At 38.5% G+C, this 72,089-nt stretch overlaps 2 pseudogenes; one reads left to right on the forward strand and one right to left on the reverse strand.

Annotated features, from left to right (window-relative positions):
• The first annotated feature begins 18,394 nt into the window (after window positions 1-18,394).
• LOC119063016 (E3 ubiquitin-protein ligase RNF168-like) lies at window positions 18,395-20,309 on the forward strand (annotated as a pseudogene).
• Window positions 20,310-53,465: 33,156 nt separating this feature from the next.
• On the reverse strand, window positions 53,466-56,502 carry LOC119035887 (ubiquitin carboxyl-terminal hydrolase 10-like; annotated as a pseudogene).
• Between the last annotated feature and the right edge of the window lie 15,587 nt (window positions 56,503-72,089).

Raw genomic sequence — 72,089 nt, forward strand, 5'->3', positions numbered from 1 at the left:
ACCTTAGTTCACTGTTGGTGGGATTGTAGACTGGTACAACCATTATGGAAAACAGTATGGAATTTCCTCAGAAAAATAAAAATCAACCTGCCTTTTGACCCAGCAATTCCACTGCTAGGATTATACCCCAAGAATCCTAAAACATCAATATCAAAGAACCTATGCACCACAATGTTCATAGCAGCACAATTTACAATAGCCAAGAGTTGGAAGCAACCTAGGTGTCCATCAGTAAACAAATGGATCAAAAAATTGTGGTCCATATACACAATGGAATTCTATGCAGCAGAGAGGAAGAAGGAGCTACTACCCTTTGCAACAACATGGATGGAACTGGAAAGCATTATGCTGAGTGAAATAGGCCAGGCATTGAAGGACAAATACCATATGATCTCACCTTTAACAGGAAGCTAAACAATAAAACAAACAAGCAAGCAGAACAAAAACAAAGACACTGAAATAGAGAATGATCAGAGGGGAGAGGGAAGGGAATTTAAGGGGAAAAATGGGGAGGGATTATGAGGAACAAGTATGAAAGATACAGGGATGAGGACTGGGGGAAGGGAATGGGAGGGGGGGAGAGAGTCGGGGGGCTGGGATGGGAGAAGTAGACAAAAAATGTACTTGAAAAATAACTAAATAAAAATTTTTAAAAAATGGACATAGGACCTGAATAGATACTTCTCCAAAGAGGACACACAGATGGCCAAAAGACATATGAGAAGATGCTCAACATTACTAGTCATCATAGAAATGCAAATTAAAACCACAATGAGATACCATTTCACACCTCTCAGAATAACTGTTATCAATAAATCAACAAACAACAAGTGCTGGTGAGGATGTGGAGAAAGAGAAATTCTTTTGCACTGTTGGTGGCAATGCAGACTGGTGCAGGCACTGTGGTGAGCAGTATAGAGATACATCAAAAAATGAAAAATGGGTCTCCCTTTAGACCCAGTGATCCTACTTCTGGGAATATATGCAAAGGAACACAAAACATTGATTTGAAATAACATAAACACCCTTATGTTCATTGTAGGATTATTTATGATCACCAAGATGTAGAAGCAGCCCAAGTATCCATCAATAGATAAGTGGATAAAACAACTATGGGATATTTACACAAGGGAATTCTATCTGGCCATGAAAAAAGTAGAAAAATTTACCCTTTGCAACACTATGAATGAACCCAGAGAACATTATGCTAAGTGAAATAAGCAAGTCAGAGAAAGACTAATACTATAGGATTTCACTCATATGTGGAATTTAATGAACAAACTGAACTCCTAAGGAAAATGAGAACAGACTCATAGTAGTCATCAGGATGACAGCTAGTTGGGGTGGGAGGTTAGGGGGTTGAGAGATTGAGTAAAAAGAAAAAAAGGACTCATGGACATGGACAACAGTGTGGTGATTGCTGGTGGGATGTGGGTATGAGGCAACTAAAATGTAATGTAAAAAATATAACAGAGATTAAATAAAAAATACAATACAATACAAAAAAGAACTAAAAATGGAGATAAGCAATCAATCAGATCTAGAGTTCAAAACACTGGTTATAAGGATGATCAATGAACTTAGTGACAACCTCAGCAACAGAAAAAACTAGTGAGAAATGAAAAATACATTAACTGAAATGACAAATAATTTACAGGCAATCAACAGTACATTAGATGATGCTGAAAATCAAATCAGCAATTTGAAATATAAGGAAGAAAAAACACCCAATCGGAACAACAAAAAAGTAATCCTAAAAAAATGAGGGCAGGACTACCACCAAGATGGAGGCATAGGTGGATGTGCCGTGCCTTCTCACACAACCAAGTTTAGAGACAACTAAATATTAGCAATAGAAAACACAGCCAGAACACGGAAAACTGAACTTTTCGGAAGTCCGTTAACAACAAATTCTTCAGCCTGACCAGGAAGGGGTGAAACCAGCGGCTGGTGAGGTGTTGCACAGGAGGACTCGGTCAGATGGTCTCAGGCGTGGAATCCAGGCGCAGGGTTGGACCTAGTGAGCGACCAAGCGAGCCACCAGGCGAGCGACTGCGGAGGAGACAGCAGGGAAGCGGTGCCGCGTGTTGACTATGGTCGCCCATTTGTGCGTGAGCGGACAGGCAAGGGAGTGGGCAGTTGGACCGGGCCCGGCGGGTTCCCCGGGCAAGCAGCAGTAGAGGGCGCCGCCATTTCCCTGCTCTGACCACGCCCCCACATACAGCGTCACAACCCAGCAACCTGGGAGTCCAAGTCACTGCTTTTCACACTTAAAGGGCCAGAACAGACCAAAAATGTCGCAAGATCTCAAAGCCCCAGAGCCCATAGATCTAAGCAATGAAGAAATAGCAAAACTCTCAGACGCACAGTTTAAAACACTGGTCATCAGGATCCTCACAGAACTGGTTGATTATACCCACAAATTAGACAAATATATGAAGGCGAAACTAATTGAAATGAATGGAATTGCACAGGACACCAATAGCAATGAAAAGGAAACTGGGACTCAAGTCAATGGAGTGGACCAGAAGAAAGAAAATAATGGCCAAATAGAAAAGAGTCAGGAAGCAAGAATTCAAAGAAATGAGGAGAGTCTTAGGAACCTCCAGGACATCTTTAAATGCTCCAACATCCGAATTATAGGGGTACCAGAAGGGGGAAAGGAACAGCCACCAGTGGAAAACTTATTTGAACAAATAATAAAGGAGAATTTCCCCAATCTGGCAAAGGAAATAGACTTCCAGGAAATCCAGGAAGCTCAGAGAGTACCAAAGAAGTTGGACCCAAGAAGGAACACACCGAGGCACATCATAATTACTTTAGCCAAAATTAAAATGAAGGAGAGAATCCTAGAAGCAGCAAGAGCTAAGGGGACAATCACCTACAAAGGAGTCCCCATCAGACTGTCAGCAGATTTCTCAAAAGAGACCTTACAGGCAAGAAGGGGCTGGAAAGAGGTATTCCAAGTCATGAAATCTAAAGACCTACAACCAAGATTGCTCTATCCAGCAAAACTTTCATTTAGAATGGAAGGACAGATAAGGTGCTTCTCAGATAAGATCAAATTCAAGGAGTTCATCATCACCAAGCCCTTATTATATGAAATGTTAAAGGGACTTATCTAAGAAAAAGAAGTTAAAGAAACATGAACAGTGAAAGGACAGCAAACTCACAGTTATTAACAACCACACCTAAAACGAAAGCAAACTAAAAGGACAGCTAGATCAGGAGTGGAAACAAAGAAATGAAGATCTCAAGGAGGGTTAGCAACAGGGGAGTGGGAGGAGGAGAAGGGGGGAGAAGGTACAGAAAATAAGTAGCATAGACAGTAGATAGAAAATAGATGGGGGGACAAGAATAGCATGGGAAATATAGAATCTAAAGGACTTGAGACACATGGTCATAAACTAAAGGGAGGGTAATGGTGGGGTTGGGGGGTAGGGTGGAGGGGAATGAAGGGGGGAATAGAACAACTGTAACAGCATAATCAATAAAAAAATAAAATAAAAATTTGGTACAAAAAATAAAAAATGAGGGTAGTGTGATGAGCCTCTGGGATAACTTCAAGCATACCAACATTTGCATCATGAGGGTGCCTGAAAGAAAAGAAAGCCAGGAACCAAAAATCTATGTGAAAAAAATAGTGATAGAAAACCTCCTTAATGTGGTGAAGGAAATAGACAGTAAAGTCCAGGAAGCACAGAGAGTCCCAGACAAGGTGAACCCAAAGAGGCCCACATCTGGACACATCATAATTAAAATGCCAAAGGTTAAAGACAAAGAGAGAATCTTAAAAGCAACAAGAGAGAGACAATTAGTTATCTACAAGGGAGCATCCATAGGCTGTCAGCTGATTTCTCAAGAGAAATCTTGCAGAACAGAAGGAATAGTCAAGAAATATCCTAAGCGATGAAAAACAAGGAACTACAACCAAGATTATTCTACCCAGCAAGGCTAGCAAAGGACAGATAAAGAGCTTCCCAGACAAGAAAAAGCTAATGAAGTTCATTATCATCGAACCAGTATTACAGAGATGTTAAAGGTTCTATTTAAGAAGAAGAAGAAAATCAAATATATAAATAGTGAAATGACAATAAATTTGTATCTATCAGTGATTATTTTAAATACAAGTAAATACTCCAATCAAAAGAGATATGGAGGCTGAATGAATAACAAAACAAGATCCTCATGAATGCTGTCTACAACAGGCTCACTTCAGATGGAAAGACTCACACAGAGTGAAAGTAAAGGGATTGAAAATTATATTCAGTGCAAATGAACACATACAAAAATACTAGACAAAATAAACTTTAAAACAAAGGCTATATAACAAGAGAGAAAGAAGCACTTAGCAATTCCATTTCTGGATATTTATCCAAAAAAACCCAAAACACTAAATCTAAAAGATATTTACATTCATATATTCATTGCAGCATTATTTACAATAGCCAAGATATGGAGGCAAGCTAAGTGGCCATCAGTAGATAAATGAAGAAATGGTGCATATATACAAAGGAACATGATTCAGCCAAAAAAAACCCCAACAATAAAACCTTGTCATCTGCAACAGCATGGATGGTCCTAGGGGGTAGGTATTGTGCTGAACGAAGCAAGTCAGGTGGAGGAAGAAAAATGCCGTATGATTTCGCTTGTATATGAAATTAAAAATCAAAATAATAAAAAATTCAGAACAGTAACAGACTGATAGATACAGGGAACATTTTGACAGTTGTTAGATAGATGGAGGGTTAGGGGGCTGGGTATAAAGGTGAAGGAATTAAGAAGTACAAATTGGTAGTTACAGAATAGTCATTGGGATGTAAAGTACAGCATAGAAAATATAGTCAATAATATTGCAGTAACTGTTTGGTGTCAGATTGGTACTAGGTTTATTGGAATGATCACTTAGTAAGTTTTATAATGTCTAATCACTGGGTTGTACACCTGAAACTAATATAATATTGTATGCCAACTGTAACTTCAAAATAAAAAAATATTTAAAGTCACAAAAGAGAGAAAATAAAAAGAAACCTACATCTATCCCCCATCAATCCTAAACAATTAAACATTTTCAGTTTCTTTGATGTCCCCTCTAAGTCCCTACTAATAGTTCCCTTCCTCCCAACAGAGGAAACTAATATCTTAAATTATGTAATTATCATTCCAATGCTTTCTTTCTTAGTTATTCTACATTTATATGTGTCTCTTAAAACTTATACTTTAATTTTTTCATGTCTTTGACTTTATATAAACAGAATCATCTTGTATGTATTCTTCCATGACCTGTTGTTCTAGGTCCTTCATTTTCTCTTCTTTATTGAATTCCACTCTGTGACTACCACTATTAAGTTATTCTCCAATGTTTGGACTTTGTGACATTTGTTTGCTTGTCTGAATGATGGTTTTTAAGCTATTGCAACAGCTCCTGTGACTATGTTTCTTGATAAGCATTTCTAATAGTTTTTTCAGAGACTATAATAGAAATGCAATTGCTGGTTCATATATTTCAATGCCAAATAGTTTTTCATAGTACTTGTACCAACTTGCATTCCATTACAGTGTAAAGAAACTAAGTTCAAAAGGATCTTTATGGAAAATAAATACAACCTGTGGTAATTATGCTATCCCATAGCCACATTCATCAACCTAGTAGACTACAACACACACTCACTTAGCTAAGTCCACATCCTGTTTAGCTTCATGTCTCACAGCTGTAGACTAAAGAAACACTCCATCATTAATAAAATTACACAGTATGAAAGCCCATGAAAAGGTATAACTTATTTTATGTACTATAACCATGAAAAGGAAGAAGAGAAAATGTAGGTGACTGAGGAGAAAATTAACACAACACCCCCCCACACACCATTCCCATCCCATCCTGTTCCACTTATTGCATGGATTGGCATTTATTTCTGTGTTTTTTATATTATTATTAAAAATTGTATGTGAATAATAATTGTTAGTGAAAATCTTTCAAATAAACTAAACTACAAAAAAATAGATTGCACACCCATATATTCACCACCCAAATATAATAATGTTAATATTTTGTATATTTCCTTAGTTAAAGATAGGTAGATAGCAAAATGATTCCACCCAATCCCCACTTGGTGTGGGGAAATGAGCAATTCACAAACACCAGCTGCATGTGCTACAATTCTATTCAATTCTCACATGATCTACAGCCTAGTCCTACAAGACTTCTTTCAAACCCCACTCCCACTTCTCATGCCAATCTCAAGCGCATGTTGTCACCTGTGTTTCTGGCCCACTGGAGACTATATATATCATAGAACCTCCTTGGGTTCAATTAATTTGCCAAAGCAGCTCTCAGAACTCAGAGAAATGTTTTATTTACTAGATTATCAGTTTAATAGCCAAATGGAAGAGATGCATATGGTGATGTACGTAAAAAGGGACTTGGAACTTCCATGCTTTCTCCAAGGGCCCCACTCTTTCCAAATCTCTACATGTTCACCAACCTAAAAGCTCTCTGAACCCCTTCATTTTGGTTTTTATGGAGGCTGCATTACATAGGCATGATTTATTAAATCATTGGCCACTAGTGATTGAACTCATTCTAGAGCCCCTCCCCTCTCCCAAGATATCAGGGCAGTGGAACTGAAAGTTCCAACCCTCTAATAACATGGTTGGTTCCACTGGCTACCAGTCTCAATCCTTAAGTGCTTTCCAAATGTCATCTCATTAATATAACAAAAGACACCTTTATGGCTTTCATCACTTAGGAAATTCCAAGGGCTTTAGGAGCTCTGTGTCAGCAACAAGATGAGCAATCATACATTTCTCATTAGAAATTATATCACAGATAGACATAAAATAATATATTTCATTTGAAAGTAAAACCCTTTTGTAATCCTCTCCTATCCTATTCTATTCTCACTTCTCTGGAGAAGTAACCTGTCTCCTAAAGTTGTATATCTTTTCTTTTTTTTTAATAGTCGTTTTGATTTTTATTTAAATTTTTTGTCATTGATATACTAAAAAATAAAAGATTTAAATGATCACTGCATTAGTGTGTATTTTACTTACTAAAGAACTGTGGTTTAAATAACTCTTTAATTTTTTAATTTATGGTGGTAAATTGAGTTTAATTTGTAGTATGTGTAAGCACACATGTATGTACCCGTAGACCATATATAACTTTTTATTTATTAAAATATTTATGCAAACTGCATCATGTTGTATTTATCATTTGATGAAATATTTTTTAATTCAACAGTAAGTTTTTTATACTTATTCATGTAGTACCTCTATAATTGCTGCTTTCTATCTATGATTCCCTTATGAGTATAGACCACAATTTATTTATTCTTTCTTCTGTTTACATGGGAGCTTTTGTTTTTCTCATACTACTTTTCACTTTTGTAAGCAACACTGCAATGAAGATACCAGTCCAATTCCAGATGCAGGTTTTTAATGGAATATCCAGAAGTGAAATGGGATTTTCACAGGATCACAGAGTGTGAACATTTTCTACTTTTCTACAGATTGTCACATTGCTCTCAAACCTTACTGTGGTTAATGTACATTTTCTCTACAAGTGTTTAAGCATTTTTGTTTCCCTCTTCTTATGAGAGAATGAGGGATAGTGGTCTGAGAAGAGGCTACAGAATAGTCAGGAGCTAGATCACAAAGAGGTATACATAACAGACTAGGGAACTTGGATCCTATCCTGAGAGCCCATGGAACAGTTTCATCAGGAGAATGTCATGATCAATTTTCCCTTAGAAAAATCACAGGAGGCAGTATGGAGGATGGATTGCGGTGGGAAAGCAAGGTTTCGGGAAGGCCTTTGGAGGAGGTAAAAATTGAGTGTTACCTATGTTTTACTCATTTTATTACATCTTTTTATTTTGTCTTTCAGTGAAAAGAATTAATTGTCATTCCCACATTAATTGATTTTCACCAAGTGGCACTTCAAGGTCATGAAGCTCTCTAGCCTAAAGGAAAGAGAACGAGTTTTGCATTCATTGTCTGATAGTTTTATAAAAGACTTTATACCGTGCAGAAGAGACATACAGCCTCTGTCAATCGCACAAAGCCATAAACGCACCTTTATTGCTAATTACCATTTTCTTTTTTGTGCTACTGTTTGCCAAATGGCAATGAAAGCTGAAGCACAGATGCTCATTAACATCCTTCTTGATTTACTGATAATTCAGTACTGACAGTTTAATAAGTTTAGGACTCAATCCAAAATTATTTGTCACCACATTTTTAGGGCAGTGTCTTTTCTCACCTCTTGAACTGAACAACCTGTCCAGTTTTGTAATAATTGCCCCAAAATATCAGTGTTCTGAATTTATACTAGGTATTTTTAACAAAGAACTGAAAAAATGTCTACCCCATTCTTTAATTTACCTTCACAATAAACTCTGTGAATAAGAAAAAGGTTTTCCTCATAGACACAGACAACAGTATGGCAGCTACCAGAGGGAAGGAGGAGGATGGTAGGAAAGGGTAAAGGGGCCCAAATATATGATGGCAGAAGATAATTTGACTTTACATGCTCAGCACACAGTGCAATATACAGATCAAGTCTCAGAGAAATGTACACTTGAAACCTATATGATCCTGTTGACCAATGTTGTCTCAATAAATTTAATAAAAATAAAAAAAGAGTTTTTGCAAACCTTATTTCCCATAAGGAGAAATTGAGGGATATGCCCAAACTATGTTTCAACTTATTTGACCTGTCTATAGATTAATATGGAGACCAAAAACTGCTGATTTCCTTGTCATAGAGACAGGAGACTCTTTTTCCCAGTTTTATTGAAATATAATTGATATATAACATTGTATTAGTTTTAAATGTACAACCTAATGATTTAATATATGTATATATTGCAAGTGGGTTAGCACAATATCCACCCCCTCACATAGTTATAATTGTTTTTTCTTATGGTAAGAACTTTAAAGATTTATTCTCTTAGCAACTTTCAAATACATAATAAAGTATTATTAGCTATAGTGCTGTACATTATGCCCTGGAAATTGTTTATCTTATAACTAGAAGTTTGTACCTTTTGACCACTTTCACCCACTTCTCCAACTCCCAACCCCTACCTCTGGCAACCACTGACCTGTAAGAGACTTTTTGAAAATGGGTCTTTAATCTATTTATGGATACCTTGCTGGAGAAACATTGAATGTGATAGAATAAACTCTTTAAAAGAATTTTATTGTTGTTCAGTTACAATTGTCCCCACTTCCCCCCCCCCATTACTCTCCTCTGCCATACCCACCTCCCATTCTTGGTGGAGAAACATTGAATGAGATACAATAAATTCTTTTTGAACCCATCTTAAATGGCTGGTTTATTATGAGATGTGCCAAACACATCACTCCCTTTATTATGCACTATTTTTGTCACTTCATTTTTTACATTGGAGATAAGAGATATTTTATATTGTCCAGTTTGTAAATCTACTGACATTGAATAACCCCATATTTTAAAATATGGTTATTTTTTTGGATCTACTAACTCCCCATCTCACACATATTCACTTAACACATGACCATAGAATCATTGGACAGATTTCTTTGGTGTAAAATGTACCAAGACATATACAGTGGTTGGTTAACAGTTGTCCTAGTTGATGTTTTCATCTAAGATTTAAAAAACACACTAAATGTAAAGCCCAGGTGATACATGTACTTGTACATATCAGGGTAGCGTGGTGGTAATAGTAGTAGGAACCTACTTTTTACAGATTATTTTCTGTAACTGAAGTCTTTAATTGAGACTGGGATTTTTAATCCCTTTAATTTGATTTGGAATTTTCCTTTTAACAAAGTTACTAGCGGATGCTAAGACATTTTTACCCTTTTTTAAAAAGAATTTATTTATTTATCTTTAGAGAGGAAGGGGAAGGAGAGAGAGAGAGAAACATCAATGTATGGTTGCCTTTCGTGAGTCCCCTGCTGGGAATTGGCCTGCAGGGAACCGGATTGCAACCCAGGCATGTGCCCTGACTGGGAATCAAACCACGATTGTCTGGTTCACAGGCCAGCGCTCAATCCACTGAGCTACACCAGCCAGGGCTATTTTTACCCTTTTCTTTGTGTAAAACCATCAAAGAATGGCAAAGAAGAGACAGATGCTCCCTGTCTCTGAGCATCTTCAAACACACACACACACAAAAATGTATGCAAATGTTCATAGAAGCTTTACTTGCAGTATCCCCGAACTAAAACAAGCAAAATTCCCTATAATGGGTGAATAGTTACACAAATCGTTACATTTATACCATGAAACTCTACTCAACAACAAAAAAGAACAAGCTATTTATAACATATAACAACTTGGATAGATCTGAAATACACTATGCTGATTGTAAAAGAGGCAATCTCAAAATATCATATCCTTTATGATTTTATTTGTATAAGATTCTTGAAATGATAAAATTATAGAGATGGAGAACATAGTAGTTCCTAGGTTTCACCATAGCAGTGGGTGGGATGGTGGGATGTGTGAAACTGTAACGGTGTAACACAAGGGATCTTTGTAGTGATGGGGTAGTTAGTTCTATATCATGATTCTGGTGGTAATCACTGTAATAAAATTACATGGTAACAATGTCATTTCTGGTTTTGATATTATAGCATGATTACCTAAAATATAACCATTGTAAGACTGCATGAAGTGTATGTGGAACCTCTCTTCATTATCTTTGCAACTTCCTATGAATCTATAAGTATTTCAAAATAAAAAGTTAAGAAAACACACATTTTTAAAGATAAATGGATTAAAAATATAGAACAGTTTCTCTAAAGCATTATGCTAAAACTTTACCTTTAACCAGATGCACAGAGTATTTAAATGCCATAATAATTTCAAATGGAAAATTTTATGTTCCAAACATTATTGTCATGACTTAATCAATTGAATTTACTTTAAAAATATTTCTTTTACTATGGTTAAGCAGTATGAGTATTCTCTGACTTTTTCCAGTTAGAATCATTCACACAAAACGTGGTTTCCTTACTGTAATTTGAGATTGTAGAGAGCATGGATATTGATCAAGAGCTCATCCAAACTGACAATGAAATCCTACGTACAATGGGATGGAAGAGACTGGATCATAAATTTATACTGAATGAACAACATAATGTCACCAGGTGGCAGTAGAGTAATTTATAACCACCTGTCTAAGAACTGCATATTCGACCTACAATAATCACTAGAAAAAACTACTTCATCTCTATGGGTATCTCCCATATTTTCTAGTGTTATTGTAACATATATTAGTCCCATAAAAATCTATAAGCAATTTTGAGCAGAGAATACCAAAGTCATGTTAAGATATATAAGCTTGAGAGTTAGCTTAGCTCACTCATAAACTGAGAGACTCACGGCTTGGCCACATGCTAACCTTGCAGGGCGTCCAGTTCATGCTTATGAAAAACTCATACTTCAACAAAATTACAGATGGTTACATGCAGTTAATGTCTGGGTCTTCTGTGAATACTTAAAATTTTGAATTTTAAAGCATCAAACACTAAGGATTTACTATACCATGTTTAGGGGAAGGCATTTGATTAAAAGATTAGCTTTTCTCTTGTTTCAAGTATAAAAATATGGAATTCTGTATTAACTAGCTAAACTAACAATTTTAATCAGTAAAGCATATATGTTTTAGAGAAAATACTTGAAATGAATCAATGCTCATATACAATTAATTGCATAACTATTTCAGTAAGTATAGTTATTAAAATGCTTACAGAATCATAAATTGTATTAAAAATTATACCCATGAATCAATGAAGCCCATGGGTCAGATTATATGCCTGAAGATTTTTAAAAGACTAACAGAAATTCATGAAGTATAGTTCAAAGAATTGAGTCTTTTTCTTCCAATTAAAAGTAAAGAAACATCAGCGATCAGAGGGGAGAGGGGAGGGAATTTCAGGGGAAAAAAGGAAAGGATTTACAGGAACTAGTATAAAGGACACATGGACAACAACCAAGGGGGTGGAAATGGGAGGGAGGTGGGGGGCACAAGGGGGTGGGCTGGGATGGGAGTAAAAGACAGAAGACTGTACTTGAAAAATAATTAAATAAAAATAATCTAAAAAAAGTAAAGAAACATAATAACAGACTTTAACTCTCCAGCAAGCATTTGCTTTCTGTTTTTTAATAATTTTGGAAGATATGGAAGAAGTTATAAAGGCAGATTTCAGGTCAGCCTACAAGAAAACCTTAGATAAATGGACCCTTTATCTGCCCTAGGAAGTAGTGAAGTCCTTCCTTTTATGTGAGTTTTCAAGCAGAGACTTGAACCCAAGTTTCCTGTCAGTGATACTGTACTACTCAAATATTCAAGTTTTATTTTATATTTTTTATTATCTCTTCCACATTATTCATACTTCATGATAAAAATAGCTAACATTTTTTAGCTTTTCTAAGCTTTTCTTGTCTTCATTTACTGGCTATTTATTGAACAACCACACTGCCAGGGATAATTTTAGGTACTGAAGGATATAGAAATGAGAAGAACAAATAAAGGTTATCTCATGTAGCTTACATTCTACTGGGGAAAGAGAGATGATAAATAATGTAGCAAGTAGTTATAAGAGCTATGAGGGAAAATAAAGTAAATCAAGGGTCATAGGAATGGTGGAGAGGGATGGTGTTTTCAACTTAGAGGGTAAGGAAGGTCTCTCTGACCTTCCTTAGGTTGACATTTGAGCCTAGGTTACAATAAAGTGAGAAAGAGCCGTGTGGATTTTTGGAGGAGACGTGTTCAATAGAGGAAAAAAAGGATGCAAAGGCACTGAGGCTGGAGCTTGCTTGGCATGTAGAGGACACAGAAAGGTGGCTTTGATTCCTGACTACTCTGCTTCCTCATCTTATACATACACTCTCTCCCTTTCTTGAAACACCTCAACCATACTTCCTTTTGTTCAGTGTGCACGCAAATCCTCTGCCTGGGCTTTTTTCATATCTGTGTTCTTTGTCACAAGCACCATTTCTCTCCTTTTTGTCCAGCTACCATCACCTGCCACCTACTCACCCTTTAGGTTGGCTTTTAACCACAGTTTCCTCTGGGAGGTTGCTCTTGAATTTCCAGGACTATGATGGATGTATCTCCTCTTGGACTCTATAGTGAGAGAAGTCATATATCTCAATATCTAAACGAGAACATTTTTTAAGATAAGAAAAGTGATATCAGTAGTTTTGTTGAGCCAACATATATAAATCCTACTTGTAACAATTTGTATTTCCCCTATAGTCACTTTTCACGCAATATTTTGATTTTTACCCCTACAAGTAGGGGGCCCCATAAGGGCAAGAATCTTGTATATCTTGCTCATGTTTTTATCCTGGAGAGACTTATTCTAAGATCACAGGTGGCAAACACAAGGCCTACAGACTGAATCAGACCCTCCACCTTGTTTTATCCAGCCCAGCACCTTGTTTCTACCCAGCAGTAGCACCAATATCCTTGTCCCTAGTTAAGAAGTAGTTACATTTAAACAGTCCTAAAATTACATTCAGTCATGTGAAGGCAACTGCGAGGCTGATGTGGCCCCTGGTGAAAATGGGTTTCACACCCCTGAATCTAAGTGTTTGGTAAAACATGGCCACTCAGTGAATTTTTACTCAATAGGTGAATGGATATAATGAGATCCCCCAGAAAAGACTTGATTCTGAGAAAAAAATTTCTCTACTCCAGAAGTGTTTACCTGTGTAGTGACATATATTTTATGTTTTTCTTTGGATATATGGTAGTCAAATGTGGGAGGGTATGTGGTGAAGATTATGAAGTTAAGCTGGAAGATAGAAAAAGAGAACAACATGGCTTGGGACATTTTTTTCTCTTTGCAAATTTCTGCCAACATCTAATGTTACATACTTGCAGCTTCAGTCTGAGATAATTTTCTTTGAAAAGAAAGATATAATGGAAATTTAAGTTATCAAAATTACTTTTCCTTAAAAGAACAATTTCACATCTCATTCTAGAACTTACAACTTATGATTTTGAGCCATTCCCTGAAATAAGATGTAAACTTGGTCATTATTAACTTGATATCATTTTCTCAAATATGTCTGACATTTTCAGAGGCTCTGCTACTTGAGTTCCCTTCCTTTCTCTTGCAGTCTATATGTACTTCCTCTCCATGAATCAGATGTTTCCACATCACTTTATTCAGATTGTTCTCCCCTGTACTTCAGTTCAGTTGGATATTTTCCACCATCTGGTTTCAAGTTGTTAAATGGGTATCTGGAGGCTAATATTTCCACATTCTAGTAAGAAATGGTAATTATAAAATATGTTGTTTTTATTACCCTGTGGTGACTGAAGGAAACCATAGGCAAAGAGCACTACATTTTCTCTCATTTTAATGCAGCTGCATATCAATCATATTCTCAGCTACTTGTGGATTTCTTTTTCTCTGCTAGATTAATGTGGAGATTATATTTCTCAACAAACAAAATGTATAGCCTCTTACAAGTCACCAAAGCCAAAGTAAATTTGTCAACTCCAGTGCTAAGTCTTTCAGCTGGTCTATGGCTCTCAAGGGAAGTTATTCTTCCTTGGCATAGCAGGGAGAATGGCATGGTATGATCATTTGTCCTCACCAATAACATAGGAATGAAAATAAGCTATCTTTATCTCTATCTATCTGAATATCCACATAGCAATTGACATAATTTATATACTCTTGATGATAACCACTCCAACAATAATTACTACTCAAGGCAGTTAGGAAATAAAATGTATTACATTCTGTGGAAATGAAAAATACTTACGTCATGTTCAGTTCTAAGATATCATAAAATTAGGTATTTGATTAAATCTCAGTTTAAAAAATGGTATCAACATTTTTCACAAGAATCTAAAATAAATTTATACTATGATCATGAAATCAATTTCACAATAATTGAATAAGGAAAAAACTGTTTCTTCAATAGACATTCTGGTATCAGTTCAGAGCCCTCTTTCATTTAGCTGACTGATAGGAAAAAATGTTATAATACATTTTCTTTGTTTTAATTCTAAGGTTTAACCCATTTAAAAAATATAAATTCAGTTGGGAGGAGAAAACTATTGAGCTTTACCAGCCTGTCACTCATAAGTTTCAATGAGCTTATGAACTCACTTCTTCAAAAGTGAAATTTTAGAACAAAAAAAAACCCCTCAAAGGTTTTGAGAATGCTCTGTGTCCAAGGAAATTAAGTATGTTGTACCATTGTAGAGGTGGAAAAATGTGGAAAGAGTGGCTTAAAGAACTAAACTCCTACTTGGTAAATTTCACTGTTGTGCAGTGAAAGTGACCATTCATTCAACAATTATTCACTAGGACCTAGAAATATGAATTACACAAAAACAGATATGCTCTTACAGAGTTACAGTCTGACCTCTAAAAAGAAAATGAAGGCAATAATGACCATACAAATAAATAACTACAAATTAAGATTAATACCAGAAAGAAGGAAAGAGTATCAGAAAGTGATTTGACCTGAGTTCTGCTGGATGATTGGATAGAAATGGAATGAAATGTTCCAGAAAACAAGAGGTAGCGTGTGTAAAGGCCTTGAGCTGTGAGGGAATATGGCAAGAAAGCCTTAAAGGGTAGACAAAGGCAGACTACACAGAAGCCTGTTGAACACGTTAAATAGTTTTATCTTGACATAAGAGTAATGAGAAAACATTGAAAGATTTTAAATCAAGAGAGGAACCAAGGATAAAATTTGTGTTAACATTTTTTGGCGGCAGTTAGAAGCAGATAGGGAGTAAGAGTTGATATGATGAGACAAAATTACGGAGCTGTCATAGTTTAGTCAAGAGATACTGCTTAGCACTAAGGTGATAGCAGCAGAGTTTGAAAGGACTGGATGCATGTAAGTGATTTTGGAGATAAAATTCATAAAACTTAGTGCTATATTAACAATGAGGTAGGCATGAGGTGATGAGGGTGCATTTTGATTATAGGAGATCCTGAAGGAGAACAGTATTTGGTGGGGTAGATATGTGTGCCAATGTGTGTGTAATGTGTTCAGTGTTGGACTGAGGTAACTTTAAAACAACTGAGAAAAGGTATAGAACAAGTAGTCGAATGTATTGTTTTGGATTACAGATAGCTGTCTGATATATAAAGATGACATGTATGACACTTAACTGTTATTACTTTTCCGGCTCTCTATCCACTACACATATATACATTTTAAAACTTATTTGAGCTTATGTGCTAATTGAAACCAGGGAAAAGATTATTGAAACTCGGTCTGACATCAGTTGTCTGGAGATAGCATTCACTTGGACACGAAAAGGCTCCTCAAACCGAGGGAAATGAGAATGAGAAACCAGTGGACTCTATGAACATATTAATTATCTAACATGTAACATGTAATGACTGAGTAGAAGAGCATGAGCCTGCAAAGGATTAGAGATGAAATGGGAAGAAATTCAGAAAAGTAAGTAACAATTAAGTATAGTGTTGTACACGGTAAGGGAAAACTGTTTCAAGAAGGGATGTGTAGGTTAACAGTGAACACTGGTAGTAAGAGGTCAAATAAAATGTAAACTGTAAAGTCCATTTTATTTAGTGACACCAGTGACATTAACCCTATCTGAAGTGGGTGAGTGGGAGACAAATACATAGAGACAGTGAGTATAAGTAATATGAAGAAATTAGCTTTACATATGGGGTAGGAAAAAGTAGGTTTACAGTTGTAAAAATGAATAATACAATAATTAATAAATAAGAACACAAGAATAAACTGTTTTGTGTACTCACAACTGTTAACCTAATTTTTCCTACCCCTGTAAAGGAGTTCCTTTGTCCTCACTGGGGACAAGGGTGATAGGCTATTTGAAAATTTAAGTAAATGTTTGGATATTTGTGTTGAGAAAATTAGAAAATTTCTTCCTGAAAGTTTCTATCTTCTATTCTCAAATCTCTGACCCCCTCTCCCTCTTTATACACAAGCACAGAATAGAAGAGGACATTGGCGAGAGGCTTAAGGATAGTAGAGAAGTTCTAGAAAAGTGACTTAACTGGACAAACATGATAAGGATACTGAGTAGTGTTGCAGTCCTACTGTTTAAGTTTGTAAGTGTAAACTTAGACCAACAATAGTTAGCTAGATATTATTGAAACGATGTGCTATGAAATCTATACTGAATAAGAAGGCAAGTGATGAAAGACAGGATGTGAGTGAATGGAAAAAACTAAAGGGATCAATAGACAGGAAATCTCCATTACCCTGAGGTATGACCATAAGGAAAACAGTTGAACAAGCAAGCTGAAAGGATAGGAGGTTGAAGTTAGAGAAGAAAAGACTTTGGTGATTTTATATCTCAAGATTTAACCTTACTCCTTGCTGGTCCTGCCCTCAAATCAAACCATAATTCTACTAACTGGGCTTGATAAATTCTTCCCTTGACTCTCTTCCTGGTACCCTCTTTCTTCTTGCTTTGATCCACTTCCAAGAATTTTAGAAATTGGAATCTTGTCTCTGAAACAGAGTTGCTGTGGGTGGTTTCAACTCTCACCCTCAGCACCTTTCTCTTGCTTGAGTCCTTCTTAGTTTATCTGCCTGATTAATGGTTTATTCTGTTTTCCATATCATAGTAATCCCTGGTTTGACTAGGCTTGCTGCTATATAAATGCATTTATTTAAAAAAAAAAGATTAAAGGAAAAGGAAAAGGAAAGGAAATAGGTTGGGATGACATTTCCTAACTTTTTTTTAAATGATAATATTTGTAGAAGCTTTTTGGTATACTGAAGAGAGGAGAGGGGTGGGCCCACAGCATCAAGAAACCTCCCCAGATGCTGGAAAGCAGACATGGTGATTGTGCGATGCAGCCACAGCAACAGTAAAAAGGGAAGTCCAGCTTTAGCAAACCCGTGATTCAGGATGGAAGCAGTGTTCTTCCTGGACTGGTGTCCCTAAGGTGGTGCTCTTGGGCTGTCTCTGTCTTGGCTGCCTGTAGACAAGGGAGTACCCTCACCTGGTGAGAGGGAAGAGGGAAACCTGGGTTGGACCTACCCCCATGCCAGAGAGCTGAAGCAAACCTATCATCGCCACCATCAGTCCTACCAAAACCTTTATGTCAATGCCAAAGAGCAGCAGCCAAGGTTTCCCAATGGAAAGGTTCATTTATTTTCTTATACCCGACATTTGTCCTAAAAGTGGACACATACACCGCCTTCCATAGTAATACTGTTTACCTGACCTTCAGAGTCCCTTTTGCTTCAAGACATGTTTGATGATGCCAGTCTCTGAATTCTGATATGCCTACTGGGCATAATATTTAAACATAAAACTCTTGACTGTCTTTCTTCATAGTTAGGCTGGAAATACTATTCTTTCTCTTCTGAGTGTTGATGTTGGCTATGCCTTATTAGCATATTAGAATGGCTATACCTGAACAGACCATTCTTCCCTTGTCCAAATACCAGTGCAGAATCTATTTGAAAATCCTAATCAAGCCCATAACACTGCCATGTGATCATATGCTCATTGAAAGTAAGGAATGCTTCCAAAGCATCACAGACGACTCAAATTTATGCCATCCCTTCTGTTGCTTGTGGATCTCTTCATGGACCCGGTACTATACTCAAAGAAATTCTCTTGCCAGTGTGAAATTCTGGGAGAAAATTCAAAAACACTATCCAAAGGAATGTAAGGTTAGAGTCTCTTGCCAAGAATCAGAAGACAGCGATGATGACTTTCAGCCAGTTCATCTGTTAAGTGAACCTGGAGAATTGAGAAGAGAATATGAAGAGGAGAAAATAAAGATGGAGGCAGTGTAATTGGACAATGAACAAAAAGAAAGCAAAGCCAGGGAAGAATACATACAGAAATTACTGGCCAAGGAAGAAAAAGAGGGAAGAAAACAGGCAAAAATAGAACAAAAGAGATAGAAGAACAACTGAAAACCGATAAAGAACCAGCAAGAAAGCTAAGCTTTCATATTAATAATTTCAGTGAGGAAAGTGTCTTGGCTTCTCCCATGACAACCAGGTTGCAAAAGAAAAGTAACAACAAACAAACACACATTGGATATACTCAGGAGTATTTGTCACCTGAATCTCAGTTTGGGTCAGTATCACTGTTACAAATTGTGCAAGAAGGCAAGAAAAATTCCATGTCTAAAGAAACTGACAGTAATGATATAAAAAAAAAAAACCTAAGTGGCAAGGCACAAAATTTGAGAGAGATATGCTAACACTTTCTTCTCAAATATGCCTTGAGATTCAAAAACAAAGTGCAAAGTCTTCAATAGAGTCACCTATGACTCAGTTATGCCTATGACCAGGCATACTGGATCACACCTTGAAAGAAAAGTCAAAATGAGACCAAACTACTTTGATAGAGAGGTATGTGTCACAATTTATAAGGAACCCAAACTGAGAGTTCCATACTCTAGAAAAGCTGCAGTTAAGCCTTGAGTCCAAACAGAGAGTGGGTATACTACATTAGCCATGGCACAGATAACTGGAAAAAACACAGTTAAGACAGAAAATGAAGAGTCAGAATCTTATGTATTGATCATTAAAGAAGACATTTCCAAAAGAAAAAAAACAGGAATTTTTGTTTGAAAGAGCCAGGGACGTTTCCGGAAAAAAAAAAAAAGGAGCGGTGATAATGTTCCCCAAAGCTTCCTCAGACCAACAAGAAACATAAGTCACTGTCCCTGAAAGCTATTAGATTTGGTACATCTACCTTTTGAGAGATAAAACCAAGAAGAACAAGAAATGTTTATTAACATTAGAGCTTCAGAAAGAGATAGACAAAGAACGAATGAAGCCAACCCAGCAAAAACAATCCTTGGATGAATATCTGCCACCTGCTACATCCTCAGGTCCAGACAAAGTGCTAAGTGGACAAAGGAAGAATTCCAAAGACAGCAACTGCAAAAAACAAACTGATATAAAGCATTAAAAAACTAAGAAAGACCTGGCTGGTGTAGCTCGGTGGATTGAGCACAGGCCTGCAAACCAGAGTATCTCGGTTTGATTCCCAGTCAGGGCACATGCCTGGGTTGCAGGACAGTGCCCAGCAGGGGACACACCAGAGCAACCATACGTTGATATTTCTCTCCCTCTCTCCTTCCCTTCCCCTCTAAAGATAAATAAATAAAATTTAAACAAAACTAAGAAAGACTCAAAAAATTAAAATTAGCAGCCTTCTTTTATGATCCAGTTGTAATATTTACTTAATGTTAATGGAAGAAAGATGCCAAATTCTACTAGAGATTATCGCAATGTATTTAAAAGTGCATTCCTTACAGATATTTCAGAAATAAAGAAAGTAATGCATGGTTAAAGGGAATATTTTATAGTCTAGTACAGATGGATTGTGAAGCTCTCTCTTTTTTTCTCAAAACATGCATGTGTTATGTCCTTTCTTCACCTTTTTCTCCTATAGTAATCAAAGCAAGATTATACTATCCTAAGTGGTAAAGAAATCCAAGTTTAAAATTTAAGTTTTCTTGCTACTTTCCCATGTATTTGTAAAGCAATCAAAATTCATCTTGCATAATACTAAAAATAATCTAGATACCATCTTTTAATTATTTTAATCATTATAGCATTTTCTTTGATATCAAGTGGGTTAGGATCCACATGAAATCCAAAAAATCAGTTTTCTGGAAAATTAGGGTTAATTGACAGAAACAAAACTAGACTCATGAAACAAAAGGTGTTAAGAGTTGAGGTGAGGCTGAATGGGACGAATTGATCATTTGGAAGCATTGGAACTGAGCTGGCCATCAGAAACTGAGTCCAGGATGGAGTAGCAGGTACAGTTTGGCAGAGCATTCTTCCTCATTCTTAAATGACACAGAAAACATTTGGGTTTTACAACTTTTCACACCATAGTATCTGGTATCAAAATCAAAATTAGTTACAAAATTGCCTAAACCTTTGGAAATTCACATTTCTATTAGTCTGATATTCCAGGAAAAAAATAGAAATTTCTGTAGGAGAGTTATGTAACAATATCCTATGCTGTGGAATCTGAAACATAAATAACCATTTGCTTATTTTATTATATTATTATTTGTATTAATATTGACTTTTGTTCGTGTTTATGGGCAAGAATAGAAAGTATGATACTTCAGGTTTGCCCTATATTATGGCTCAAAGTTAAATCAGAAGGCAGTGATTTCATTTTGTAAAATTTTACTTAGAGACTATTAATCTTTGTCTCATTAATATGAATAACTATGAGCAAACAAACAGCAGTTTTAATAGTATTTCTGCTGATATTTGCTTGTCTATCCTTTTAAGGTAAAAAATACAACAAAATGTCTCAGGACTAATTTTAGTTTAAATTTGGCAATGTTTTAATACATTATTGAAATATTTTCCTCCAAATTTTGTAACTGAAATTCTGTTAATCTTTTCAATTTGATGGCATCTTTTTCAACATTGATTAGGTAATTGTGGGTAGAATTTTGATGTTAACTTAAAATTTAGTTTTCCCTTTCCCCAAAAAAAGTGATTGCTCTCTGAGTAATGATTGTGCTGAAATGAAGTGTAGTCAGAAACTAACCAATTTGTCTAAAATAGACTAAAATCTATCTAACCAAAATGACATTTTTTAAGTGTATTTATTGGAAATTTAATTATTTGACATATTTTGAAATTTATTTATTCAAGTACAGTTTTCTGTCTTTTACTCCCATCCGAGCCCACCCCCCAGTACTCCCCACCTCCCTCCCATTTCCACCCTCCTTAGTCGTTGTCCATGTGTCCTTTATACTAGTTCCTGTAAATCCTTCCCCTTTTCCCCTGAGATTCCCTCCCCTCTCCCCTCTGGTCACTGTCCCCTTGTGTTGAAAGACAAATACCATAGGATCTCACCTTTAACAGGAAGCTAAACAACAAAACAAACAAACAAGCAAAATAAAAACAAAGACACTGAAATAGAGAACAAGGGGACAGTGACCAAAATAACATTTTTGAAGGAGCAATTTCACTTTACATTTTATGGTAAATATTATCAGAATGCCTCAAATTACAAATTATGCAATTAAATCTTCCTGGAATAGACCATAACCAAAAAGGGGGGAAATAGTCTCCCCGACTAAAGTGGGTTTTAAGATAAATTTTATTTATTTATTTATTTATTTCACATTTGGTTTTTTTTTTTTTTTTTTTTTTTTCAAAAAATTTATTTATTTATTTTTAGAGAAAGAGGAAGGGAGAGAGAAAGGAAGGGAGAGATGTCAATGTGTGGTTACCTCTTACATGGCCCCCACTGGGGACCTGGCCAGATGACCTGACTGGGATCAAACTGGAGACCCTTTGGTTCACAGCTAGCACTCAATCCACTGAGTTACACCAGACAGAGCTCACATTTGTTTTGTTTTTAACTCCTTCTTGCTGTGTCTTGTGATTTTCATTTTTAGGCACAAATATTACATATCAGATTGTCTTGGTTTATGTTTACATTTTAAAAGAGTTCCTGATTTATTTTTAGTGTCATTAAGTGAATTATAAAATGTAGAATAACTAACTGGTCAGTTGTATGGCATTTTCTGTAGCTCATAGTTTGGTAATGGGCATTGGCAATAGTAAGTAAAAATACAAATGTAATTATTTAGGACTAATAACTAAAATAATAATGACTATCTTTTTAAAATTTCTCTTAACTTTAAGAATTTATCTAAATTTTATGTTTATTTTGAAACATTTTTCTTAGGTTGTATTATTTAAACTGGTTGGTTTTTTTGAAGTTAAAATGTTAGAAACTAGACTGTTAGGCATTTTAGCACTGATCATTTTGGAATGCTTGTGTCATATTTAATAGAATGACAAAAATAATTAGGCCTTTTTAAACCTCTATATATTTTTTATTGAATGTATTGAGATGACATTGGTTCAAAAAACCATATAGGTTTCACGTGTACAATTCAATAAGACAAGTTTAAAGATAAATTTTAATTTCTCTAGTACTCTTTCTAATAGTCCTGCCATGTATGCCTTTTTGTTAAACACTAATGTTTTGCAGCAGTAATCAGAATTCATTGCTACATTTTCCTCTCATTTTTGTGGAAAGTGTTTAATTTCTCAGGGAGTAGTAAAACTGTGCAGAGCTTGAGAAACTGAAAATTAAAATATTAAAAATAAAAATGGACTATTATGTATATTTTTAAAATAAAAATTACATTAAAGGTTCTGCACAACAAAAGTACCAAAGGAAAATTGAAAGACATAGCAAACTGGTGTAGAAATAGAACCAATTCATCACAATGAGCAAATTTCTTTTAAAGTGTCTGCTAGTGGGGCTACCTCTATCAAGGCACTGAGCCTGATATGCTTTCTGAATTTTGGAAAGTCAAAGACTTTGGGCCTGTTGTGTTTTTGCCCCTAATGGGTGGTTAGGAGATACTGGTTCACTCTTTTTCTTCAAGTTCGCATGCCCCCAGGCAGCCTGCTTTCCCCCTTTTACCCTTAAACGTTCTTTTATGCCTATCTATTTTATTATTTTCAGGCTTTTTACTTGTACTTAGTAGATAGGAGCTGGGAGAGATGGGTCTAGGCCATCTTGTTCCAAATCAGGAAGCTGTTTTGTTTTATTTTTAAACTAATTTCTGGGTTGATTTCAAAGAGAGAGAGGGTTGTTAAGGTTTCCTACTACACTTTATTTCAGAAATTGAAGTTTATACATCCTTAAGTCCTTAGCCTCTTATGTAAAATTCTCCACAGATTTATCCTTCTATTCATATTCTCTCCATAAATTTATTCCTCATTCTTCATAATGTAAGCCATCTCTTCAGCCAAATCACTCTTATTAATACATCTTGCTCCCTCCTGCCACCGTGCTTTTATTAATGCCATTGCCTCTATTTGGAATGTTCTCTATTTTTCTCAATTAATTTAAACCAATTTGGTTAAGAACAAAATTATAATCATCAACCACTATGAAATTCTACTTCACCGACTTTATTCTGTGACAAATTCTTATCATCCCTAGAGATCCCTTAATCAACATTTCTTAACCACTAAACTTGCAATATTTCTCCTTATGTATTTTGCCCTTCTTCATGAGCTATTTTTTTATATATCCAAACCACCTGGAAAAGGACTACACATTGAGGGGAAAAAAGCCTCTAGTAGGAATTGCAAAGCAATTATTTCAACTATTTTGATGAAAGACTCTCAGATACTTCTGCTTTGTGTTTATGAATATTTCACACATCTTTGTCTGGATTTTATTTAGGTCTACGAAGGCAGAGAAACTGAAGGTAGGGTAGTTTAGATAATAAGCTCAATTCTGCATTTTGATTTCCATTTGTATATCTAAATTATGCGACCAGATGTCATGAGAAAAATCTGGAAACTCTTCCACCCTGTGAATGGATGATACTGTGTGAAAAAAACAGATGATAAAAAGCAGCAAATATTTTTCTGTAATGTTTCTTGCTTTGAAAACCCCTGAAGTTTAAAATTTGCTCTTTATTGAAATTGCATTAAGGCATATCTGTAAATTACATGAGGTTTATTTACAAAACAATATAGGTAGTATTCAGTAATAGTAGGCTATTGACTCTGGAATCAAATTCTGTCTCTCCTGTCAAACTATTGAATGACTTCCAACATTCTGATATTCCCAAGTTTTTCCCACTGCTGATTAGTTTTAAACTATGCACAGGATATTTGCTTCCAAAGAAAATGGAATAAAAGAACAGATTTCTCCTCTCATCAAAAACAACAATACAAAAACAAGATACATGAAATAATAGTTTACAAGACACTGGATATCTGTCAATAAAAGAAAGTGATCCCCCCAAAAAATAAACAATGTGAGTCCCATGGTTCTCTCAGTGTATTGCATTGAGAGAGTTTCTAGTCTATAGGGAAAGGGACCCAAGGCAGAGCCTAGTGAATTACCTAAGGAAAGGTTAAACAGCTGAGGGTCTAAGTAGATTAAGGCAATTATAGTTTATAAAACAGTACTGGAGAGGAGAGTGCTGCAGTCAGGTGTTCAGCTGAGTATTGGTACATGCCTGTGAGGAAACTACCATGGCCTTGGAAATAACCACCACAGTATTAGAGGTAAGAATTCCAAGCATTCACATAAGCCAGGAGTAGTGACTATTTCTACCAGCTAAATATTATTAAAAATCTCAATATTTAAAACACTTTGGGTTGAAGAAACAGGACAGTATCACCTCAATAACTGGAAATAATTATCCCTAGACTATAAATGGCTTGGGTCCCACCTAACAAAACTTAAAAGCAAGATACAAAATGATCAAACTGTTTCTAAGTAGCATAACTAAATTCTAGAACAAAGGATTAGTAATACATAAATATCAGGCACCGAACAATACAGGTGTGCTTTGTGGAGGTCTTTTCTAAGGGATGAACAAGGGGAAGTCCTTGGGAGGTATGGAAGACTGTCTATCACAAGTACCACTGGGGAAACCATATCAGGAACTTACATTTACTTGTGACTCTTCCGGCTGTTTTCCAGCATACCTGCTTGCATGAGGGACACCCTGCAGACCTTTTGGCTACACAAAATGGATACTGAGGCAGCAATTCTGTGGAGTAGTTTAACTAAAAAGTCTCAACAGCATAAGAAATAATAAAACACTTAGGAATAAATTTAGCGAAGATGGTACAAAATCAATACACTGAAAACTACAAAACATTAAGAAATTTAAAAAGACAAAAACAAATGGAAAGATATTTTGTAGTCATGGCTTGGAATAATTGATATTGTTAACATACCTATACTATCCCAACCCATCTATAAATTTAATGAAATTCCTGTCAAAATTCCAATGGCATTACTCCCAGAAATAGAAAAAAAATCCTAAAATTTGTATGGACCCACAAAAGACCCTGAATAGCCAAAGTAATTCTGAGGAAGAAGAACAAAATTAAACACATCGCACTTCCTGATTTCAAACTATACTAAAAAGATATAGTAATCAAAATAATATGAGGCTGGTATAAAAATAGACTTGTAAAGCAATTGAAATGAATAGAGAGCCCAGAAATTAATGTGCACACATATAGTAAAATACTATTCCACAAGGGAGCCAAGAACACTCAATGGGGAAAGGATAGGCTCTTCAATAAACAGTTCTGGAAAAAGTAGATAATTACATGTAGAAGAATAAAATCAGACCACAATTTTACACCACCCACAAAAAATTAACTCAAAATAGATTGCAGGCTTGGACATAGACCTGAACCCACAAAACTCCTGGAAGAAAACATGGGTATAAAATCTTTCACATTGGTCTTGGCAATGATTTTTGGGAATGACACCAAAAGCATAGAAAACCTAAGCAAAAATCAATCAGACTGCATGACACTGAAAAGCTTCTGTACAACAAAAGAAATAATCTGCAAAATGACAAGTCAAATTGAAAAATGGGAGAAATTATTTGTAAATCATATATTTGATAAGAACTTAATTCCAAAATATATTTTAAAAACTCATACAACTCAATAGCAAATAAATCAGTTAAAATGAGCAAATGACGTGAATAGACATTTTTCCAAAGAAGACATAGAAATGGCCAGGAAGTACATAGAAACATGCTCAACATCATATGGAAATGCACATCAAAACCACAATGAGATATATCTCACACCTGTTAGAATGGCTACTATCAGAAGATAAGATATAATTCATAAGGCAAAAGAAACCCCAATTAATATAAATTCAGAATTTATGTTTAAAAGACACAATACTATGCTAAGTGAAATAAGCCAGTCCGTGAAAGACAAATACAGTATGATCTCACCTATAAGAGAAATCTAATGAACAAAATAGAACCAGAGGCATGGAAACATGGAGCAGACTGACAGTGATCACAAGGGAGGAGGAAGAGGGATAATGGTGGAAAGAAGGGGAAGGGACTAGTCAAAGAACATGTATGAATGACTCATGGACATGGACAACAGTATGGGAATGGACTGTGGGAGGGGGAGTGGGAGGGGTGGAGGAGGGAAAAGGGTGAATAATTGGGACAACTATAATAGAATAATTAAAATGATTAAAAAGACACAATAGAGGATGTTGGGAAGATGGCAACTGAGTAAGACGGAGCTGATGCTAGCTGCTGTACTCATGGGTGAAAATCCCGGCAAATCTATAGAGAAACAGCACAATAAACCATCAGTTACCCAGCATTTATGAAATTAAAAGACCAGAGATTGTGACCGATGCTGAAACACCAGACAGCAGCAGAGTCAGCTACTGGAGCTGGGACACACGCGGCCCCTGTGCTGCCCCCAGAGCATCAGGCCTGGGACCTGGAAGTCAGGTACAGGACTGGGACACTCCAAACCCCTGTGACAGCTCTGGGTGGCAGAGGAGCTAGCTAGGGGAGCAGGGACATTCTCAGCCCCTATGCCGCTGCCATAGCGACGGGACTGGACGCTGGGGAGTCAGGTACGGAAACCGGGACACTCCAAACCCCTGTGATGGCCCTGGGTAGCAGAGGAGCCAGCTACTGGAGCCGGGACATTCCCAGGCCCTGTCCGCTGCCGTACTAACGGGCCTGGGCGCTTGAGGAGGCGGTTACTAGAGCGGAGACATTCAGCAGTGGTAGGCGACCAAAGCAGGGACCAGCGCGAGGACCAGCCTGAGAGTAGGTGGAGATGAAGAACATCAAGAAACTTCAAGGAATCTGCACCACTGAACTTCACAAGGATCATACCACAGAAGTTCACACCATAAAACCAGGGTTTCAGAACAGATCAATTTTAGAAGCAGAGACTAACAAGAAGAGTCCCAAACAATGGGAAGACAAAGAAACAATCCCCAAATGAAAGAAAAAGCAGAAATATCAAAAAGAATGTTAGATGAAATAGAGGCTAATCAACTATCCGATATTGAATTCAAAGCACTGGTTATCAGGAAGTTCAAAGAGCTCAACGTGAACTACCAGAAACAACAGGGGAGTTACAATGATCTCACCCCAAACTCTATCAACATGAAAAAGAAAATATAAACTATCAGCAAGGGACAAGAGGAAATGAAGAATACAATTTCTGAATTGAAGAACACAGCAGAAAGTTTCAAAACTAGAATAGATGAGTGGGGGATCGGATTAGTGAGCTGGAGGACAAAGTGGAAAGCATCTCACAGAAAGAGAAGGAAAATAAATAGAAATTCAGAAACAATGAAGAGGGATTAAGAGAAATACAAGACAATATGACACGTAACAATATCTGAATAATAGGGATACCAGAAGGAGAAGAAGAAGACCAAGGGTTAGAAAAGATATTTGAAAGAATAATGAGAGAAAATTTCCCTAATTTGATGAGAAAAAAAGTCACACAAATCCAGGATTCACAGAGTCCCAATCAAGAGGAACCCAAGGATGCCCACTTCAAGACACATCATCATCAAAATGGCAAAATTCCAAGACAAAGAGAGAATATTAAAGGCAGCAAAGGAGAAAAAGGAAGAAACATATAAGGGAGCCCCAATAAGGTTAGCTACTGACTTCTCAATGGAAACACTCCAAGCAAGAAGAGAATGGCAAGAAATACTCCAGGTAATGAGAACCAGAGGCCTACAACCAAGGCTACTTTACCCAGCAAGGCTCTCAATCAAGATAGAAGGCCAAATAAAGAGCTTCCAAGACAAAAGAAGCCTAAAAGAATACGCCTCCACCAAACCAGCTCTACAAGAAATACTGAAAGGACTGCTTTAAGGGAAGGAAGGATACGAGGGAGACAGAGAGGAAAACAGGTACAAAAATAGCAATGAATAAGTACCTATCAATAATAATCTTAAATGTAAATGGATTAAATGCTCCAATCAAAAGACACAGAATAGCTCAATGGATAAGAAAGCATGACCCACACATATGCTGCCTACAAGAGACCCACCTCAGGACAAAAGACCATTACAGACTAAAAGTGAAAGGCTGGAAACAAATCTTCCAAGCAAACGGACAAGAAAATAAGCTGGGGTAGCAATTCTCATATCAGACAAAATAGACTTCAAAAAGAGGGCAATAAAGAGAGACCCAAGAGGTCATTTCATAATACTCAAGGGAAGAATCCACCAAGAAGACATTAACATCATAAATATATATGCACCCAACATAGGAGCACCAAAATATATAAGGAAAATCTTAGAGGAATTCAAGAAAGATATAGACAGCAACACAATTATAGTGAGGGATTTTAACACCCGACTATCAAAAATGGACAGATCTTCCAAACAAAATATCAACAAAGATATTGCGGCATTAAACAACACCCTAGATGAAATGGACTTAACTGATATATATAGAGCCCTTCATCCCAAAGGAGCTAAATACACATTCTTTTCAAATGCACATGGAACATTTTCAAAAATAGACCACATGGTAGGACACAAAACGAGCCTCAAAAAATTCAAGAAAATGGAAATCATACTAAACATTTTCTCTGACCACAAGGGACTGAAATTGGAAACCAACCCCATAGGAACAAACCCAAAAGACCCAAAATCATGGAGACTGAATGGTATGCTATTAAGCAACTAATGGGTGAAGAATGAAATTAGGAAAGAAATCAAAATGTTTCTGGAAACAAATGAAAATAAACTCACAACATCCCAGAACTTATGGGACACAGCGAAGGCAGTCCTGAGAGGGAAGTTTATAGCAATACAGGCCTACCTAAAGAATATAGAAACATTTCAAACAAACAACCTAACCCTACGCCTGCAAGAACTCAATGAACAACAACAAAAACAGCCCTGAGCAAGCAGAAGAAAGGAAATAACTAAGATCAGAGCTGAACTAAGTGAAATAGAGGCTAAAAGCACAATCCCAAGAATCAATGAATCCAGGAGTTGGCTCTTTGAAAAGGTAAACAAAGTAGACAAGCCTTTAAGTAGGCTCATCAAGAAAAGAAGAGAGAGGACTCAAACAAACACAATCAGAAATGAAAAAGAAGAGATTACAACTGATACCACAGAAATAGAAAGGATGGTAAGAAATTGCTATGAAGAACTGTATGCCAAGAAATTTGAGAACCTAGGGGAAATGGACACATTTCTAGAAAAATACAATCTTCCAAAACTTAATGAAAAAGAAGCAGAAAATCTGAACACACCAATAACAGCAAAAGAAATTGAAGCAGTAATCAAAAACTCCCATCACACAAAAGCCCTGGACCAGACACTTTCACGGGGGAATTCTACAAAGCATTTAAGGAGGAGCTAACCCTTATTCTTCACAGATTATTCCAAAAAAATTCAGAAGAATGGAAAACTCCCAAATTCTTTTTATGAAGCCAGCATCATCCTAATTCCAAAACCAGATAGAGACACAACAAAGAAAGAAAACTTCAGGCCAGTATGGCTGGTAAACATAGACACTAAAATCCTCAACAAAATATTGGCAAATAGCATCCAACAATATATCAAAAAGATCAGACTTCTGCAAAGATGGAGGCATAGGTGGATGTGCCGTGCCTTCTCACACAACCAAGTTTAGAGATGACTAAAGATTAGCAACAGAAAACATAGCCAGAACACGGAAAATTGAAATTTTGGAAGTCCGTTAACAACAAATTCTTCAGCCTGACCAGTAAGGGGTGAAACCAGTGGCTGGTGAAGCGGGATTGCACAGGAGGACTCGGTCAGGCGGACTCACACGCGCGGAATCCAGGTGCTCGGAATCCAGGCACAGGTTTGGACCTAGTGAGCCACCGAGTGAGCGACCAGGCGAGCAACCGACGAGGCGAGCGACCGCGGGAGAGACAGCGGGGCAGCTGTGCTGCATGTTGACTGTGGTCACTCATTTGTGCGTGGGTGGACAGGGGAGGGAGTGGGCGGATGGACCAGGCCCGGTGGGTCCCACTGCAAGCTGCAGTGGAGGGTGCCGCCATTTCCCTGCTCTGACCCCACCTCCACATGCAGCATCATAACCCAGCGACTCTGAGTGGCCTGGCCCAGGGGAACCACCTAAGGCACTGCTTCTCACCCAGCTGTGAGAAACATCAGAGGGGGTCGCCATTTCCCCCGCTCTGAACACGCCCCCACATAGAGTGTCACAACCCAGCGACCTGGGAGTCCAAGGCTCCGCTTTTCACACTTAAAGGGCACAAACAGACCAAAAATGACGCAGGAAGATCTCATAGCCCCAGAACCTATAGACCTAAGCGATGAAGAAATAGCAAAACTCTCAGATGCACAGTTTAAAACACTGGTGATCATGATCCTTACAGAACTGGTTGATTATACCCACAAATTAGACAAATATATGAAGGCGAAACTAATTGAAATGAATGGAATTGCAGAGGGCACCAATAGCAATGAAAACGAAACTGGGACTCAAATCAATGGAGTGAACCAGAAGAAAGCAAATAATGGCCAAACAGAAGAGTCAGGAAGCAAGAATTCAAAGAAATGAGGAGAGTCTTAGGAACCTCCAGGACATCTTTAAATGCTCCAACATCTGAATTATAGGGGTACCAGAAGGGGGAAAGGCACAGCCACCAGTGGAAAACTTATTTGAACAAATAATAAAGGAGAATTTCCCCAATCTGGCAAAGGAAATAGACTTCCAGGAAATCCAGGAAGCTCAGAGACTACCAAAGAAGTTGGACCCAAGAAGGAACTCACCAAGGCACATCATCATTACATTAGCCAAAATTAAAATGAAGGAGAGAATCCTAGAAGCAGCAAGAGCTAAGGGGACAGTCACCTACAAAGGAGTCCCCATCAGACTGTCAGCAGATTTCTCAAAAGAGACCTTACAGGCAAGAAGGGGCTGGAAAGAGGTATTCCAAGTCATGAAATCCAAAGACCTACAACCAAGATTGCTCTATCCAGCAAAACTTTCATTTAGAATGGAAGGACAGATAAAGTGTTTATCAGATAAGATTAAATTCAAGGAGTTCATCATCACCAAGCCCTTATTATATGAAATGTTAAAGGGACTTATCTAAGAAAAAGAAGTTAAAGAAACATGAACAGTGAAAGGACAGCAAACTCACAGTTATTAACAACCACACGTAAAACGAAAGCAAACTAACAGGACAGCTAGATCAGGAGTGGAAACATAGAAATGAAGATCCCAAGGAGGGTTAGCAACAGGGGAGTGGGAGGAGGAGAAGAGAGGAGAAGGTACAGAAAATAAGTAGCATAGACAGTAGATAGAAAATAGATGGGGGGGCAAGAATAGTATGGGAAATATAGAATCTAAAGGACTTGAGACACATGGTCATAAACTAAAGGGGGGGTAATGGTGGGGATGGGGGGTAGGGTGGAGGGGAATGAAATGGGGAATAGAACAACTGTAACAGCATAATCAATAAAAAATTTATATATATATATATATATATATATATATATATATATATATATATATATCAAAAAGATCATATACCAAGACCAAGTGGGATTCATCCCAGGGATACAAGGATGGTTCAACATTTGCAAATCAGTAAATGTAATACATCACATAAACAAAAGCAAAGACAAAAACCACATGATCATATCAATAGATGTGGCACAAGCTTTTGATAACGTACAACACCCATTTATGATAAAAACATTCAGCAAAGTGGGAATAGAGGGAGCATTCCTCAATATAATAAAGGCCATATATGAGAGTCCTACGGCCAATATCATACTCAATGGGCAAAAATTAAAAGCTTTTCCATTAAGATCAGGAACAAGACAAGGATGTCCACTTTCACCACTTCTATATACTTTTGGAAGTTTTCGCCACAGCAATTAGGCAAGAAAACAAAATAAAAGGCATCCAAATAGGAAAGAAGGAAACAAAACTGTCACTGTTTGCAGATGACATGATAGTGTAATAGAAAATCCTATAGACTCTACCGCAAAACTGCTCGAACTAATTAATGAATTTGCCAAAACAGCAGGAAACAAAGTAAATATCCCTAAATCAAAAGCATTTTTGTATACTAACAATGAATCAGCCGAAGCAGAAATCAAGGAAAAAATCCCATTCGATATAGCAAAAAGAAAAATAAAATATCTGGGAATAAACCTAACTAAGGAGGTGAAAGACCTGTATGCAGAAAACTACACAGCACTGAAGAAAGAAATCAAGAAAGACACAAACAAATGGAAACATATACCTTGTTCATGGATTGGAAAAATTAACACCTCAAAATGCCCATACTACCCAAAGCAATTTACAGATTCAATGCAATATCTATTGAAGTACCAAAGGCATATTTCACAGACATAGAACAAACACTTCAAAAATTTATATGGAACCATAAATGACCCCGAATACCAGCTGCACTTTTGAGAAAGAAGAACAAAGTAGGAAGGATCACAGTATCTGATATCAAACTGAATTACTAGACAGCTGTAATCAAAACAGCCTGGTACTGGCATAAAAACAAGAACATAGACCAATGGAACACAACGGAGAGACCAGAAATAAACCCAACTCTCTACAGTCAATTAATATTCGACAAACGGGGCAGTAACATAAAATGGAGTAAAGATAGCCTCTTCAACAAATGCTGTTGGGAGAACTGGACAGCTAAGTGCAAAAAAATGAAACTTGAGCAGAAACTTACACCATACACCAAAATAAATTCAAGGTGGATAAAAGACTTAAATATAAGCTGTGACACCATTAAAGTCCTAGAGGAGAACATCAGCAAGAAAATCTCAGATATTTCACTCAGCAACTTTTTTACTAATATGTCCCCTAGAGCATGGAATATAAAGAAAAGAATAAACAAATGGGATCTCATCAAAATAAAAAGCTTCTGCATGGTTAAAGACAACAGTATTAAATTAGCAAGACAACCAACTGTATGGGAAAACATATTTGCCAATGATACCTCAGACAAAGTTTGAATCTCCAAAATATACAAAGAACTTACAGGACTCCACTCTAAGAAGACATCCAACCCAATTAAAACATGGGAAAAGGACTTGAACAGACACTTCTCCAAGGAGGACATACAGAATATCCAGAGACACATGAAGAGATGCTCAATATCATTAGCTATCAGAGAGATACAAATTAAAACCACAATGAGATACCACTTTATACCTGTCAGGATGACTATCATAAACAAAGCAACAAACAACAAATGTTGGAGAGGTTGTGGGGAAAAGGGGTCCTTAGTTCACTGTTGGTGGGATTGCAGACTGGTACAACCATTTGGAAAACAGTATGGAATTTTCTCAGAAAAATAAAAATCGACCTGCCTTTTGACCCAGCAATTCCACTGCTGGGATTATATCCTAAGAATCCTAAAACATCAATTTCAAAGAACCTATGCACCACAATGTTCATAGCAGCACAATTTACAATAGCCAAGAGTTGGAAGCAACCTAGGTGTCCATCAGTAAATGAATGGATCAAAACATTGTGGTACATATACACAATGGAATTCTATGCTGCAGAAAGAAAGAAGGAGCTACTACCATTTGCAACAACATGGATGGAACTGGAAAGCATTATGCTGAGTGAAATAGGCCAGGTGCTGAAAGACAAATACCATATGATCTCACCTTTAACAGGAAGCTAAACAACAAAATAAACAAGCAAGCAGAAAAAAAACAAAAAACAAAGACACTGAAATAGAGAACAAGGGGACAGTGACCAGAGGGGAGAGGGAAGGGAAGTTAAGGGGAAAAAGGGGGAGGGATTTGGAGGAACAAATAGGAAGGACACAGGGAAGAGAACTAAGGGGGGTGGAAATGGGAAGGAGGTGGGGAGCAAGGGGCGGGGGAGGCTGGGATGGGAGAAATAGACAAAAAAACTGTACTTGAAAAATAACTAAATAAAATTAATTAAAAAATAGTCCAGAAAAAAAAATTTTGGATTATAAAAAAAAAATAAGCACATGATTGTTATCACATATTACCCTGGATTTGTATTCCTCTTTTTTTGTCAAGTTAAACATATGAAGTCTGTCAGGAAAAAGCCCAACCATATAATGACAATGGTTTATGCAACATCAGTGTAATCTAGCAGCCAAGGAGAGTGGGCTTGAATAAACATGAATGAACAAGGATGACTTCACTGTGTAAGTTAGTGAGGGCAGTAGATGCTGTTGAGTGAGCACATGTACTGTGTGGCCATCACATTCAAAGTGACTGAGTAGAGAAATGAAATGGCATCAAATTCTGCATTAAGCTTGAATATTCCTCTATGGAATCTATTTGGATGATCCAGAAGGCCAAAGTTATAGGCAATTTCATCATGGCAGTTTCATCATGGCAATGTACCCACTCATGCATCATGTCTTGTGCAGAGTTTTTGGCGGAACATCATCACCAAAGTGACTCGGCACCCCTAACAGCCCAGATTTGGTACCCTGTGATTTCAGACTTTCCCCAAAACTAAAATCACCTTTGAAAGGGAAGAGATTTCATATCATCAATGAGATTCAGGAAAATATAACAGGGCAGCTGATGGTGACTGGGAGAACTGTGTGAGGTCCCAACATGCCTACTTTGAAGGGGTCTGAGGTGTCATTGTCCTATGTACAATGTTTCTTGCATCTTGTCTCTTGTGGAAATGGAGTGGATAACCCACCTCCAAAACAACTATTTAACCCTTGGAATAAACAGACAAGTTAGGACTGCCTAATACTCACATTTAATTATAAATGTCATTTCCTAAAGGTTACAAGTTCAGTCAGAAAGGGTAACACTTGTACACTGTTAGTGGAAATGTAAATTAGTACAGCCTCTATAGAAAAAAATATGGAGGTTTCTCAAAAAATTAATAACAGAACTACCATATGACTCAGCAATTCCACTTCCAGGTATTCTCCCAAATACATGAAAACATGTATTTACAAAGATATATGTAACCCTATATTCATTGTAGCATTACTGATAACAGCCAAGACATGCAGATATTGTAAGTGCCTAATGATGGATGATTAAGGAAAATGTGATTATACTTACAGTCTGTCCAGAAGGTATCCAGCCATGTATTATGAAAAATAGAGACATTAATTGAAGAGGATACAAGATACAAGAAATATTGTACATAGGACAATGACACCTCAGTCCCCTTCAAAGTAGGCACCTTCGGACCTCACACAGTTCTTCCACTATTGGCTGCCTCGTTGTATTTTCCTGAATCTCATTGATGGTCTGAAATCTCTTCCCTTAAAGGTGATTTTAGTTTTGGGAAAAGTCGGAAATCTCAGGGCACCAAATCTGAGCTGTAGAGGGAGCTGAGTCACCTGAGTTACTTGATATTTTTCAAAAAAACTCTGCACAAGATGTGATGCTTGAGCATGTGCGTTGTCTTGATAAAGCTGCCAATCAGCAGTTGCCCATAGCTGCGGCCTTGTGAATCATCTGAAGAGTTTCCATAGAGGAATGCTCAAGCTTAATGCAAACTTTGATGCAGATTCATTGCTCTACTAGCTCAGCCATTTTTAATGTGACAGCCACACAGTACACAAGCTCACTCAAGGGCATCTACTGCCCCTACTGACTAGTACAGTACAATCATCATTGTTCATGCATGCGCATTCCAGTCAATTCTCCTTGGCTGCCGGATTACATTGATGTCACACGAACTGTTCTTGTTATATTAACAATGGCTGGACTTTTTTCAGACTATATATATATATATATATATATATATATATATGAGACTACTCAGCTATAAAAAAAGATTAAACACTATCATTTATGACAACATGGATAGATCTTGAAATAAGTCAGACAGAAAAGGACAAAAACTGTATGATTTCACTCATATGTGGAATATAAAAGAAAAAGCAATAAACAAACTAGCAAAAACAAACAAAAACAAAAAGACACAGACATTAGAATGGTGGTTATTAGAGGGGAAAGAGGGTCATGGGAGGACAAAGGGCATAAAGGGGTCAAATATATGCTAAGGGAAGGAAACTATACATCGGGTAAGGAAGCACATAATAGAGTACATGGATATCAAATTATTGGGTTGGCCAGAAAGTTCATTTGTTTTTTTCTGTAAGATGGCTCTAGTAGTACTTAGTTGACTTTATCTTCATAAACAACATTTTCAGCATATCATGCTTTATTATTTCAAGAAAGATAAAAACACAACTGAAATGTAATATAAGACTTGAACGGTGTAAGGAGAAGGTACTGTGACTGAAGATGACAAAAGTGGTTTGAGAAGTTTTGTGCTGGACATTTCTCGTTGGACAATGCTCCACAGTCAGGTAGACCAGTTGAAGTGGATAGCAATCAAATTGAGGCATTAATTGAGAACAATAAATGTCATGCCACATGGAAGATAGCTGACACACTGAAGATATCCAAATTATAGAACTTCCGGCCAAGATGAAGTCATAGGTGGAAACACTGTGCCTCCTCACACAACCAAGTTTAAAGACAAAAAGTTTTAGAAACAAAAATGCGACCAAAACACAGACAAATGAACTGTATGGAAGTCTTACAACAACTAACCATTCAGCCAGACTGGTAAGAGGGGCAGAGTCACCGGCTGGCAGAGCAGGGTCACACAGAAAAAGTGGCCATACTGATCCAGGCATGCAGGCAGTGGTTGGCAGATCCCAGTCATGGGGTGGCAAAGGTTGGACCTAGTGAGGGCACAAGACAGCTGGCTGACCATGGTCACATATTCACACTCAGATAAACCAGGCAAAGGAGCGAGCGGTGAGACAGACCTTGCAGGCTAGCGCCCCAATGACAAGAATTAAAGCCTAAAAGCACCAACTGGAAAAACTTTCGGGGTCGGGGTGCTGGGAGAGGCTCCCAGCCTCACAGAGAGTTTGTTGGAGAGACCCACAGGGTCCTAGAGGGTGCACAGGCCAACACACCTGGGAGCCAGCACCAGGGGGGCACAGTTTGCTTGCAGGAAGCAGTAGAGGGGACCAAAATCCGAGCGAGAGCAGAATAGATGCCATTGCCCCTCTATGACCCCGCCCCCACAGACAGTGTCACAACCCAGCCACCTGGGTTGCTCCATCCTGGTGAACACCTAAAGCTCCGCCCCTCATACATAACAGGCCCAACCAGACCAAAATATTATGGCTCAAGAAGAACAGTTCAAAGCCCCAGAGCCAATACTTCTAAGCAACCAAGAGATAGCCAACCTATCAGATGCACAGTTCAAAACACTGATGATCCGGATGCTCACAGAACTGGTTGATTTTGGTCACAAATTAGATGAAAAAAACAAAGGCTACACTAAGTGAAATGAAGGAAAATGCACAAAGAACCAAAAGTGATGGGAAGAAAACTGGGACTCAAATCAATGGAGTGGACCAGAAGGAAGAAAGAAACATCCAAACAGAAAAGAATAAAGAGATAAGAATTCAACAAAATGAGGAGAGGCTTAGGAACCTCCAGGACATCTTTAAACATTCCAACACCCCTTCAATGTTCCAGAAGGGGAAGAGGAAGAGCAACAAGTAGAAAACTTATTTGAACAAATAATAAAGTAAAACTTCCCCCATCTGGCAAAGCAAATAGACTTCCAGGAAATCCAGGAAGCTCAGAGAGTTCCAAAGAAGTTGGACCCAAGGAGGAACACACCAAGGCACATCATCATTACATTAGCTAAGATTAAAATGAAGGAGAGAATTCTAGAAGCAGCAAGAGATAAGGGGACAGTCACCTACAAAAGAGTTCCCATCAGACTGTCAGCTGATTTCTCCAAAGAGACCTTGTGGGCAAGAAGGGGCTGGAAAGAAGTATTCCAAGTCATGAAAGGCAAAGACCTACATCCAAGATTGCTCTATCCAGCAAAGTTTTCATTTAGAATGGAAGGGCAGATAAAGCACTTCTCAGATAAGGTCAAGTTCAAGGAGTTCATCATCACCAAGCCCTTATTATAGGAAATGTTAAAGGGACTTATCTAAGAAAAAGAATATAAAAAATATGAACAGTGAAAGGACAGCAAACTCAGTTATTAACAACCACACCTAAAACAAAAGCAAACTAAGAGGACAGGTAGATCAGGAGCAGAGCCACATAAATGGAGATCACAAGGAGGGTTAGGAACAAGGGAGTGAGAAGAGGAGAAGGGGGGAGAAGGTACAGAGAATAAGTAGCATAGACGGTAGGTAGAATATAGACAGTGGGGAGGTCAAGAATAGTATGGGAAATATAGAAACTAAAGAACTTGTGACACATGGGCATAAACTAAAGGGGGAATGTGGGGGGAGGGGTATGCAGGGTGGACAGGAATGGGGGGAATGGGACAACTGTAATGGCATAATCAATAAAATATATTAAAAAGAAAAAAAACAAATGATAAAATTATTGGTGAAAATTAAAATTTCTTTTATTTCATGTCAGAAGGCATATGGACTTTTTGGTCACCCCGATAAAATGACTTGGACCAGATATACCCTTCCTACTTAAACAAACAAGCAAACAAAAAAATGAAACAGATAAACTATAAGAAACAATAGTTTTCAAGGCACTGACTATCAAACAGTGAAAGTAAGCAACTCCAGAGAGAAGGAAAAACAAATAACTCGATAAAATTATCTGTGAAAATGAAAAATGTGTCTTTTATTTTATGAAAAAAAGCCATATGGACTTTTTGGCCAACCCAATAAAATTGTGTACCTTGAAAACTATATAATGTTACATGATAAAATTAGAAAGAAAGAAAGAGAGAGAGAAAGATTTAATCATGTTCACACCAAATAGAATCTGTTTAAAAAAGAAAGATTTTCTGTGAAAGATCTCTCAGATAATGGAACATTGATTATAATGGCGTGGCCCTCATTGTGGTCTTTTTTTCTGGATTAAATTCTGCATTATATAATTGGGTTCCCCCAAGTCAAACCATGAGAAAAGAAATTAGTGTATTTAGACAGATGCTCTTTCTGTGATTTACAAGAAATACCATTTCTTAATAAGACATTGATTAGTAATCGCTCTGCAGAAAACATCATGTGTACTGAAGCATGTAATAAACTGTCAGGAAACAAATTGAACCAACAACTAACCTTTTGAAAATTCATCCTAAATTTATTTGATCTTTTCCATTAAGAAATAGAGGTGAAAAGACTTATTTCTTAACATTTTATTCTTGGTTTGGATGCAGGTCAAGTTTAAGTAGGAACTGCAAATAAGGATGTAGTATCTAGCACAGCATAGATGTTTTTCACCTATGATTTAGTAACTGGAATTACCTTGCTAGTCTCTTTTCAGTTTCTTTTATTAGAAGGGTGAAACCTTTCATTTCATTGATCTTAAAAATAAGAAATAATACACCAACAATAAGAACAATTCTTATACCCCCCTAATAAGATTAATAGGGTTCTCATAGTTAGATCAAACTAAGCTACTGTGCCAGGAATTTCAATATATTATGTCTTCAGTCTTAACTTAGCAAATCAACACCAACTTCTCCATTTTAGAGTACAGTGCCAATAAAAACCTTAAGCAGCACAAATAGATTAAATTCCTACAAGATGTTATACCTCGTATTGTATAATATAGATCTTCTCCTTCAAAGATTGTCCAGTCTGGTTAAAAACACAAAACTATCAATTGCCCTTTAGATGAGATTGGGCGCGTTCAGGGTGGTATGGCCATAGACTGAAATGCCCTTTAAACCAAAGTCTTCTACAAGTTTGAGAAAGGAGTCATAAGTACAGGTTTTGGTGAATTAAAAGGCTTTGTGCTAAGGGAAATAAGCCAAGCAGTGAAAGACAAATACCATATGATCTCACATATAAGTTGAACCTAATTAACAAAACAAACAAATGAGCAAAATAGAACCACAGAAACAAACTGACAGTGACCAGAGTGGAGTGGAAAGGCGGGTAACAGGCGAAAGAAGGGGAAAGGTCAATTCAAGGAACATGTACCAAGGACCCATAGACAAAGACCAGCAGGAGAGGGAGTGCAGGACCGGCAGGGGAATTAAATGTGGGAGGTGGGGGTTGGGTAGGGCAGGAGGAGAGTAATGAAGTAAAAATGGGGATGACTAATTGAACAACAATAAAAAAGAATTTAAAAAGGCTTTATGGAGAAAATGTCATTAGGGAGTAATTAGGAATCAGATTTTAAAAGGATAGGAGGAGGAAGATTCCTAGATGAAAGAATAACATGGAGGTAAAAATGAGGTTAGTGTGAGAAAAGAGCAATTCTTGCATAAATTTTATGATGAGGAATTGGTAGAAATAGGAGTGGAGATATAGGGCAGATTCTAAACATGGAAATCATGCAAAAGTACTCAAAATGGATGCATTGGCAAATGCATCATTAATGAGTTCTGTGCAGAACAATTTCTTCAAATTTGCATTTTAGGAAGTTAGTGGTTATACAAGGAAAGGCAAATACAAGAAAATGTAAAAGTGTGCTGTAGTCATTTAAGCTTAAAATATAGAGGAAAATGGAAAGAATTACAAAAGGAAATAAACAAAGCCATAATTATACCAGGAGATTTTAGCAAGATTTTCCCCCAGATATGGATAGATTATACAAACACAAACAAAGACATGCAATATATGAAAAAAAATTAAAAAGCTTTATCTGGAGTAGATATATCAACACCCATCATTGCAGACACTACATATTCATGTAACACAGATATTGACCATGTGTGGATCACAAAGCAAGTCTAAAAATAAGATAGCTAGCCCACTTTTGCTGATGACTATATAATAAAATTAAAAATCAGTAAAAAGAGAATAGCCTTCGTTCATCTAGAAAATGAAAAACAAAAGAACTTACATAATTTATAGTACAAAAAAGAGATTGTAATAAAAATAAGGAAACATTTGTAACTGAACAAAAATGACAATGCTGTATTTTGGTTTGGGGATTAAGCTAAAATGGCACATGAAATAAAGTGCATATTGTTAAAATCTTCTCCTCTAATTTAGAATGTTAAGGATAAAAAAATGTATCAGTAGCCAAAATAAGAAGGTAGAAAGTGTATAACTGAGTCAACTCAAAAAACTGGGAAAAGAAAATAATAAATATATAATAGACATAAGAAAATAATTGAATCCAAAAATGGTAACAAAAAGAGAGTTTAAAAAGAGGCTGGTTCTCTGAAAAATCTAACAAAACAGGCAAACTTCTATCAAGATTCAAACTCTCTAGGGTGAGTTTCGTAATGGCAGAGATTTGCATTTGTTGTTTTTGATGTTCTTGTTCATGCTTTTACCACTCTATTCCTAGAACCTAGTACAGATCATAGAATATCTTGCTTCTCAATTAATACTTGCTGGAAGAAGTTGGGTTTGAGATGATAAGTTTCCATCTGAACGGATGGGTGACAGGATGGATGTACCATATAAGCAAAAGAGCACTATGTAAAAATAGAAACAAAAAAATAGAAAAAAAGGTTTGAAATTCATTCACATTCATTCTAGTTATCAGAATCTAAAACTATCTGAATCTGTAATTTACTTTTCTTGATTAGAAATTACAGAGGCATCAATGTGTTTATCTCCTTGTCATACATCTTTCCCCACTAATCTTCATTGAGTAATCTTATCTGTTTCACTTCTGATGTATACCCAACACCTAAAGCTGTCCCTGGTGCTTACCCATGCTTGATATATGTTTGTTGGCTGACTGAATAAACACTACAATGAAACATATTTAAGACACTAAGTTGAAAGAGAGACCTATAGGTATTGAGCACTAAGATGTACATCTATATGACTTTAGTGAACAAAGATTTATATTTTTAGGAGGTATTAGAATAGGTGCTACCTGAACTTGTTGAGGAAAGGGAATCATGAAAGAAAAAAATGAGGGCCCCTGCATTTTTTAAAAATATGTTTTATTGATTATGCCATTACAGTTGTCCCATTCCCCCCTTCATTCCCCTCCACCCTGCACAACCCTCCCCTACCATTCCCCCCTTTAGTTCATGTCCATGTATCACAAATTCTTTAGCTTCTACATTTCCCATACTATTCTTGACCTCCCCACTGTCTATATTCTACCTACTGTCTATGCTACTTATTCTCTGTACCTTCTCCCCCTCTCTCCTCCTCCCCCTCCCCTGTTGCTAATCCTCCATGTGATCTCCATTTATGTGGCTCTGCTCCTGATCTACCTGTCCTCTTAGTTTGCTTTTGTTTTAGGTGTGGTTGTTAATAACTGTGAGTTTGTTGTCCTTTCACTGTTCATATTTTTATATTCTTTTTCTTAGATAAGTCCCTTTAACATTTCCTATAATAAGGGCTTGGTGATGATGAACTCCTTGAACTTGACCTTATCTGAGAAGTGCTTTATCTGCCCTTCCATTCTAAATGAAAACTTTGCTGGATAGAGCAATCTTGGATGTAGGTCTTTGCCTTTCATGACTTGGAATACTTCTTTCCAGCCCCTTCTTGCCCACAAGGTCTCTTTGGAGAAATCAATCAGCTGACTGTTTGATGGGAACTTTTTTGCAGGTGATTGTCCCCTTATCTCTTGCTGCTTCTAGAATTCTCTCCTTCATTTTAATCTTAGCTAATGTAATGATGATGTGCCTTGGTGTGTTCCTCCTTGGGTCCAACTTCTTTGGGACTCTCTGAGCTTCCTGGATTTCCTGGAAGTCTATTTGTTTTGCCAGATGGGGGAAGTTTTACTTTATTATTTGTTCAAATAAGTTTTCTACTTGTTGCTCTTCCTCTTCCCCTTCTGGAACATTGAAGGGGTGTTGGAATGTTTAAAGATGTCCTGGAGGTTCCTAAGCCTCTCCTCATTTTGTTGAATTCTTATCTCTTTATTCTTTTCTGTTTGGATGTTTCTTTCTTCCTTCTGGTCCACTCCATTGATTTGAGTCCCAGTTTTCTTCCCATCACTATTGGTTCTTTGTGCATTTTCCTTCATTTCACTTAGTGTAGCCTTTGTTTTTTTTCATCTAATTTGTGTCCAAAATCAACCAGTTCTGTGAGCATCCTGATCACCAGTGTTTTGAACTGTGCATCTGATAGGTTGGCTATCTCTTGGTTGCTTAGAAGTATTGGCTCTGGGGCTTTGAGTTGTTCTTCTGCTTGAACCATAATGTTTTGGTCTGTTCCCTCCTCTTACATATGAGGGGCAAAAGTTTAGGTGTTCACTGGGGCAGATCAACCCTATCACTGGATTGTGACTGGGGGCAGGTCAGAGAGGGAGCAATGGCATTTGTTAGGCTCTCTCTCAGATTTCGGTCCCCTCTGCCACTTCCCACAAGCAAAGTGGGCCCTTCTGGGGCTGGTTCCCGGTGGGTGGGCTTGTGTACATTCTAGGACCCTGTGGGTCTCTCCAGAAAACACTCCTGTGTGGCTAGGAACCTCTCCCAGTACCTCAACCCCCAAAAGTTTTTTTAATCAATGCTTTTATGCTTTATTTCCCAGTGCTGGGGCCCTGTGTTGCAAGGTCTGTCTCACTGTCCATTTTTTCACCTGGTTTATCTGCGTGTGAATGTGTGGCCGCAGTCAGCCAACTGCCTTGCACTCTCACTGGGTCTGCCCATTGCAACCCCATGCCTGGGATCTGCCAACCACTACCTGCACACCTGGGTTTGTCCAGGAGCCACCGCTTTTCCCTGCTGAGATCCCCCTCTCTGCTGGCTGCTGACTCTACCCCTCTTACCGGTCTGGATGAATGGTTCGTTGTTGTTGGACTTTGGTACAGTTCAATTTTCTGTCTGTTTTGGTTGTGTTTTTGTTTCTAAATCTTTGTTGTCCTTACATTTGGTTGTGGGAGGAAGTACAGTGTTCCCACCTACACCTGCATCTTGGCCAGAAGTTCCCATTTTTTAATAGTATATAATTTTCTACTTAAAAAGTGATGCATTGTATAGAATTTTAAAAATAAGGAAATATGCAAAGTGGAAAAGGACACATTTTTAAAATGTATTTGAAAATGTATTTAAAATGTAATTCACTGAAACCTCTAGTTATAACAAGATACATCAATTGTCTGTTGTATGTAAGATTATGTGTGGGTAGTTGGCAAAGAATTAGGAGTTGTTATTAAGCAAGCAGGAAACATGACCCTGTCCCTAAGGAGCTCACAATTAAATTGAAGGGACAAAAACAAACCCCATGAAATAATTAAGAATAATCCCAACATACCACATAATTAAGGGCATATACACATAAAAATTAAAACTTGAGTGTTGTTCTGAGAGCCAAAGGTGTAAATCTGTGATTAGTGTGGGCTGAGGAAAATAGTCAGGTTTCACAAAAGTGGTAAATTTTGGTATAGGACATAATAGGATGTGAGGAAGGGTAATATATTAGGATAGGGAAAGAGTTAATAGGAAGGAAAATATATGCTTGATTGAGTGAGAGTAGTTGAAGGTTTCCTTTCATTTGCAGTCTTACAGAGACAGTTCTTGCATAAGGCAACAGCTTGTGAGCCATAGGATCTGAAATTTAGTCTTATTTCTATCACTAATTTAAGGTTGATTCTTAAGAGAAGTTGCCTCAAGTTCTGCACCTTAGTAGAATCAGGGTTTCTACTAGCTCTGATGTTAGAGGATATATACAGAAAATCTGTCATTTAAATCACCACTCACCCATTTTGCCTCCTTTGACTTTCATATAAAGCATGTCATTAATAAAGAATGCAGGTTGATTTGAAAGAAAGAGCATTTATTTAGGAAAACTATTACTTCCCCAACCATGATAATTTTTATAGACTTGAAAATATTTTAAACCTGAGACAAAGCCAAAGGCAGATTTGCATAATGATTGATATAAAAACCTGTCACCTCCCACTGGGCTATTCAGCTTGCATCCAGAATTCAAGAAGGCTCTGAAACACAAATTTGTGTAATACAAAAATTTCCTAATCAAGATGAACCAAATTACATAGTTAAGTACTTGTAACCAGGGATATATTTAATGTTTTATAAGTATTGTGTGATTTTCAGAATCCACAAGCAATTTGCCTCCTATAGAGAACTCTTCCTCATTGATTACTGTATACCCCTCTCAGAGGCAGACAAAACCCTACGATTTTGTAGTCACAGCCTTCTTTTTTCCCTCTGACAGTTCTAACAGTTTTAAATTTCTCCTTCCCTTCTTTCTTCCTCCCTCCTCCTTTCTTTTTTCTTTCTTTTTCTTTTTTCTTCTCTTTTCCTTCCTTCTTTTCTCCTTCCCTCTCTCTCTCTCTCTCTTACTCTGTCTTTCTCCCTTTCCTGCTCTCCCTTTTTATCTCTCTTTTTTTTTCTGAGTTCCTCTCATTTTTCTTATATAAGGCAACTTCATTCTCTCACCCCTCCAATTATACATTAAGGTTAAGTTTACCCTCATAACCTCTATCGACAAAGTTTTTTCCTAAGAATGTATATTCAGACAATTGAAGTCTTTCTTGACAGCTTGTACTGAAGGAAAAGAACCAAAGAAGTGTTAAGGTTGCACAATAAAAAGAATAATGAAAATTTATGTCAACACGTCAGTGAAAGGACCATGCAAGTCAGACAACAAAGTACATTCTTTATTAGTATACCAGTTGAGTAAAAATGTGAAATCCATCAGCTAGAGGAATGGAAAATGAGAAGTGTCAGTATTCAGAAGAGGAAACTCTTAATTGAGTCAACTCTTGCACTTCATTCTTGAAATGCAGGAGTTAGACTTTACACAAGGCTCTTTATTCTATTTTGCAGACAAGAAACACTTCACCCTTATCCTGTTGTTTCAGAAATAACTTTGGGGCCTGGCTGGTGTGGCTCGGTGGATTGAGCACCAGCCTGTGAACCAAATGGTCACCAGTTCAATTCCCAGTCAGAGCACATGCCTGGGTTGTGGGCCAGGTCCTCAGTACAGGGTACATGAGAGGCACATTAGTGTTTCTCTCCCTCTCTTTTTCCTTCTCTTCCCCCTGTCTAAAAATGAATAAATACAATCTTTAAAATAAAAGAAATAACTTTGGTATAACTTAAATATCATTGGTGAATACCTCTTGAACTCTCATGATTATTCAGGACCAAAGTAGAGGCATTCATTTTCTTATTAATCTTCAGTTGACTACAACCAAAACAATTGTTGAATATAAGGCTCAAGGAAAATGAAAATATAGTACTTATGATGTACTACTACTTTGTCCAGTATCAATCATTTTTAGGGTTTGCAGGTCATAAAAGAGTAACTAAAACAACCCACAAAACAACAGTGAGTGCCCAACAAATTTCTAGGTAATTGCATGTTTTTCTTTGAAATGTATTGACTCTACATTCAATTTATCATCATTGGCTTCTAGTGAGCTAAGTGGGTAGTTCTGGTGATTTAGAACACTTGTTTATTCACTTAGTATAGAGCAAATGCTTGTAATACATTAATTCATTTATACATTTTGTTCATTTGCAGATGTGCCTGTGGGTCCTCTGTCCACAATGGAGGGAGGGGAATTATTTTCTCTCTGATGGTTTTGAATTATGGGCTTTAAGTTAAAAGCAGAAAATGCCAAACACTTATCCCTCCTTGCTGCCTTCTTTGTATACACGGAATCCTTAAATCAATCAATTTGTTGACTCATTAGGCTCTGTGCTCAGAGGTGTAATTGACAAAGAATAAAAATCAGATGAAACACTCAGATATGCAGGGGTTCTGACCAAAATTGTAAAGGCTGTTTTGAACTTCAGCTGCGTCACTTGGAACTGCTCCAAAAGATCTGTGGCACATAGTTACTACAGTTATAAACTATCTGTAGCCACTAGAGAAGTTCATGACTTTTAATCATTTATTAAGAAAAATAATTAGAAAAAATAATTAATTTTTTCTAAAAAAATTAAGAAAATTGTTAATTTTTTTCTTTATCTCCCTTGCTCTAGGAGATATAAGGGTGAAAATATTGATGTGTGGAATATTTGAGCTTTTTCTGCCTATGTTCTCCTCTAGGACTTTTATGGTGTTGTGACTTATATTTAAGTCTTTATCCATCTTGAGTTTATGCTCATGTATGATGTAAGTTGGTAGTCTATTTTCATTTTTTGTATGTACCTGTCAAGATCTCCCAACACCTTTTATTAAAGAGGCTATTTTTACTGTTTTATGCTCTTATTCCCTTTCTCAAATATTAACTGATCATAGAGACATGGGTTTATTACTGGGCTCTCTATTCTGTTCCACTGATCTATACAGAGGGCCCATAAACATATGAAAGGATGCTCAACATCACTAGCCATCAGAGAGATGCAAATTAAAACCATAATGAGATGCCACCTCACACTGATCAGAATGGCCACCATCAATAAATCAACAAACAACTAGTAGTGGTGAAGGTGTGGAGAAAAGGGAACCCTAGTGCACTGTTGGTGGGAATGCAGACTGATGCAGCCACTGTGGAAAAAAGTAAAACATCTCTTCAAAAAATTAAAAATAAAACTGCCTTTTGACACAGTGATTCCACTGCTGGGATTATATCCTAAGAACCCTGAAACACCAATCCAAAGAACCTATGCACCCAATGTTCATAGCAGCACAATTTACAATAGCCAAGTGCTGGAAGCAACCAAAGTGCCCATCAGTAAATGAGTGGATCAAAAAACTATGAAACATTTACACAATGGAATACTATGCAGCAGAAAAAAAGAAGGAGCTCCTCCCTTTCAAGATAGAACAGATGGAACTGTGGAGTATTACACTAAGTGAAATATTATTTAGCCAGGTGGTGAAAGACAAATACCATATGATCTCACATATAAGTGGAATTTAATGAACAAAACAAAGAAATAAACAAGCAAAATAGAACCAGAGACATGAAAACAAAGAACAGACTGACAATGACCAGAGGGGAGAGGAAAGAGGATAAGGGTGGGAAGAAGGGGAAAGGACTAGTCAAGGAACATGAATGAAGGATCCATGGACATGGACAATAGAGTGGGGATTGACTGTGGGAGTGAGGGGTGGGCTGGGCAGATGGAAAATGGGGAAAACCTGGGACCACTCTAATAGAACAACAATAAAATATTTAAAAAAACAAAAAATAATAATTACTATACCCCCACTATTGGACAAGCTTTGTATTACACTCTTGGTATTAACTGCAATTAGCACTACCAGCAAGGCATTCATGGAGCTATAATCTTTAATCTGATGAAAACATTTAAGATCTACTCTGTAGGCAATGTTCAAATATGCAGTACAGAAGTATTAACTACTGTCACCATGTGGAATGTTACACTCCCATGACTTATTTTCTTTTTATAACTGGAAGTCTGTAACTTTTGAAACCCCTCTGAGTAGACCTCTTCCACATGCTTGTAATATATAAGGCCAAACTCATTTGGGCATATTCACTCTGTAGATGATATAGAGACATTGTTTTATCCCCAGAGAAAGTAATTTGTTAAGTATTATTTTATGAAGTATAGCTAGAAAAAATAAAGAAAATGACACTCTTATTCTTACTGCTGTTGTCTTGTGTCAGTTACTCATTATTTCTCATTGATACTATTTTAATATTTATTAGTAGGTCTTATCCACTAAAATCTATCCTCTAAATTACCTACAGAGGGATTTTCTTACAAATGCAAATCATATTACTTCATTCCCTTGACCAAAAAAAGGTGTGCATTGCTAATATTATCATTGAAATTAGATTCTGAAGATAGCATATAAAATCTTTTAATCCATTGGTCCCAATCTGCTTTTTAAAAAAATCTTATCTTCAACTAGAGCCCTCTACACACTCTACACACTGCTGGTGGCTCCGATGGTTATAGCAAATTCTATTGAGATATGAATAAACACTGTCCTTTTGTACTGATGGAAACAGAGAAATACCCAGTGAGTGAAGAAATATGGTGATCTCCAGTGTGATCATTACACACTGGGGTTTGGTCTCATTAGGAAAAATATATGAAGGAGTCAGGAAAGAAAAATAGGTAAGATGTTGTGCCTGTGAGTTTTGGTCACAATACAACCCCAAAATGACATTCTTGGTACATTAGAGCATAATGTACCCATAAGAATGTGATGTGTTTAGCTAAGGAGAAAGAGTGGTTATGATCATCATGGTCAGAGATGGAAAGTGAGGAACTGTGGTGGAAAGCTGGAAGAGTGTAAAAAAAAAGGACATCAGGGAGTGTATAATCCTCTCCCCCAAGGGTCAAAGGGTTGATTGATATGAAGTAGGTGCCTTCTGGGGAAAGCAATAATCTCCATTAACTTTAGTTATTTTTACCAGATTTTCCTTTAGGCATGAAAGTGCAGGGGTGTATGACTTAGCAGAGAGGAAGGAGTATACCAAGATCACAAGCTAACCAGACAGTGAGTTATGACAGAAAAAAAAAAAGTATGGTGTGTCTAACTTATACCTTAAGGAGTGGTTAATTTGCCCTGGCTGGTTTGGCTCAGTGGATTGAGCGCCCGCCTGTGAACCAACACACGGGTTGCAGGTTTGATTCCTAGTCAGAGCACATGCCTGGGTTTTGGGCCAGGTCCCCAGCAGGGGGTGTGCAAGAAGCAACCACACATTGATGTTTCTCCCTCTCTTTTCCCTTCCCTTCCCCTCTCTGTAAAAATAAATAAATAAAATATTTTAAAAAATTAAAAAGAGGTAGTTAATTCATGGGCATTTGGGGGGGGGCAGAGATTTAAGTATCCAGGGTGAGGTTGTCTGTGGCTTAGGGAGCAAAATCATCTACAGTGTCAATGTCTTTGCCTGAGAAAATGTCTTCTAAGGCAATGTCTTCTCTACTGGTGAGCCTTTGGGCTAGGACAATATATACAGAATGTGGGACTCAATATGCTTTTCAAGTGGATATCCACTTGAGTTGATGTGGGCTTCCAGATTGAAAACCAATGAGAGCACACAAAACAATAGTAATAAAACCTACAGTCAACAGAATGGTGCTCAGCTGCACTTGACAGTGTTTTTGTTGGTTACTTTTTGGTAGAAGTTTAGGTCCAAATGTCTCCCGTGTCAGATGAGCAATTTTCTGAACTGTAAGACAATTTGTGGTTAATGAATACCAGAAGAGTATGTGTCCTCCATCTGTCTTCTAGCCATTGTGGATTGGGAGCAATATTGAAATTTTTTAATAGGTTAAAGCCTGGGCAAGATAGAGAATTTTAAAAGTTTGTTTACTGAACTGGAATTGGAAAAGGAGTTGTTTGAAGACACCATTATATCTCTCAGTTAAACCGGCTATTTGAGACTACTAAGGACATGAAAATTCTGTTGAATGCCCTTTCCAAAAGCTCAGCATTGTGCGTTCTAAGAACTAAAATGTGTATCCAGGTTACTACCAGCAATGGTAGTAGCTCTTCAGAGCAATGTCTGCAGCTCTGAAGAGACTAAGTAGTGTCCTGGCAAGGCTTTGCATTGTAACTTTAGTATATGTAAAAACAGGTATGACTTGGGTTTATATTGGGGGTATCCAAGAGGTAAGAGATCCTTAGAGCTTTTTACCTTAAAGGAGATTACCTTTTAGGTAATGGCCCAATACTTAATAATACATGTGAAGATGATGCCATTTGCTGGCCAGGACATTCTGTCCTGAGACAACTGCCTGGAGTTTGACCTTGTGTTATTTTTGGGGTTCTGTCCTGTATTAGGGCTCTCTGGTTAAGGGATGAAAAGTAATGTGGGATGCCCCATCTTGTGGAGCTCTTCTGGCTACCACAGATGAAAATAAGTTGTCCCGGACACAATCCGTTTTTCCAGCAGGAAAGGGGGTGGTGATTCCCTGTAGTGGAGAATGCCCGGAGCCCTTCTCCAAAAGGTTTTTTTTTGGGGGGATGGTATGGTGCAGGGGTATACATGTATAGCTCATCAATCAATGTCAAAAGGCTACAGTTGTAGAAAACATATTATCTATAGATAACAACTGAAGAAACTCAGAGATTGTCTCAGGTCAGGGTCTGCTAGACATGCCAAAGGCAGATGGTTGTAAAGGTGTATTTCATGATGCAAGGAGTTTACTCCTTATGCTTTGAATTCAAACATCTGGTTTATATCAACAGGGCTATACAAAACAAAGCAAGTTTCAAAGGATACAATGCATTTGTCAGCCCTGATTTCTCACAGGAACCCTCAGTGTTAGTGTTGGATGGTGCCTTCCACCTGCTTCCTGGCTTTCCAGTGAGACTTACTAGCCTCTTTCAAGGCATGCTTGCATGGGGCTACAGTTTTCAAAACCACGCAAAGTGGTCCCCAGAAAAGCAGCAACACTAAACTCCATGATGTATGATGGTTAGCAGTGCCATTTGCAGACTATGAACACCTGTTGCTGTCCACTCAGTTAATCCCAAGGGGCTACGAGATAGCCAACGGGTCAGGTGGAAGGATGACCTTCTCTAGTACTTTGGCATCTGGCAAGGGACTGAAGACAAGAGAAACCACCCCTTCCCCACCACCTGCAGGTGGGATATACCAGAGGGCTCAGATTTGGTTCCACCATGCTTTAAGGACTTGTTAGCTGTGTTGAGCTTCTGAGCTGCTGTTTCCATGACTCAAAACATAATGGGTAGTGCACTATGGGGGAGTCACAGATTCAGACTCTGTGAGGGCCTCTTTTTCCAGGACAGCCCAGTAGTTAGTCATTTATTTGTCGTTTTAATATTTTATACTATGACACCAAAGAAAAGGAGGAAATGTTTTGCATCAGAAGCACTGGGGCACCTAATGGCTATCATTGGTTGTCCAGAAACTCCAGAAGTCATGCAAAAAAGGTTGTTAGAACTTCTTTAGTGAAGGAGTTTCTGATGGCACTAGCAAGAGTACCTCTTGATTTTAATTTGTAAGTAAAAATTTTAAACCAATTTTATGATTTTTATTAATGGGTGGGTGACAACTTTATACTACTGGATATTACTAAACTGTGTAGAAGAGCAAGCAGCACAATTAAACAGGGCAGACTTAAAGAAAGATCTAACTTCATTATTTTATCCATATTTCATTATGTGGATAGAAGCATGAATGCAATTAAAAATCTTTTAATGACAATAAGGTTACAATTACCTATCTATGTGCCTAACACCTAAACTCCATATATTTAATCTGTAATATGTACATAAGAAACTTCTCATCACACAATTATTAAAATGTATGTTTTCCCATTACAAATCAGAAACTTATTTTTTGTGTTTATTTTTCTTTCGAAGAACTATTTCTTCTCTGCTAATTGGCTCATTTTCATCACAGATCAAAAACTAAAGGGTAGGGGAGAAAAGTGTAATGGATTAAAATTTTATTTTTTAAAATAAGATGAAATTCATTTTCACAAATTTACAAGTATTGTTGCTAGTGCACAATTTATTCTACTAAGCAATTATATAGGGAATCAAAGACAGGTTCCCCCTTCTCACTCAAGAATCAGCATTTTTTCAGAATTATGGATTTTTGTATATTTTCGTAAATCAAGTGACAGTCTTTCAACCAAATGATTTTGATTTGGAAGTTAGAGGTCAACAGAAACTACATTGTGCACAACCCCCAAAGCATCTTCTTTTCTTTCTAGCCCATTTTTGCAAAAGAGAGAGTTTCTATCTAAAATTCTGCCTCATAAAAAACCAAAAAATTAAATAAAATAAAATGCCACTAAGGAGAGGAAAGAAATCAATGAGAGTTGGCATTCTAAAGTGGGAATGGGCACACACATCACACAGGCAGTTACAGCAGGTCCACTTACTGATAATAGAGGAGGTAGGCTGTGCTGTCAACAGTGGGCTTCACCACCTGGTACTAGTCATTGATGTGCAGCCAGCTATTCAGACTGACCTAGAAGACATCTGTAGTGTAATGACCACCTGTCACACTGCTTCTGTGATGGTAGACCACTACAAATTGTCTATAGGTTGTGTGGCAAGGAAGAAGGTATGATTATAAAAGGGAAACATGGGGATCTTTGTGGTGATGGAAGTTTCATATGTTTTGACCATACAGCTTTTTTGTATGTGTACAACTTCAATATCAACATCAATATCCTGGTTGTGATATTGTACTATAGGTTTTCAAGATGTCACCAGTGGGGACACTGGGAAAAGAGTATACAGGATCAATGTATTATTTCTTATAATTGTATATGAGTCCATATTTACCTCAAAATTAAAAAATTAATTTTAAAGAAGTAAAAAATAAATAAATAAAAATTAAGAATAAAATTCTTATTTTTAAGTCCTGGAGCAAGCAGTTCTTTACCAAGTTCAAAGTTTACAGGATATTAAATATTTTTTAAAGATTTTATTGATTTACCTTTAGAGGGGAAGGGAAGAAGAGAGGGAGAGAAATATCAATTTATGGCTGTCTCTTGTGCATGCCCTGCTGGGAACTGGCCTGCAACCCAGGCATGTGCCCTGACTGGGAATTGAACCACAATCCTTTGGTTCGCAGGTCCACACTTAATCCACTGAGCTATGCCAGCCAGGGCAATATTTAATATTTTTATAAGCTTCTGACATCCACCAATCTTCTCTTAATCAAATTGTTTTAGGTGCAGCATGAGGACAGGAGGAAGTTTTTCCAGAGTCACCCTTCAACTGATATCAACCTCTTGTTTGGTTTCTGTGGCATGACTCTGGCAAGATCCTCTTGCCACCAAGTTTTCCAATGCATCCTGAACTATATGTATCTTGCCAGACTAGATATCCAACTGCAGTGCGGAAAATGGCTGCAAAGTGGCAGATTATGTTGAATTCTGCTGGTAAACCACAGACCTGATGTGTCCACCAAAAATGCTGGTGATTAGGATCTGAACAAAGTCTGCCTGGTGAGTGACTAAAGTCTTATTTCTGGGTCCCAATTGCTCCCAATCATACTCACTTCCTTTGCCTGGTTCTTCATCTCTTCTTCATTCACTGAGTGGCTCTTGGGTCCATTGAAAATGGTAACTTGCTCATTATTTGTTGAGAGAAGTTTCTTTAGGTTAACTATTCCCCATAAAATCCATTTAGAATGAAGCCTAAGTATTCCTCAGCATCTTCCTGTTGACCCTTTTCAGACAGCATCTTCTTGATTATCAGGAGCCTATTATTATATGTAGGTTTAGCCCTGGCCAGATGGTTCAGTTTGTCAGAGCACTGTCCCATGCACCAAAAGATTGTGGGTTTGATTCCCAATCAATGCACATACCTGGGTTTCAGGTTTCATCCCCAGTTGGGGTGTACACAAGAAGCAACCAATTGGTTTATCTCTCACATCATTTCTCTCTGTCTCTGTCTGTCTGTCCATCTCTCTCTCTCAAATGCATACATATATACTTAGGTGAGGATATTTTTTTTTCAAAGGCAACTCCAGGGCAGATATCCTTCATAATTTTATCTCCAAGAGCTTGTCTGGGTTTTGGAGGTACTGGCATATTAGTAAACTCATTCATTAGCCTAAAAAGCTGTCTATTATGACTGTTGACCTACAAGGTCTTTATACTTTAGAATACAGAGGAATGACTTCACCAGGTGATACATGGGACTGCAAACAACCAGTGCCTGCAATATAGCATAAAATAGTACCAGGTTCCTTTACTGATTAGTCCATGAGGTTGCAATGATGCTGGTTTATGTATTAGGGTTATATTCTCCAGTAACTGAAATATTTGTGGCTACAGGGTCCTCTGAAACTGGAACAAGCCCTTCCTTGACTGCAGCCTGTTTTTCAGAGACCAGGGGAGATGTGACAGGAGGGGATACTTAGTTTCCACAGAAACCACAAGTGAAGAGGAGGAGAGCTTAGAATCATAGAAAAGACTGGCCCATGATTTAGGTTGACTGTTGGGAGAGGAGCCTGACACAGATGCTGGGTTATGGGTAGGAGGGGGAAGTCCTCTCGACTTAATGCTGGATCTGAGTCATGCTTTCCACAGTATATAACACCACCCCATTGGCAGTTGAGCCCTTACACAAGAATTCAAGTATTTGCCCTTAACAACTCCAAGGTTTTCAGTAGTATCGGTCCCAATATAAGGTTGAGTCACAGCTGTCCTCAACATGCTGCCCCTGACATCCTCTGCAGAGAAGCAGGACTGTTCAAAGTCAGCCCCCAATCTGCCCTGCAGTCCAGGACTCTGGGGAAAGAACCACCAGGAATAGCATCACTGATGAAGCCTTTGGAGTCCTGAGGGCTGCTACAGTCTTGGGTGTCTCCAGCAAGGGCACATCACCCATCAACTCTTCATCATCTGTGCCTACCACGTTCATGACTGCTTGTCTGGCATGGCCATTGACTAGGGATTCTGGGAAAATACTACCCTTGCTGCCATATTTCTAGTAACTATAATGACCAGACTGACTTCTTTTTTATGATCTCTTTATCTAAGACCAACTGAGATACCATCGTTTCCAAAACCTTTGCCTCCATGTTGGAACTGCCATCCAGAGCAGGGGCAGAGCTTGGGTATTGGAAGTCAATAGAGCTGTAGTTCACTTCTTTATAAATGTCATCAGGGGTCTTTTTGGAAGTTGTGCAACCAAGAATAAATTTGGGGCCTGACGATTCAATATGCTTGAAATACTGTAGTTGGGAGTTCTCTGCAAAGTATCTTTGGCTTCCAAACTGGATTATATGATATTCTTGTCCATCAGGTAGTTTATGTACCACACAGAACTGTTCCATGGTATAGAGGAAGCTCAACTGAAGAGTGAGGAGTCACAAAGAACTGATTGAATTCATCAGGGCTAAAATCTCCAAAAATAAACTGTGCATTCTGGAGGGCCATGGCAGCCCATCTCAATGAGCCTAGCTGCTCACTGGACTCCTCATGCTGCTTCCCACACTGCTGACATCTCCTCCCCTGCACATACACTGTTAAGTAAAATTTGTAAATGAGAAAATGTTGACACTAGAACCCCAAAAGGACTAAAAGATGTTGGAGTTACAGGTCATTAATAAGCCAGTCAAATGAATCTCTTTGGAAGAGTATGTTATCAACATAATGTCATACTTGTGTTCCTGGAGAAAGATGGATGTATTCAAGATCAGATTTGCCAAGATTTTGTGTGATAGCAAAGCTGTTGGGGTATTCCGTGAGTAGCCTGAAAAAAAAGTATATTTTTCTCCTTTGGAGGTAGAAGCAAATTATAGCTAAAAGGTTATTGAAATAGACATTGAATAGAATGTTCCCAAATCTGTAAAAGCAAAATATTTACCTGTTGTTGATTGAATAGAATTAATAATTTTAATAATATTGGACATTGGGTATGAAAGCCTTGGATGGAAACACAGCATTAAGTTTGCAGTAATCCATCATGAGGCACCCTTTATCTTTTCCACATTTAAGAACAAGCAAAATTAGGTTGTCAGATAAAAAAGCAGTGGGAATAATCACTCCTTTCATCAATTAGGTTTTATATAAGTTTTAATTATTTATAGACCTATTTTTGACTTACATTGGCCCATATTAACTATTTTAACTAGAAGTCCATGAGATCTCATTATTATTATGCCAATTTGTGTTAAAGACTTACCTTAATTTTAATTTATTATTTATTACTTATTATACAGCATCTATGCCCAATATAAAAGATTTTAGAGCAATAGGCACTATGACTATGAGAAATTTAGGCAAGGCTACAGTTAAAGTAGCCATTGTCTTGTATTTTATTTTGTTACTTTTAAATGTTATATGGAGAACAATGTGTAACTTTAGTGGAATCCTCAGGTATAAATATAATTTGAGGCCCAGTATTGGATCCATGAAATTTTTCCAACTAGTATATTTTAGCAAATGTTAAAGTTAAGTTAGAACCTAGATGCAGAATTCACAAAAGCCAATCAGTGTGCCCTTTTCATTCTTTTTTGTTATAGAAAGTCTTTAGTGTATAAATTTTCTACATGTTTTTGGATTTCTGATAAATCAGATTATGGAACTTAAAAGATGTAGTTATATATTATGTGTAAATACATAATTTATTATACATTTATATTAAAATGTGATATATATGTATACTTTATTTAATTACCTTTTTACTCCCTGATGCTGGGGGATTATTTTTAAATCAATAAGTAATCTAGGGTTTGCATTATGTTTGTTCAATCTACAATATGTTCAACACATAAGATTTCAATTTCCTTTTCTCCCCAATTTGGGTTTATAGCTGCCTGAAGCCACAATTTTTTTCCTTACTCTTTCTTTCTTACTCTTTCTTCCTTTTTCTTGGTGTCTGTCTTATTTTTCTTCCTTTCTTACTTTTTTCTTTCTTTCTCTCTCTACTTTCTTTTTTTCTCTTCCTTTTTTTCCAGGGTTTTAGCCACTTGAGGCTATAGTCTTTAGTTTCTGTCTCTGATTCATTAGAGTAAAAGAAAGGAAGGGGAAGAGGTCTGGTTCCTCTAGACAACTTCCCCCTAAAATGGCCCCAGTCTCAAGTAAGCTCAATCCCTTCCCCCACTTTCTTTTCTTAAGCAAAATCTTTAGAGTGGCATATGTCTAGGTGGCTGAAGGGTGGGGCAGGCATGCTGAATCCAGCCCTCCACCTTGTTCTTTCCGGTCCAGCACCTTGTTTCTACCAAGCAGCAGCACCAAGCTCCTTGCCCCTAGTTAAGGAGTGGTTGCATTTATACATTCAGTTCTAAAATTATTTCAGCCCTTTGAAGGCAACCTTGAGGCTGATGTGGCCCCAGGTGAAAATGAGTTTGACACCCCCACTCTAGGGCGTTCCACTCAACCTCAGAGAGATTATGGTCTATATACAGAACAGCAATAATGGCCTCAAAAAATAATATTGCCCTCAAATTTCTGACATAGTTTTAAAAATTTTTGTTTTCATTTAATTTTAGGAGGCAACTCTTAGCACATTAACAGGTAGGAGCACTAAAAAATTCCCAAGTACACTCCAGGAGATTTGTAATCTCGAATGATCAGAGAAAACTCCTCAGGCTTACAGGGAGAAGGATTCAAAGTGATCCTACCCCTCTTTTTTTAAAATATATTGTGCCACCAGTATCCATACATGGGACCTGCAATGCCCCATGAAGTTGGGGGACAAAGAGTAGCATCAGCAAGTGATGCAACAGAGGAGGGGCTGCAGGTCCCCAGCAGCATCAACATTTACAAAGAGCCATGGAGGACTCTCTGAGGAAAGGGGACCACCTAACACCAAGAAGGAGAGTGAATTATTTATTTTTCCCAAGTGCTATTTAATGACACATTGAATTGGACTGATGGAGTCGCCCACATATATTGAAGGCCACTGCCCCTTAATTTTTTAGGCTAACACTGTGTACACACTCAGCATGACTCTGATAGGAGAAGGAACTCCACTTCTATCCACACTGGTCCTTCAAATCGCAATCACTCCAACTTACACTGAAAAATTGCCAATTCATATGGCTCAGTGACTCCAGTTCTTGAGGAGCTATAGCATAATTATCCCCTTCTCTCTGGATTGTAGTCAGGAAGTGATGTTTTGAGATGTGTTATTGGTATTGGGGCAGGAGCTGCATGCATTTTATGATGAAAAATCTTGGCAGCACTCATTCTAAGTGGAAACCCAAGCAATATATAACAGTGCACATGAACACCAGCAAGACACAGAACATTTCCAAATGATGGAGCCAAATCAGGATAGCCAATTAGTGAATCATCAGCAGTGCAAGGGTATCTCTGAGGGTTTTCTATACATGACACAGATTATCCCATTCTGGTTGGCAACTGTGCTTTAAGGAATAATTATAATAATTAAAATGGGTTTTCTTGATGATTAATCAGGTAGAGACCCAGAATAACAACACAGAGAGTGTACAAAAAGTAAAGTAGCCCTGGCCGGGTAGCTCAGTGGTTGGAGCATTGTCCCATACATCAAAAGGTTGCAGGTTAGATTTTGGATCACAGCACATGCCTTGGTTGCAGGTTCAGTCCTCTATCTGGACATCATGTATATGAGGTAACCTATTGATGTTTCTCTCTCACACCACTGTTTCTCTCTCTTTCTCTCTCTCTTTCCCCCTTTCCTCTACCTCTAAAATTCATAAAAATATTCTCAGATGAGGATTAAAAAATAAGTGAAGGGGATTTATGTATACTCACAAGTCCAAAAAGAGCCAGGAATGGCATATGATTCCAAGGTCCATATAGGAGTTTCAAGGAGGTAGCTCAACCAAGGGAGGGAATCAAGAGGGCAAATGAGAACCAGTGATAAAGTCCCTTTATATGGGGTCAGACAGGGCTATAGAAGCAAAAGGCATGAGGGAATTTTATCGGAACATTTCAACATAGTCACAGTCATGGAAGAGCAAGAAACTTCTGGCAAGGACCCACCTTATTATACTGTTGCATCTAGTCACTTATATGAGGTATTCTCAGACTGTGGGGATGTTGAGGTATCAGAAAAATATGAAGTTTTAAAAATATGGACTTCTGGCCAAGATGGAGGCATATGTGGAAACACTGTGCCTCCTCACACAACAAAATTTAAAGACAACAAAAATTTACAAACAAAAACACAACCAGAACAGACAGAAAATTGAACTGTACCAAAGTTTGACAATGAACAATTCATCCAGAGCAGTAAGAGGGATGAAGTTGGCAGCTGGAGGAGAGGGCTCACAGCAAGAAAAATCAGTGGTTGGCAGACCCGGGCACAGAGAGAAAATGAGCAGACCCAGTGAGGCGCACAAGGCGGCTGGCTGACAGTGGACACACATTCACGTGCAGATAAACCAGAGGAAAACAGGCAGTGAGACAGACCATGCAACCCAGGGCCCCAGAGATGGGAAATGAAGCATAAAAGTACTGATTGAAAAAACTTATGGGGGTTCAGGTGCCAAGACAGCCTCACAGGAGAGTTCATTGGAGAGACCCACAGGGTCCTAGAATGTACACAAGCCCACCCACCTGAGAACCAGCACCAGAAGGGCCCATTTGCTTGTGGGAAGTGGCAGAGGGGATCGAAATCTGAGAGAGAGCAGAGCAAGCGCCATTGTTCCCTCTCTGACCCCACCCCCACATACAGCATCACAACCAAACAACAGGGGTTGCCCTGCTCTGGTGAACATCTAAGCCTATGCCCCTCATACATAACAGGTGCGAGCAGATCAGAACATTAGGGCTCAAACACAAGAACAAGTCAAAGCCCCGAGCCAATACTTTTAAGTAACCAAGAGATAGCCAACCTACCAGATGCACAGTACAAAACACGAGTCATCAGTATGTTCACAGAACTAGTTAGTTTTGGTTGCAAATTAGATGAAAAAAATGAAGGCTACACTAAGTGAAATGAAGGAAACTTAGCAGAGAACCAAGAGTGATGGAAAGAAAACTGGAACTCAAATCAATGGAGTGGACCAGAAGGAAGAAAGAAACATCCAAACAGAAAAGAATGAAGAAACAAGAATTCAGAAAAAATGAGGAGAGGCTTAGGAACCTCCAGGATATCTTTAAACGTTCCAACATCCGAATCACAGGTGTGCCAGAAGGGGAAGAGTAAGAGCAACAAGTGGAAAACTTATTTGAACAAATAATAAAGGAGAACTACCCCAATCTGGCAAAAGAAATAGAATTCCAGGAAATGCAGGAAGATCAGAGAGTCCCAAAGAAACTGGACCCAAGGAAGTACACACCAAGGTACAACATAATTCCATTAGCCAAGATTAAAATGAAGGAGAGAATTCTAGAAGCAGCAAGAGATAAGGGGACAGTCACCTGCAAAGGAGTTCCCATCAAACTGTCAGCTGATCGATTTCTCAAAAGAGACCTTACAGTCAAGAAGGGGCTGGAAAGAAGTATTCAAAGTCAAGCTAGATCAGGAGCAGAACCATAAAAATGAAGATCTCATGGAGGGTTAGCAACAGGGGAGTGGGAGGAGAAGGGGGGAGAAGGTACAGAAAATAAGTAGCATAGATGGTAGGTAGAAAATAGATAGGGGGAGGGCAAGAATAGTATGGGAAATATAGAATCCAAAGAACTTGAGACACATGGTCACAAACTAAAGGGGGGGAATGGTAGGGGTGAGGGGTAGAGGGTGGAGGGGAATGAAGGGGGAAAAGTACAACTGTAATGGCATAATCAATAAAATAAAAATTAAAAAAAAGAAATGGAGGATGCTGGGAAGATGGCGACGGAGTAAGATGGAGCTGATACTAGCTCCTGTACTCATGGGTGAAAATCCTGGCAGATCTATAGAGAAACAGCACAATAAACCATCGGTTACCCAGCATTTATGAAATTAAAAGACCAGAGATTGTGACCGACGCTGAAACACCAGACGGCGGCAGAGTCAGCTACTGGAGCTGGGTCTCACGCGGCCCCCTGTGCTGCCGCCAGAGCAACAGGCCTGGGAGCCGGGGAGTCAGGTACGGAAGCCGGACACTCCAAGCCCCCGTGACGGTCCTGGGAGACAGAGGAGTCAGGAACCGGAGCGGGGACACCCTTGTGCCGATGCCATAGCTACTAGCCTGGGCAACGGAAGGGTCAGTTGCAGGAGCTGGGACACCAAAGGCCCCTGTGACGCCGCCATAGAGACAGGACTGGACCCTGAGGAGCCAGCTACGGGAGCCGGGACGTTCGCAGATCCTGGGCCACTGCCATAGCGGTGGGACTGGATGCCAGGGAGTCAGGTATGGAAGCTGGGACTCTCCAAACCCCTGTGACGCAGCAGATGAGCCAGCTACAGGAGCCGGGAAGCTCTCAAATCCTGTGCCGCTGCCATAGCGACGGGACTGGATGCCGGGGAGTCGGGTACGGAAGCCGGGACACTCCAAACCCCTGAGACAGCCCTGGGTGTCAGAGGATCCCTCTACGGGAACTGGGACGGTCTCAGCCCCTGTTCTGCCGCCATAGTGACGGGACTGGACACTGGGGAATCAGGTACGGGAGTTGGGACTTTCTAAGCCTCTGTGCCACTGCCATAGAGACAGGACTAGATGCCGGGGAGTCAGGTATGGAAACCGGGACACTCCAAGCCCCTGTGACAGCAGCCCCTGGGCGGCAGAGAGAGCCAGATACGGGAGCCGGGACATTCCCAGCCTCAGTGCCACTGCCGTAGTAACGGGCCTGGGTGCTTGAGGAGGCGGCTACTAGAGCCGGGACATTCAGCAGTGGTAGGGGACCAACGCAGGGACCAGCGCAAGGACCAGCGTGAGTGTAGGTGGAGACTAAGAACATCAAGAAACTTCAAGGAGTCTGCACCACTGAACTTCACAAGGATCATACCACAGAAGTTTACACCATAAAACCAGTGTTTCAGAACAGATCAATTTTGGAAGCAGAGGCTAACAAGAAGAGTCTCAAACAATGGGAAGACAAAGAAACAATCCCCAAATGAAAGAAAAAGCAGAAACTTCAGAAAGAATGTTAGATGAAATAGACGCTGATCAACTATCAGACAGTGAATTCAAAGCACTGGTTATTACGAAGTTCAAAGAGCTCACAGTGAACTACCAGAAACTACAGGGGAACTATAATGATCTCTCTGCAAACTACAGCAACATCAAAAAGGAAATGGAAACTATCAGCAAGAGACAAGAGGAAATGAAGAATACAATTTCCGAATTGAAGTACACAGTAGAAAGTTTCCAAAGTAGGATAGATGAAGTGGAGGATAGGAGTAGTGAGTTGGAGGACAAGGTAGAAAGCATCTCACAGAAAGAGCAAGAAAATGAAAAGAGGCTCAGAAAGAATGAAGAGGGATGAAGACAAATGCAAGACAATATGAAATGTAATAATATCCGAATAACAGGAATACCAGAAGGAGAAGAAGAAGAACAAGGGATAGAAAACGTATTTGAACGAGTAATGAGAGAAAATTTTCCTAATTTGATAAAAGAAAAAGTCACACAAACCCAGGAATCACAGAGAACCCCAACCAAGAGGAACCCAAGGAGGCCCACTTCAAGACACATCATCATCAAAATGGCAAAATTCCAAGACAAAGAGAGAATCTTAAAGGCAGCAAGGGAGAAAAAAGAAATAACATACAAGGGAGACCCAATAAGGTTAGCTACTGACTTCTCAATGGAAACACTCCAAGCAAGAAGAGAATGGCGAGGAATATTCCAAGTAATGAGAACCAGAGGCCTACAACCAAGGCTACTTTACCCAGCAAGGCTCTCAATCAAGATAGATGGCCAAATAAAGAGCTTCCAAGACAAAAGAAGTCTAAAAGAATATGCCTCCACCAAACCAGCTCTACAAGAAATACTAAAAGGACTGTTTAAGGGAAGGAAGGAAAAGAGGGAGACAGAGAGGAACACAGGTACAAAAATGGCAATGAATAAGTACATATCAATAATAACCTTAAATGTAAATGGATTAAATTCTCCAATCAAAAGACACAGAATAGCTCAATGGATAAGAAAGCATGACCCACACATATGCTGCCTACAAGAGACTCACCTCAGGACAAAAGACCATCACAGACTAAAAGTGAAAGGCTGGAAACAAGTTTTCCAAGCAAACGGACCAGAAAAAAAAGCTGGGGTAGCAATTCTCATATCAGACAAAATAGACTTCAAAAAAAAAGGCTATAAAGAGAGACCCAGAAGGTCATTTCATAATACTCAAGGGAAGAATCCACCAAGAAGACATTAACATTGTAAACATATATGCACCAAACATAGGGGCACCCAAATATATCAAGAAAGTCTTAGAGGACTTCAAGAAAGATATTGACAGCAACATAATCATAGTAGGGGATTTGAATACCCCACTATCAGAAATGGACAGATCTTCCAAACAAATTATCAACAAAGATATTGTGGCATTAAACAACACCCTAGATGAAATGGACTTAACTGATATATATAGAGGCCTTCATCCCAAAGAAGCTAAATACACATTCTTTTCAAATGCACATGGAACATTCTCAAAGATAGATCACATGATAGGGCACAAAACAAGCCTCAAAAAATTCAAGAAAATTGAAATGATACCAAGCATCTTCTCTCACCACAAGGGACTGAAATTAGAAACCAACCCCAAAGAAAAAAACCCAAAACACCCAAAAACATGGAGACTGAATGGTATGCTATTAAACAACGAATGGGACAAGAATGAAATTAGGGAAGAAATCAAAACATTTCTGGAAACAAATGAAAATGATCTCACAACAACCCAAAACTTATGGGACACCGTGAAGGCAGTCCTGAGAGGGAAGTTTATAGCAATACAGGCCTACCTAAAGAAAATAGAAACATTTCAAACAAACAACCTAACCCTACGCCTGCAGGAACTCGAGGAACAACAACAAAGACAGCCCAGAGCAAGCAGAAGGAAGGAAATAACCAAGATTAGAGCAGAATTAAATGACATAGAAACTAAAAGCACAATTTTAAGGATCAATGAATCCAGCAGTTGGTTCTTTGAGAAGATAAACAAAATAGACAAGCCTTTAAGTAGGCTCATCAAGAAAAGAAGAGAGAGCACACAAATAAACACAATCAGAAATGAAAGAGGAGAGATTACAACTGATACCACAGAAATAGAAGAGATTGTAAGAAATTACTATGAAGAACTGTATGCCAAGAAATTTGAAAACCTAGGGGAAATGGACACAGTTCTAGAAAAATACAATCTTCCAAAACTCAATGAAAAAGAAGCAGAAAATATAAATACACCAATAACAGCAAAAGAAATTGAAGCAGTAATCAAAAAACTCCCATCACACAAAAACCCCGGACCAGATGGTTTCACAGGAGAATTCTACAAAGCATTTAAGGAAGAGCTAACCCCTATTCTCCCCAGACTATTTCAAAAAATCCAGAAGGATGAAAAATTCCCAAATTCTTTTTATGAAGCCAGCATCACCTTAATTCCAAAACCAGATAGAGACACAACAAAGAAAGAAAACTTCATGCCAATATCGCTGATGAACATAGATGCTAAAATCCTCAACAAAATATTGGCAAATCGCATCCAACAATGTATCAAAAAGATCATACACCATGATCAAGTAGGATTAATCCCAGGGTTGCAAGGATGGTTCAATATTCGCAAATCAGTAAATGTAATACATCACATAAACAAAAGCAAAGACAAAAATCACATGATCATATCAATAGATGCGGAAAAAGCTTTCGATAAGGTACAACACCCATTTATGATAAAAACACTCAGCAAAGTGGGAATACAGGGAGCATTTCTCAAAATAATAAAGGCCATATATGAGAGACCTACAGCCAATATCATACTCAATGGGAAAAAACTAAAAGCTTTTCCACTAAGATCAGGAACAAGACAAGGTTGTCCACTTTCACCACTTCTATTCAATATAGTATTGGAAGTTTTAGTCACGGTGATCAGGCAAGAAAAGGAAATAAAAGGCATCCAAATAGGAAAGGAGAAAGCAAAACTGTCACTGTTTGCAGATGACATGATAGTGTACGTGGAAAATCCTATAGACTCTACCCAAAAACTGCTCGAACTAATTAATGAGTTTGGCAAAACAGCAGGATACAAAGTCAATATCCAGAAATCAAAGGCATTTTTGTATACCAACAGTGAATCAGCAGAAGCAGAAATAAAGAGAAAAATCCCATTTGATATAGCAAAAAGAAAAATAAAATATCTGGGAATAAACCTAACTAAGGAGGTAAAAGACCTGTATGCAGAAAACTACACAGCCCTGAAGAATGAAATCAAGGAAGACACAAACAAATGGAAACATATACCTTGTTCATGGATTGGAAGAATTAACATCATCAAAATGTCCATACTACCCAAAGCAATATACAGATTCAATGCAATACCTATTAAAGTACCAATGGCGTATTTCACAGACATAGAACAAACACTTCAAAAATTTATATGGAACCATAAACGAGCCCGAATAGCAGCTGCTCTTTTGAGAAAGAAGAACAAAGTAGGAGGGATCACAATACCTGATATCAAACTGTATTACAAGGCCACTGTAATCAAAACAGCCTGGTACTGGCATAAAAACAGGCACATAGACCAATGGAACAGAACAGAGAGCCCAGAAATCAACCCAACTCTCTACAGTCAATTAATATTTGACAAAGGGGGCAGTAACATAAAATGGAGTAAAGATAGCCTCTTCAACAAATGGTGTTGGGAGAACTGGACAGCTACATGCAAAAAAATGAAACTTGAGCACAGACTTACACCATACACCAAAATAAATTCAAGGTGGATAAAAGACTTAAATGTAAGTCATAACACCATTAAAGTCCTAGAGGAGAACATTGGCAAGAAAATCTCAGATATTTCACGCAGCAACTTCTTTACTGATATGTCCCCTAGAGTAAGGAATGTAAAGGAAAGAATAAACAAATGGGATCTCATCAAAATAAAAAGCTTCTGCGTGGCTAAAGAAAACAGTATTAAATTAAAAAGACAACCAACTGTATGGGAAAACATATTTGCCAATGATACCTCAGACAAAGGTTTAATCTCTAAAATATACAAAGAACTTACACGACTCCACTCTAAGAAGACACCCAACCCAATTAGAAAATGGGAAAAGGACTTGAGCAAACACTTCTCCAAGGAGGACATACAGAACATTCAGAGACACATGAAGAGACGCTCAATATCATTAGCTATCAGAGAGATGCAAATTAAAACCACAATGAGATATCACTTTACACCAGTCAGGATGGCTATCATAAACAAAGCAACAAACAACAAATGTTGGGGGGGTTGTGGGGAAAAGGGGTCCTTAGTTCACTGTTGGTGGGAGTGCAGACTGGTACAACCATTATGGAAAACAGTAAGGAATTTTCTCAGAAAAATAAAAATCGACCTGCCTTTTGACCCAGCAATTCCACTGCTGGGATTATATCCCAAGAATCCTAAAACATCAATATCAAAGAACCTAGACCGGGGAAGATGGCATCGGAGTAAGAGGGAGGGGATTCTAGCTCCCGCACTCGTGGGTGAAAATCCTGGCAGATCTATAGAAAAGCAGCGCACTAATCCATCAGTTATCCAGCATTTGTGAAATTGAAAGAACAGAGACTCTGTTGGACACTGAAACACCAGAAAGCGGCAGGTCAGTGGGGCTTTGGGGACCAGAGTAAAGACAAAGCAGCGCTGGGGGCTGGCGCCACAGGCCAGGTGGCCTGGGTGCTGCATCTACAGCCGGGGTCCAGAACCATGGGTCTGAGACCAACACCAGAGAGGTCTACCACAGGAGCTTGGGCACCCAGCGGCTCCAGTGGCCACCAGCGTGGGCCAGTAGCTCCCCTGCTTCATGTATAAGCAAAACTGGACAACACCGGGCAGAGACCTGTCTGCTTGCCGGCTTGCATTTTTGGGGAGGGGTACAAAGACACAGGGCCCGGTTCAACCGCAGACTCTGTGATTGCAAGCCTGGGAGGAATCCAGAGACGCATTAGCCTCACGGGTTTGGTTGGGGACTGAGCAGGAATGAGAGACAGGATGTCCGGAAAGTTTTGTTTTGTTTTGTTTTATTGAAAGTAGACTGAGGTGTTCTCCTGCCAAGGCAGATTGGCTTGTTTCCTATCCGGCCTTGCAGCGAGCCAGGGGGAAAGTGGAGGTATTTGGGGACTAGCCACACGAATGGGAAGCGCCCTGCCGGTTACTCCGGGTCCCAGAAGGTCTGTTGGAAGCGGAGGCCTCTGAGCCACCACCAGGGGACTGGGAAGCCCGCTGCCGGTTACGCCAGTCCCAGAAGGACGAGCTTGCGGGCGCAGAGAGTTCAGAGAGGCGCCGCAGGACAAAGACGCTCCCTGACGGTTTCCTGCTCGCACGCATAGCCGGTCTCTGGCACGCACTGGCGCAGGGATCTTTGGGCCGGGGCTACAGGTCCTAGAAGCTCCAGATGGTTTCCCGCGGGAGCGGGGCCCAGAGAACTCTAGGCTGACGCCACTAGGATCGGGAAGTGCTAGGGCCGGTGCTGGGGCCAGTGCCGACCGGGAAGGGCTCGGGGCCGGCGCGGACCGGGAAACGCTGGTTGCGCAGTCCCGGACAGCCCGGGAGTGTGCCCGGCAAGTGCACAGGCCCCCACACCCCAATCCGGTAGCCTGGCTGGTGCTCCCAGCAAGTGTGCAGGCGCCCACACCCCAAGCTGGTAGCCCGGCTGGTGCGCGCACTTGCGCCGGCATCCCAGCACACAGGGAGATCCTGCTACAACGAGAAAAACCAGTCTGGACAGTTTGAAACCAACAAGGGAAAGGATTCTCTGTTGTTGTTATTGTTTATCTGGGTTTTGGTTTTTTGTTTTTTTTTTTGCCAGAGGTTGGCCAGGGGACCCAGACAAACACAGGAGCAGAAGGGATACACACCACGCAGCGTGCCATGACGAGCACACAGAGTTTTTAGGTCTGCGCCCAGTCCTCAGATCGGCTCCCGGCTTCCAGTCTACCCCCCTCAGACTATCTGGAATCCCGGGACGCTGAGGGGTCCTGGGAAAAGAGCTGAGACCCTCAACCCCCTCCCTTTCTGGCCAAGCAAGGTGGGGGGCCAGGAGAGACTTGATTGATAGAGTTTACAGAGAGGGTGCGGAGGACAAAGGGCCCCAACCAAAGACTCTGTGGTTGCCAGCCCAGGAGAACTCAGAGGTGCAGCCTGGGGCTCTGAATCCAGTAGACAATCTGCTTCACACCCAGCTTGGCAGCAAGCCCAGGATTGGGGAGAGGGTCTGGGGCCTCCCAACTGAACGGGGGCAGGCCTGTGCTCAATCCCGAGGGAACCAGGCAACTAGGCTGGTGCAGGTGCCTGCAAAAATAGCAAACCAGACTATGGCAGTAACCCCTGGGAGGGGAGCGCTGCGAGAAAGTCGTAGCTCCCCATTGTAGGGAGCTGGGGGAGAGGCGCCAAGTGTCTGGATCCTGAGAGGGGCTGGCTGAAAAAATCACAACAATCGACCCTCAGCCAACTGCAACCAGAAAAACCGGTTCGGCTAGTTTGAAGCCAACAAGTGACATTCCTTTTTCTGAGGTTGTTTTTGAGAGATTATTTTGGTGTGTTTTTTGTTTTTTGGGTTTTTTTTTTACTTTATTTTATTTTTATTCTTTCTTTTTTTTTATTTACCTTTCTCCCTTCTCCATTCCTTTTCTTTATCTTTTTGCTTTTTTAAAGTAATCTGTTATTTCTTTTAAACTTTATTACTGTTTCATCTTTCCATACTTTTGTCCTCTTTTCCCGGATTTCCTGTTTTATTTCTTTTTCTTTTCTTTCTAAACTTATTGCTCTTTCTTCCATTCCCCTACCATTTTTTCTTTCTCCCTTTTGTTTCTTTCCTTATCATTTCTTTCTTTTACCCACAAGAGTCACAATCAACTTGAAAATATAAAAAGACCAGAGCTGGACCCATAGAAGAGGCCTCCCAATAGTAGAATCAGAGAGACAAATTGCACATTGTTGTAGGAGAGAAGCCACAAGTTGCTGCATATTTGAGTATGTGGAAGCAGAGAACAACAGGATAACCAAAAGAGGCTGCACCATTGAAAGTCACAGGCATTCCACCACAAAAGTTCATACCATAAACCCAGGGTGTCAAAACAGATTAATCTAAGAAGCTGAGGCTAACAAGAAGAGTCTCACAAACAATGGGAAGACAAAGAAACAATCCCCAAATGAAAGGAAAGGAGGAATCCTCAGAAAGGATGTTAGATGAAACAGAGGCAAGTCAACTATCAGATACTGAATTCAAAGCACTGGTGATCAGGAAGTTCAAAGAGCTCACAATCAGCTACCAGAAACTACAGGGAAGCTACAATGATCTCACTGTGAACTATATCAACATGAAAAAGGAAATGGAAATTATTAGCAAGGGCCAAGAAGAAATGAAGAATACAATTTCTGAATTAAAAAACACAGTAGAAAGCATTAAAAATAGGGTGGATGAAACAGAAGATCGGATTAGTGAATTGGAGGACAAAGTAGAAAGCATCTCACAGAAAGAACAGGAAAGGGAAAAGAGGCTCAGAAAGAATGAAGAGAGATTAAGAGAAATGCAAGACAATATGAAACGTAATAATATCCGAATAATAGGAATACCAGAAGGAGAAGAAGAAGAACAAGGGATAGAAAACATATTTGAAAGAGTAATGAGAGAAAATTTCCCTAATTTGACAAAAGAAAAAGTCACACAAATCCAGGAATCACACAGAGTCCCATTCAAGAGGAACACAAAGAGGCCCACTTCAAGACACATCATCATTAAAATGGCAAACTTCCAAGACAAAGAGAGAATCTTAAAGGCAGCAAGGGAGAAAAAAGAAATAACATACAAGGGCATCCCAATAAGGTTAGCCACTGACTTCTCAATGGAAACACTCCAAGCAAGAAGAGATTGCCAAGAAATATTCCAAGTAATGAGAAACAGAGGCTTACAACCAAGGCTACTTTACCCAGCAAGGCTCTCAATCAAGATAGAATGCCAAATAAAGAGCTTCCAAGACAAAAGAAGTCTAAAAGAATTTGCTGCCACCAAGCCAGCTCTACAAGAAATACTAAAAGGTCTGCTTTAAGGAAAGGAAGGAAAAGAGACAGACAGAGAGGAACACAGGTAGAAAAATGGCAATGAATAAGTACATATCAATAATAACCTTAAATGTAAATGGATTAAATTCTCCAATCAAAAGACACAGAATAGCTCAATGGATAAGAAAGCATGACCCACACATATGCTGCCTACAAGAGACTCACCTCAGGACAAAAGACCATCACAGACTAAAAGTGAAAGGCTGGAAACAAGTTTTCCAAGCAAACGGACCAGAAAAAAAAGCTGGGGTAGCAATTCTCATATCAGACAAAATAGACTTCAAAAAAAGAGCCATAAAGAGTGACCCAGAAGGTCACTTCATAATACTCAAGGGAAGAATCCACCAAGAAGACATTAACATCATAAATATATATGCACCCAACATAGGAGCACCAAAATATATAAGGAAAATCTTAGAGGAATTCAAGAAAGATATAGACAGCAACACAATTATAGTGGGGGATTTTAACACCCCACTATCAAAAATGGACAGATCTTCCAAACAAAATATCAACAAAGACATTGCGGCATTAAACAACACCCTTGATGAAATGGACCTAACTGATATATACAGAGCTCTTCACCCCAAAGAAGCTAAATACACATTCTTTTCAAATGCACATGGAACATTCTCATAGATCACATGATAGGGCACAAAACAAGCCTCAAAAAATTCAAGAATATTGAAATCATACCAAGCATTTGCTCTGACCATAAGGGACTGAAACTGGAAACCAACCCCAAAGGAAAAAACCCAAAACACCCAAAATCATGGAGACTGAACGGTATGCTATTAAACAATGAATGGGTCAAGAATGAAATTAGGGAAGAAATCAAAATGTTTCTGGAAACAAATGAAAATGATCTCACAACAACCCAAAACTTATGGGATACAGCCAAG

Source organism: Artibeus jamaicensis, unplaced genomic scaffold (assembly GCF_021234435.1).
Source record: "Artibeus jamaicensis isolate MK-2021 breed Jamaican fruit bat unplaced genomic scaffold, CSHL_Jam_final scaffold_378, whole genome shotgun sequence".
Taxonomy (NCBI): Eukaryota; Metazoa; Chordata; class Mammalia; order Chiroptera; family Phyllostomidae; genus Artibeus; species Artibeus jamaicensis.